Raw genomic sequence first — 72,089 nt, forward strand, 5'->3', positions numbered from 1 at the left:
CTGGTATGTTACCACACAGATGTCTTTTAGCATGGTATTTGACCCAGAATTCCTTAGGGGCTGAAATGTTTGGACAGCAGGACAATAGAGGTTTTAAAGTCAGGCCACTTCAACACATGTGACATGGTGTTATGGTTGAATTTTGCTAATGCATGCTAAAATAGTGACTATACAGCAGCATCAGTGTCTATGTAGCAAATATTTGCTCATTGCTTCTGTATGAATTGTGCAAAAATGGCAGTAAGAAAATTATAATGTTACACCTAACTGATCGAGTCATCTCAGAACATTTCTTCCCTCAGGGACAGTATATTTTCTATGCATTCATAAATATACTTGTCTTGCTCCTTGTATTTAATTGACTGTCTTGTTAGTGGATTGTTATGGTTCCTTTGACAACATAATGCCTGAAAATAAATGCTGCATTGGCAGTCAGCATAATCCATAATAACTGCAATCTTTTCTCACTCCTTTCCAGCTACAGCTGTCAAAGATGCTTAACCTCACCTCCAAACAGCACATGTACATTCATTTGAATCAGTTACAGCTAGGGCTATTCTTTATTTATGAGATCCCTCACCAAACCTTTAAGCCACCCCAAATTTTGTATTTTATTTTTGGCATTTGGACTTGCATAACTGCCTGTTCTGTCCCAGGCTGTTCTCTGTTGTTTGCCTTCAACATGGTACAGGACTTTGGTCAACTTGTGTTGCTTTTAAATGTACTTCATACATAAAGTGATTTGTTTTATTTGTCAATTTGTCTATTTTGCCTTTTAATATATATCAGCACTCAAAGCAGCACCACCCAACAGGGAATCAGACACTGCATGGCTCATATAAAGGGGCCATTAGTAACTGATGTATCTGAAAAAATATTCTAATGTCAAGAAACACCAGGGTGGCTATTTCAGTCAATTCATTTAAACTTTATTTATAGCAACAATTGTTGTATCAGTCCTATTCAAATCAATTGAAACAATGAACTCCCTTTCAAAATTACACAAGCTTCATGTGAGACTCATATGCAACTAATATGAGACAAATACACAGTTTGCCATTTCACATCAGAGCTGCATGCTATCCTTGAAAGCCTTCCTTTATTTATTTATTTATTTTAGTTTATAACTTTTGTCCTTGTCATTCACTGTGATCTACAGCCCTCTAGTGTTTAGTGTAAAAAAGCACCAGTACAACACCTCAACTGTGAAAAAGATGTAAAAGTTCACGTTTTGTGTTTTGTTATGACTATTTGTGTAAAAAGCTTAAGTTGTGAAATGATGAACATCAGAAAAAATTGAGGTTTAATAATCATCAAGAAATGGGTACTCTGGATGGTCACTCCACCTGTGTCAAAACAAAAAAAAGTGAAATTATTTATCTATATATGATGTGAGAACATATCTGACCTTTTATTGCATTACACAGCAGATAATGTAGAATTTGAATAACAGATTATGAATTCACATAAAGTTTAGGTACAGTATTAAGTTCAGTTCAACTTTCCATTATCTTTTCCTGTTAAAGCTTATACTCACATCAGCAGCTCCACAAAACGAATATTTTTGTTCAGTGATTCAATGGCTTTCATTTCTTCCTCAGTGAGTGAAAAATCAAATATCTGTATACAAACATGATATGGTTTTATTAAAATTATATATATATGAATACTGTAAAAATTGTGACTTTGATAACACACATTTTACTGTCTGTAATGAACACCTCACATCCTGGCATGAAAAATTTTGGCAAACCCACCTGGAAGTTGTGTTGAATCCTCTCGGGACTGAAGCTCTTGGGGATCACTACGACTCCTCTCTGGACGTTGAAGCGCAAAGCCACCTGGGCACTGCTCTTGTTGTACTTTTTCCCAATGGATACAAGCAGCTCATCCTCCAGCAGGGGAGGACATTTCACATTTACCCTAGACCAGAGACAGAGGCAAACACTTATGATGCCTGGATAGAAACTTTACCAGAGTTTTTGTTTAACATCCCTAACATGTTGAGGGTTTGGTGACAATAATAATGTTGCAGTGTCACATGTGAGGCTGATATGTTGCACAGATACAGTTTTTAATTTAATTTTGGACTGATCTCCACTGCAAATATAATGTAGGTTCTTTCAATGACAACGATCATGTGCCATATGAGAATTTTGTACGTGCATTTAGCTGTTCACTGAATGTCAATTCTGCATCTCTAAACGTAATAAATCACAGGCGTTTCCCCTCCATTTGTACAACTGTCATGGAGAATTTTAGTGTCATGTGCTGTGTCTCTGAGTTTTTTCACTCATGAATACAATTCCAGGGGAAACAAAACATTGGGAAATATCAGCTGTCAACAACTCATTTTTTAAAAAATATCATCCTGGCCTTGAAATGTGCATATTTCCTAAAACCTACATACCAGGATGCATCTCTGGAGGATCCAAGTGGACAGTAGCCAACGATCACAATGTCATTCTGGCGACAGTATTCAAGAAGCTTGGGTTGTGTGAAATATGGATGGCACTCAACCTACAGGTACGTAAGAAGAAAATACAAAATCAAAAGAAAAATAGTTCTTATATTACATTAGCACTTTACACTTTTACTAGTGACAAGGGGTATTACCTAAGTCTGCGGTGTATTAAACATTTGATATAAGGAAACCAAAGGATACACAACAATACTGTGCCATCTACTCAGTCTTGTAATGTTGTAATGTTAGCATTTACCTACGAAAACTAAACAAGTAATAGATACGTGGACAGATAAAGCTCATTTCATCAAGTAATGGCAAATTCTTCTATCACATAACTTTAATTAACTGACAGATTTAGAGAATTTCCAGTGGCTGTAAAGTCTGAAAAGCTAAGCAATGCCTTCTATTTAAAAGCCTATAAAATGACTGTATACTCATATATACTAATAGTGTATGTACTACAAGACTAGCTATGTCTGATGTCAGTGGAGGTCTAAAGACACAAGTCGTGGGTCACCTGGTTGGATACAGGTTTGTGTTTGAGGCCAGGTTTATTCAGCAGCAGCTCCAGCTGTCTGCGGTTGAAGTTGGAGACTCCCAGAGACATCACAAGTCCTGCGTCTTTGCAAGCCTCTAAAGCCTGTTGAGAATAAAAGATTTATATGCCCTCAAAGACTGATAGTGATTATCTTTACAGACTTACTGAGGCAGAGCAGATACTGAGACAAAACATAAAACACAGTGGAGAGGAAAAAACAGAACACAGCTTGGCAGTTTATGACACCGTCCTTGACAGTTTGTGATTTTGCAGCACAGAATGTTCTGGCATCAACATTCAAGTATGAAGGAAAATCACATGCCAATTTCAAAGTGGTTTTTAGTTATTATTTCGTATTTTCGCGAAAGACATTCATGACATACAGGCATCACCAAAATGCACAGAAAAAAACAGCAGAAGTTGAAGAGTTGCAAGATCCATGCAATTAATCTTACTGCAATGTCATGAAATATGCCAACATGTCAATAATATCACATCCAGACATTATACACAACAAGGAGAATATAAGCTAAGTCATGCAAAGTCATCAAATAGCAGGATCATCGATTGTGAACTGAACAGAACTCACCTCCCATGTTGCACAGAGGTCTGTGTGGTGGTATATGTATTTTCCATCCTTGTCTTTTGGATAGAACTCATTTCCAGGCTAAAATGTAAATAATTTGCATTAACTCTTGTCATTTAAACATACGCTTCCTGAGAGCATTTATCCTTTAATTTCAAACCACGATGATTAAGGTTGATGGTGATGCTGTATAGCTGGATGATAAGTTAACTGCCATCTGTATAATAACCTTGAAGGCCATAGGAAGCTCAACGATGTAGAGATCCACATAGTCTAGTTTTAAGGTTTTCAGAGTCCTCTCCAAAGCTGGTCTCACTAACTCTGGTGGATGGAAGGTGTTCCAGAGCTGACAAAGATAATACAGAACTTGAAGTGAAGCACATCACACAATTCTGCTTTAGGGAAAGTGCTCATAGATGAATGTGCAAAAATCCAGGTCAAAGGCCTTGTGAATAACATAGTGACTTCATCAACTAAATAAATAGTGTTCAAATTAAATTCAGAATGAGAAAGAAACTTATTACCTTTCCGCAGTAAAAGATGTCCTCTCTTCTAACGGTTCCATCAGCAATCTTCTCTCTAATGGCTTGACCCACTTCATGCTCATTGAAATACACCAGTGCCCCATCAAAGTGCCTGTAACCCACATCTATGGCTAGCTTGACACACTCAAGTGCTGTGCCTTTGGACGTCTATAGGAAATCCACAGAAAATGTAAACATTATGTGACCTGGTTTGGGTTGAGTCATCCTGTAGTTCGTGCAAACATGCATTCCTCTTCAAATGATATATTCACATTATACACATTTAAAACTTCTGTTAATATTTATCCAATCACAGTGAGCAATAAACACTGGCACTCCTAGGTCATAGTGAGTCCTCCTGGTTAAGCAGTCATTAACAATCTATGTTCACATCTAAATCTAGAAACACAGACGTTATACTTTCTCCTTCTCACCGTTCGAGGGTCCCCATAGGTGCCCAGTCCCAGCAGTGGAATACGATTTCCATCACTGAGTGCAATACTGTGGCTCTCTGCAGTCAGATTCATGTCTGCGCAAATGTGAATAAACTAAACTGCCTTCTAGCTTGCCTCATAGATAACGTAGTGCATGACCATGAACCTTGAACATTAACCCTTTAACTTCTATGCACTTATATTAGCAGCCTTTTACTAAGAGCACTCAAAGACAGACTCAGACTCAAACAGTTGGACCTGACAACTATAATGAACTTAGTGAACATTTGTATTTTTACACTGTGGCATATTGTGTTTTTCTCAAGAGAGAAAATGGAACAGTCAAAGGTTCATTTTACTTTATAATCTTGTGTAAATATTACTCAGGTTTTCAACATGCTGTGTTAAATAATAACTAAATAAGCAGGCAATCACTGATACTGAAAAAACTATGGTGAAGATGTTGGTGTTGGCGCACTGAACATCAGATATGGAGTGCACATTTAAACACAGGATCCTGAAGCCATTCCAATAATTTATTTGTCAAACTTAAGCTTTTCAGGCAGATGGTTAAAGGATGACTGGATGGATAAAGATAAATATCAGAGTAAGATGTCAACACTAACAATAATAGAATAAATGATCAAAGCTGACAGTAGTTCAACTTACAACATTTATGCATCCATCATTTCTGTATGTCTCATCTTCTGCATATTAACAGAGGAATATAATGTAATGTAACTAAAATAAACATTCAGTACACAGGCAAAATGTGCAGCAATTAAACAACAATAAACATCTGTTATAAGGTAACTTAACGTTATGTCCATTGTCCATTGTTTCACTTACAGTGGTCCTCTTTGTTGCTCTGGTGGTTTGGAGGGAAGGACGCTTGCAGGCCAAAGGATGTGGGTTTATATAACTTCCTGGGTGTGGTTAATCAGTTGACTTGTGATTTAGCAGATACTGATATTATGGTACTGTTGCCATAATATTGTTGCTCTTATTGTTGTTATTGTAGCAGTTCAAATACACAAAACTGATAGCAGTATAAATATAGTTTAGGATATTGCCAGTTTAACTGATCTGTCTTTAACATTTTTTACAAAGAGGTATGGGACTGGAGTAAAAGTTCAAACACAAACAACAACTGAAAGCAACTAGCTGCCTTTTATACCCTCCCTAATACCAGTGATTGGTCGGAAGAGCCCACTTCCAGGTGGGACCAGGATCATATAAAGCCAAAAATATTTACATAAAACCAACACTAACAGAAGCACAACATAAATCATAAATATTTACATAAACACATATCCTATAAATAATCCAATTACATATCTACTCATCTTAATTACACAGACTAGTCTTAGCTCTATCTCTAATTCCCCCTTGTCATTATGATGGTTTGTTCTAGGAGCTCTTAAGCAAGTGATTGGTCCTGTCCAACTCTTTGAATCCCACACCTTGATGAGGATACAACCAGGAAGAGGTGAGTACTGCCATAATCTCACTAGCTGAGCATTCAAATATACCTGAACTACGCTGTGAACAGGACTGACTATGGGTTTCTTTACACAGGCAGGATGGCTAGTCCCCCTTTGTTTCCACTCCTGTCACCCTCCTGTCTGTCCCCCTAAACTATTATTTCAAATGTATACTTAATTCAATAAAGAAAGAAAAATAAACAATACATATGTGTCCATATATATTCAACAACTAGTACTCCTGCTCTCTGTGAGGTAATGGAATCCCTGGTCTCCATTACAGTTATACATACATATATATATAAGTAACGTATATATATATATATATATATATATATATATATATATATATATATATATATATATAAGTAACGTTACCAGGGGAGTAACGCAGTACCACGTGACTAATTAGCTACATAAATGAAATTCCTTAAAAAAAAAAAACATAACCATAACCATAATTTTCAGAGTGACAAACAAATTAACATGAGCGGTGGAATTTGTATCACAGTCAGTATCTCTCCTATCAGAACGCGCACTGTTTTGACCCCACCCCTCTCGTGCCGCAACGAGCGCGTGCGGTGCAATTTGAGCAATATCTGCGGCACACGAACGTGCGACACCCTAACGCGGAGGTATTATAGTTAATCTTTTGTGCCACAGGTTTGTTGATATATTTACGAGAAGGTAACATGTGAGCAGAATTGTTAATACATCAACAGCTCTGTGTTTAACTGGCCGAGAGTGAAGAGGAAAAAAAAAAAACAGGTGTGAGGAGATGCTCTCCTCGCGGTGGTTAGGAGGAAACCTGTGTGGGAACATCTTGTATACACTGAGGGATACTGCCTTGACGGATAAAAGTGCAGCAGATGGACGGACGAGCAGATAAGCAAGGATCGGGGGACGCTCCCGTGATCATCGTGGAGAACGAAGCTGAGAGCATGCCAGTGCAGGAGGAAAGGTCAGGTGCCACCGGCCAAAATTACCTGGACACTTGCCCCTTTTGCCATTTGAACTTTCACAGCCGAGAGCCCAAACTTCTGCCGTGCCTGCACTCTTTTTGCAAGAAATGTTTACCTGCGCCCTCCAGGAATTTGGCCATGACAGAGCCGCCAAACTCCCTGGTTGACAGCGCGACCAAACCACGTGAGTCACTTTGTTTACAAACATATGGATATTGAAGGGCATCACCGTTAATCAAGGCAAGAAAGTAAAAATACACTGTGGCTCTGGAAGGCTACTTTGTTTAAGGGGCATAGATTTGACTCACATGTGTATACATTGCGTTTTATCATCTGGTGTCATGTGTCAGTTATTTTTTCTTGAAGCACACCCATCCAGTGTTACTTATTTAGGCTAACGTGTGTGTGTTCGTGATTGTTTGCAGTGAATGTGATCCGCTGTCCGGTGTGCAGGCAGGAGTGTATGGAGGTGGATGTGGTGGAAAACGTCTTTGTGAGGGACTCGGCTGAGGCTCCCAGCAGCACAGTGGAGAGGACGGTCCAGGTTAGTGACAAAATGTGCATTACCATATGGGGGCAGCCTTGTTTCTAGTTTTAGGATAATGGCTATAATTTTCCTATAATATGAGCAAGGTCAGCTTGTACCCTTGGGGAATGAAATAACTCACACATAGCAGATTTTTCTCCTCTGATATCAGATCTTCTTGCAGATACGATCTAATATAATTTGCTTGTCTGATGCTTGTCTCATCTGTCTGTAGCTGTGTATGACGTGTGATGACAACACAGAAGCAGCCGGATTTTGCTTGGACTGCGTCGAGTACCTCTGTGCCACATGTGTGGAGGCACACCAAAGGGTCAAATTCACCAAAGACCACACCATCAGGCAGAAGACAGAAGTATCACAAGGTGTTCTAAACAGTGTCCTTATCTCAACCTTATCGTCTGCGTAATGCTTTGTGTTTCCATGACAAAGGCATGAGCTGTTATGGGCTCAGTGCTGCAGATGTCACACTTTGCTCTGGGTTTAGAGTAGATTTATTTAGTCTAATATAAGAGATTTATATGAGGGGTGGACGTAACAATAATTAATTGATAAAAATGGAGCAGTGAAAATGGATGTGAAATGAAAAATGGAGTGATAAATCATCAAGTGATTTGATTAATTTACAGCCGATTTAATTAAAACAGTCATGATATGATTAAAACAGCCATGTTTCATCCTTGTCCCTGTCCTATAATTTTTATCAGTTAATTTTTGTTGCTTCCACCCCTCATAGCTTTAAAGGGTAAATACATCAAAATGTACTATCCTTACTTCTAGGACCATCCATTTAATGTGAAGTATCCAGGCAGTGGATGGAACAGATATTGTCTTGTATCTCAAATGAAGGTCCAAACAATGATCCTTCTGTTGTTTTCCAGAGGTCCACGGTGTGTCGCCTCAGAGGCCGATGTTCTGTGACATCCACAAACAAGAGCCGCTGAAGCTGTTCTGTGAGACCTGCGACCAGCTAACCTGTCGTGACTGCCAACTAGTGAAGCACAAGGACCACAAGTACAGTCACAGTTTACGATATAATGTAATATCATAATGTTGATGTACAGATCCATGCACCTGTGTATACATTTCAGTTTTGTTTGATATTAGCCTAAACAGTGTTGTTCAAGTCAGTGTCAATAACATACATTTAACTATCTGGCATTTGATTTTGCATAAATAGGCCACGTATTCACATATATTCTCATATTAAAATCCTCATAATTATCATGATATTGATTTCAACCATATTGCCCATCTTTGCATTTGTGCATTCTGCTGAGGTATTCTCAAGCAAGGCACTGACTTCCTGTTTCAGAAGTGGAGCAGAACACTAATATTATGTAATCGGTGTTTACTTTTTATACTGTATTTACTGACTTTTTGGATTAGTTACCAGTTCCTTGAAGATGCCTATAAAAACCACAAACAGCACATGGAGAGTATGACCCATCAGTTACAGGAGAAAAGGAAACTAATTGAAGAGGTGTCAAACTCCATAACCCATGGGTATGTATTTCCACACACCTTAAGATCACATGTATCAAAAATGCAAAATGTAAACAAAAGCTGGGGACACTCATAGTTTATAGAACTGATTGAAAAGGACATTATAGTCTTTAGTATGAACTCTAAATCACATGAAGAACAACTGGTGATATGTCTCCAAAATGTGTTTGTGCTGTGTGATACTGCATATTATATGTTAAATCTATCTATAAATATTTATTGATAGTTGTATGTTTTGCAGACTTCTTCAGGTTGATCAGAATCGCACATCTGTTCATAATGAAATAAAGAAGTCCATCTGCAGTTTGATTCTTGAGATAAACAAGAAGGGCAAGATGCTCGTTAATCAACTTGAGGTACGAAAAGAAGCTTTTAAATATGTTAAGATACAACAAAAGAATGTTATTTGTTAGTTTTAGCACATGATGTAGATCTGTAGCTTGCTGTGGTGTTTGTTTTCAAGTTTACTGTCTTACCCTAAGGCCCAGAGCACATCTCCTCAAGCTGTTTGAACACTGCAGATATTCACTTATTCATGTTTTCCAGGCTGTAACAAAGGATCATGAGAGTGTCTTGCGAAAACAACAGGAAGACATTGGCTATCTCTCTAGACACCTGGATCATGTCATCAACTTCACTAAATGGGCCACAGCCAAGAACGGGGGCACGGCCCTCTTGTACTGTAAACGTCTGGTAAGGGCTGCCCGATCATTTATCCACTCAGCAGTATCTCATTGCAGTCTTGTTTTCCCAAAATGAGCTCCTGAAGCCTGTTAGGAGCCCGGTCTATCTTGCACATGATGAAGTGGGAACATATGCCTTTTGTAACACACAAGTGTCCTTCTCTAAAAATTATTAATAACATCCCTTCTGTTGCAGATTCTGTTTCAGATCGGAAACCTCCTGCGGGCAAAATGCAGTACCTCATTCATACCACAGAGCACTGTACGCTTCCAGTGTCGATCAACTTACTGGGCCTCAAATATCGATCTGGGTAAGATGTAAATATATAGAGAATGATCATATCATATACAATGATGTATAAATGACATGAGATAGAACCTTGAGAATGGCTTCCTTTTAGTCAGGACACTGATTTTGAAGAATTTCCTTCAGGATTAATAAAGTAAAAGATAATCTTATCTTATCTCTATCTTATTTTATTTGTAATTTTACCTGATGTCCTTAAACCTCAATTGTTGAAGGTGCCCTTTTTCATGATTACCAGTCCATTTTGAGTCTCTTACTTGACCTTTAATACTCAATGATTCAACAGTTGTAGTCTCTAAGCAACATTAAAATGAAACTAGTGAACATTACACATGCTGTGTATCTGGAAACTGCATCAGCAGAGGCTTTCCATCAGCAACTCGTCCCTTTTGTATTTCACTGTTTTCCCAAAATTGCTTTTTTATTGTTGCGTGCATACAAATGGGACTTGTCATCTCATCCATGAAGTAGGTAGTGGATGATTGATTCTGAAATGGAATAAATTTGAAATATTTCCATCACTGCCACTTTCTTCATGCAAATTACACCACTTCCCAAAGATTTGGTGGCTTTCCCTTGTCATTTGGATGAAGGATGCTGAATTGGGGAAGAGAGAATGCTAAGAAGGATTCAGAGGCTCCACAGCTTAACGGCGGCCCAAAATGCCAGGCAGTTGCAACTCATTCACACACACACACGCACACACACACACATATATATATGTATGTGTATGTGTGTGTGTGTGTGTGTATATATATATATATATATATATATATATATATATATATATAAATTTAAGATACATATCTTTTTTGAACACATCGTGAACACATTAAAATGGGTGCACTTAATCTAAAGCATATAAATTAATAGTATTGTTGATAACTAAAGAGATAAAAAATAAATAAATAAATAATTGCATTGTTGCATCCCTACTTGACATGTTATCCCTCCCTTAATACTGCCCAAAACTTTCCAAAACTTTTCCTGTATCACTGCCCAAACCTTCTTTTTCCAAGAGTTCTCTGGATGAGTTTTTGTCTGTATTGTGTATTTTTCCATTCCTATTTGTTATGCTCATCCAGTCTCTCCCTCTCTCTCTCTCTCTATTCCCCTCAGGCTCTTTAGTGGTGGAGAGTGTACCAGGCCACCAGCTGGGTGGTTTTCAGGGTATCCCTCATCAGCTGTCCCACCCTGGCCAAGGCCCCTCAGGCTCACCCCACAGCTTTGCCCTGGGAGCTCCCCATAATACTCTAGCTCAGCTCCAGATGCAGGTGGACAAGCTAAACCCGCAGGCCCACTGGCAGCCGCAGCCACCCCCTCCACCGTGGACATGGTACCAGAGTGTCCGACTACAGCGAACCATCCCGGGGCCCCTGCAGGGAGGCTCTCCATCCCACAATATGCCTCCTCAACCGGGCCGCAGGTTTATGGTGCCTCCTCCCAACCACGTGAGCCCAACTAGCAGCTTACCGAGCCCTGGGTTTACGCCCCAGGTTAGTGTGCCTCTATCTGTGTGCATGTGTGCTCGTGTCCGTTTGACTGACAAGCCCTCTTAACAGGCACCGACAGCGGATGGCATTGTCCTAAATAGAGCTGACAGCCTTCACATCCTGGGCAATTTATGTCTTTCCTTGTCAAGATGGATTTCGGTCTTGGATGAGCTTATGATTCAAAATCATAAAATAAAACAGCAAAATCTGCAGTAAAACAGCAGCCAACATGTGACAGAGGACAAACCCAAGTTTCCATGAGAAAGGGCTGATAATATCTCGTCATCCAAGTTGTTTAGTCTAGTTGACAGGGTGTTTTGTTTCCAGCTCTGAAGTATAGGCTCATTCACAGGACAATACTGGCGTGTGAAGAGTGCACATAAGATGTGTTATACTGATGCGAACAAGCTGTTACAGCTGCATAATGAACTCTCAGATGTTCTCTTTGGTAAAGAAATATACCAGTGTTTTTGCATGTTTTGCTACAGATCATGTGTTCTTAAACGTAGTGCTGAGTATTTTATTGTGTTGTGGGTAGCTGTTGTTTTTCTGTATACGTCAGTATGGTACAATCAGTTTAAAGAAATTTGAGAGGAACTGACTAGTCTAATTTTAAATGAAGAACATGCCTGCTTTTATTTTTGCCAAGAGTTCTTTTATTCTGTCATAGTGCAGCTGTAAGTGCAGATTGATGTGAAAAATAACCTCATAGTTTTCATGTAATTTTAATGAATAGAATAGCTGACATGATGAGTCAAGTTTCTGCAAGTTAGTTTTCACACTGTTGTGAAATAGATTAATAAATTACAACTAATGGTTTCCTGGAAATTTTGCAAGAACAGACAGCAAAAAAATAAGGGAAGTAAAAATAAAAAAGTTAGTACTATGCCCCTGGTCTCAAATCAAATATCCATGACTTAATCACCAACAACCAAAATTAAGAAAATAAAACATTCTTGGTTATTTCTGTGAAGATTTTAATTCTCGAGAACTCAGCGTGTGGGGTTGGCCGATGGCTGTTTTAGAAAATAGGCTTTCAAAACATTTGAAGTGAGTGTATTTGATTTGAAGTGGTGTATGATTGTGCTGCCAGTGTAATGTACTACACTGGAAATGGTGGTATGGTCATTTAAGTATGTGTTTATCTGAACCAAACTAAATTTGATGCATGCATTTAAGTATTGTACAGAAATGCTATTTGGTTTCATGCATTTTGTAGCAAGAAAAAGATCTGCTGCACCTGCAAGATTAAAGCTACAGTGGATGAAAAAAAATCTCAGTCAGATCTGCCTGAACCTCTCGAGTGTTTTGTTTATGGTTTAGTCCCGTCAACCCACACAGCCAGTGACAGGGTAATGGAGGTGCACCTTTTCATCTCCACCTCCATCAGCACATGGTTATAGATGAGGATTGAAGCATTTTCCCTCTATCTCTCTGTGTCTCCCTCATTCGTCTGTAGCCTCTGAGGGGGATGGGAAGCAGCTCCACCTACCAAGCCAAACCTATGGACATATTTTCCTCTTCACCTTTGTACACCCATATGACACCACTGCCCATCAATGATGGTGTGAGCTTGTCTCAGTCACGGCAGACAGTAAGTGACCCCCTCTATCATGTACCTGAGGACTGTTATTACAATATTTCTTCCATGTGGTAAATGACATGTAATGACATGCTATGTTTAGATTGAACCCTCATATCAGAACAGGAGGAATGATTCAGCTGGTCCACTATATATGCTGAAACCAAATTATCCCCAGAGCCTACCACCTTCTTTGCCACACAGAAATGGTATGCCTGTGCCATCAGTGTTTTTTTGTACTTTTATATATTTTTATGGTGTTGTATGTGTATTTAATGAATAGATACACATGCAGATTTTCATTTCTCTTAAGTGCAAGGACAGCAGATTTCACCAGGGTTCGCTGCTGTATCTCAAGTTGAAAAACCAGGGTAAGGAGACAGCTGCATGCACACACACATAGACATACACACATTCAAAAGCACAGATTCTCTCGCTCTCCAGCTCGGAACAGTACTGCCTTGATATGACCCCAGTCCCTTTGTGCCACTGGTCTCTCCAGTGAGTTTTGCTTTATTGTAATTGGCTCACATGTTGCTCTCAAGGACTGTTTCCTGGAAACCTCCAGAAACACAACAGGCCAGTGGAGCAGCGTGCTCAGCTGTCAAGAAAAGACGAAGGTCATCACCAGGGCCCATCATTGTCATCAAAGATGAGCCAGAAGATGACAGTAATTATGTAAGGAGACAATAAATTGTGATCACAGTCCAATGAGTATTCCATATATAGATTTGTCTTTTGGTAAACACTTTTATACAAAGCTTATTACTGTAGCAAGACTGAAGAAAAAAATGTTGTGTATTACAGCTTGGGTCTTATTTTTGGAGTTTTAGCCATTATTTCTATTGCTTATAATAACACTATAAGCACCAAAGTAATTGGGGGAGATTTGGAAACCAAGATTATTGCTACAGTGAAGTCAGATGAGGCAAGAAACCTAAGCGGTTAGACAGGCTGTAAACAAGCCAGCAGCTTTGCCAGATTATCGAAACCTCATACTTTTGAGGTAAAACCAAAAGTGATGGCACCTGAAATGTCAGTGATAATCCATTGCTGTAAAGAAAAGCTAATGAAAAGATTACGGAAATGACTGTGGGTCAAAGTTGAACCATGGAATCAGTGTGTATACTGTGCCATTTAAACAGACAGTTTGGGTTAGAATTTTACTGTTTCCCTTCCAAATAGGTTTGGCCAACTTGAAGGTTTGTTTAAAACCCTTATAGTCTCCTGACTGCTCACGATTCTTGCCCCATCTGTTTTCTTTTTGGTAATGTTACCACATTCCCAGATTTCAGCAATCAACTTGGTTAGTGCTGCAATGCTATTATTACCAACAGGAATGATGGCCCAAACTACTAAAACTAAAATCCAGTTTGTATGAAACCAAAATTTCCCTTTAAATCTCACAATGCGGCTGCACTGTTGACCCTTGTAGCAACTTAGCCACATCAGACATCTGTATATAACAAGGATTCAGCTCAGTGCAAAATGTAATAAATGAGCCTATTCACAATGTCTTGGTTGCAGTATTTTCTGAGCTTTTTTTCTCTGTTTCTGTGGATTTCAGGTTCAAATCAACCAAAGAGCTAACCTTCCTGACAGCACAGGTGAACACCCACAAATCAGTGCCCATGGTGAAGGGAACAAGGTCCCAACTCCTCCTCAAAGCACAGATGACAAACTCCATAGTCCTCCAAAGTTTCCAAGCAGGCCCTGGTACCAGAGTAAGAGTGATACTCCAGATCACATCGGCTCACTGGGAGAAGAACAGCAGGCAGACCAAAATCAAGGTCGGACAGATGACTCTAATGAAGTCTTATGTGCTGTGTGTCGGTGTGGAGGGGAGCTGGTGTCCTGCGATAAGTGTCCCAGAGTTTTTCACCCTACGTGCCATATTCCATCTCTCCTCAAATCACCCAGGCAAGTTTGTCACAAGAAATTTATCTACAGTTGGTGTCATCTGACAGCAGCATTATGCACTTGTTCCTGTATGTTCCTGCTCACTGCCTTCTGCATTGGTCTGTCTGTTCTCAGCGGGGAATGGTTTTGCTCTTTCTGCCGTGACCTGTTAGTGCCTGAGATGGAGTATGACTGTGACAACAAACCTGAGGCCAAAACAGTAAAGAAGGAGTCGGACTCTGAAGGAGGATTTCCCCCTGTAGACAAACGAGTCAGTACTTCTTTAAAATGCTAACAGTAGTTTGGTCATAATAAGGATTGTTGAACTACAGTGATTCTTCTAAGAAATATTTAGATTGCCAAAAACTCTGTATTTTGAGACACCATCTCTATTCTTATGTACACCCTTCTTGCCCATTGGCTAGTTTGACAAACTCAGCTTTTTCCTTTATTGGTCTTAATTTCAGTATTAATACACCAGGCACAAGAACGCCATTATGCTATTACAGTCACCTTCCATGTCTTAAGTAGGTAAGATACTCAGAAATAGATTCTGGATTACTTTAATCAATCGACTGTTTGCCTTGCAACCTTGTGGTTTGTACCGTTGCCCAGCAACTGTATTGTATAGTAGAAGAATAACATTCAAGGATAACAGTAATGAGAAAAATCTCAGATTTATTGAATTTGTGCACATTTTCTTTTTTTTAATACACTGGTGTGTTAAGCAGTGAATCTGAAAAACAATACATTGCTTGATGCATGTTTTGCTGTGATTTAACAGCTGAGAATCAGTGTTAGACCTGACACAAAGCAGATCAAGGTCAGATAATACCAGTGTGGCACTCGTGTCAGATTCAAGTGATTAGTTAAGAAAACGCAGTAGACTATATATTGGAGAATTGTATTTGGTTTTCAGTTATCAGTTGGCATGTATTAAGTCCAATGTCCTTTTCTTCCACTTCAGAAGTGTGAGAGGCTGCTGCTGCACTTGTTTTGCAGTGACCTGAGTTCAAACTTTCAAGGGCCTGTGTCCCCCTCGGTGAGTCTGGTTGCATGTCTGACTACAGAGGGAAAGTTCACGGGATTAATGTCACATGGAGTTACTGTAACTGTAATTTTAATGATGTGTAATATGCAGTATTTTTCTGTAAAGACAGAGAAATTCTGATTCAGAAGCAAAGTTTAATTGGGTACTATAAATATACAGAGATTTGTCTTGCTGACAGAGTTTGAAGTATTTGTAATTGCACAGTGGATTATAATGAACAATTATAGCCTATAAACTGTACACTGCAATACATAAAACACTATATTTGTGGGCAGCACTTAACCACAGTGCCCATTTCTGGCTTGGAATGCCTCTGTTTACTACAGACCTTCACATAACAAAACTGGGTACAGATCCATAACCTCTTGTGCACAGTGCTGACATGTAAAACCAATATACATGAGATATTAATAATGATTTTACTTCAACATCTGCCCATGAAGTTGAATTCTTTTATTATGTCTCCCTTTCTAAATACCATAGGCATGTGCTAATACCAAGCCGACTATAAAGGGAGCGATGAATCTTTCAACTGTGAAAAAGCAACTGGAGTCGAGGCAGAGTCTCTGCTACCAAAGCACTGCAGAGGTTGTATCAGACATCAGGCTGATCCTTGGGAACAGTGCAGTCCTCAGTGAGGTATAGTGTTTGCAAAAAGCCCCCCTTTTCACTATTTTTCAGTTCTTGACACCTGGTATTAAACCTTTCTTTTGCTTTCAGGGTGTCACAGAGGTCACCGTGGCAGGCAGGAAGCTTATGGAGCTGTTTGAGGAGCACCTGAGGATCATCTTTTCTGACCAAACCTTCCCAGAAATCAAACTGGAGATGATACCTATTGCTCCCCCTGACTCTCAAGTCTCATTGCCTGACAACATTTCCCAGACTGCAAAGCGCCAGCGCACATGTTCAGACTCCCAGGATACACCAAGCTGCCCCAATGAGGAGGAGGGAGTGGTATAAAAGCACAAATCATCTTAATGGTTCAGATATTTGACAGCACTGCCAGCACCAGCTAATACTCATATGTGGTGTGTAAAACTTTATTGCAAACATTTATGACATGAATTCAGGTTACTAAAATTTTTTATATGTTTTATGATTAACTGTATTGTACACAAAGATCTATGATACAGGGCACTGAATTTTCTATGCTCTGGACTAAACTTTGTTACAGCTGTACACACAATACATGCAACACATTGAGGTACTTATAGGGCACCGCTGTTGCTTTCTTTCATGTACTCGTTTTTGGTACATGAAAGTTATTAGATCCTTTGTACCTTATCAGAAGTCTTACTACACTGAGCTCCTCAGTGGGGTGGCCAGGATTGTTGTGTCCTTCCTATTTAATGCTCTATCTGTAAATACAGCAGTCATCAGAGGAAGGATGATAATTGTGGGCTTTGAAATTTCTGGTCTGTGTAATGTGAAATAAGATATGTGACAAGCCCCCTAAGGCCAGAAAAATGAAAACATAAAGGGAATCAAAGCAGTTTTTTAAAACCAGTGTTTAAGATGTTACATTGTTGCACATTTTACAGTATTTCTTGACTTGTCTTTTTTTTGACATAGTGTAGAACTACAGACTAAATGTTGTTAAAGGTAAAGGTTATGTGTATTTATTTACATATATAAAATTTATTTATTTATTCATTTATATTTGAAAAAGATTTATCTGAGACTTATCAGATTTTATTGCGATGAACTAAACACTGCATATGTTTCAACATGTGAGTCTGTTAACATGTTTTCTTTTACACACTCGCCACTGTGAACTGTTATACCTTATAATATCTGAGAGCCAGAACATTCAGCCACACACATGCTTACATGCAAGTCAACTTGCAGGTGTTTGCAGCGAACAATAAAATATGATAGCTTAATTCTGGGGTAATAATTAATGTTATACACATCCCTCACCTTCAAACTGCATGTTAATGTCACAGTCAGAAATAGGAAGGTATTATTAATCTCACTACAACTTTACAGGTGAGTAAGGCTGGTTTCCCCTTTAACACATTTCTATAGTTGTTTTGAATAACAGTGAATAAGACCTTTGGGCCCCAGAAGCCTTCAGTCTGCCTGGCTGTGTTAGTGGCTCTCTGCTGATTGACACAGACGTGGCAAGACAAGCTTTGCTGAGCTTCAAAGGAGCTTTACCACACCCCCAACAACAAGATTAACACTGTTTGAATGCGACCTTGGTCGGTCCAATTTCCTCCACCTGTGAGCCGGGAGGTCAGCTCATGCTGCTGTGTCTTGTTAAAGACCAAAATGTAGATTGGAGGTAGAGAGGAGTGAAGGTTGGTAGTTTCTGGAGGGCTAGCAGGAAGTTGCCCTCATGATCACTGTGCTTTCACCAGGCCTGGATGGAGCCTGGAACTGCCCTGGCTCTTATTTGTGCATTCTTCATTCCTGATAGATAAGATAAAGGCCTGGTCAGCAGTAAATGGGCTACTTCTTCTTGTGGTAACTGTTACATTACAGAGGGGGTTGCCACATCCTTGACTGATAGACGTCTGCAAGAACTTTATCTATGTTGCTATAGTAACAGACTACTCTTAACTACTCTGATTTTCATTCCTTTTGCAAAGGGATTAACATTGATTTGCTGACAATCAAGTTATGAAATCCATTACAATAAACACCATGCCTGTTTTTGTTGTTGTCAAGGTTATAGCATTCTAGTCTGGCAGTGTAAGTGCATAACTCTTTCCTGCTTTACCATGCAACAGTAGAGTGACTGACAAAAATAAAAGCAGACATGTCATTCACTGTGATGGATTACCCCAGTAAGATCTCTGCAAGCTCATTTTTACACCACTGTGGGATGTTTTTTTTTTTTTTTTTTTTTGTAGATTTATTAGAAAAAATGGAATCCAGAATATGTATTGATGTATTTATTGAAAAAGGCAGTTGTATTTTCTAAATAAGGAAGATAAATAACATACAGTTCAAGCTTAAATCCCCACCCCGATTGCCATACTGTACTGTGAAATAATGGAGACAAGTGGCTGTCTGGGAGCCATACAAACACCATTACTAAATGTACAATTTATTTTTTTATGGCAAATGTAATTCTTTGCAATACATTAGTTTCATTGTTTAAACTTTCTTCATCTTCTTGCCAGGCTTCTCTTATAGGAAGGCTGTGGTGCGCTGAAGAGCGCAGAGATTGAGACGCGACTCATCACACACCACACTTTTACAGTGCAGTTACCCATTTATAACTGCCATAGACTTGTGGGCTACCCTGTATGCCTGTGGTATCCCGATATCAAGTCCTTGGTGATGTTTCTAGACTGGCTAGACTGGTGGTGGAGACATATGGCTCTGATTAGAAGATAATTTAACCTCTCTCTGTCACCATGCCCAGAGTCAGTAGACTGATTGAATTTGCAGAGGGCCTTAGTTGGTACAAAATGTTTATAATGCAGTCTAGCAATTATTTCTCCACTTCTTGCCAATTCTGGTAGACTTGTGTGTGTATGTGCATGTGTGTGTGACTTGTTTATATCCAGCTCCTTCTCACAGTTCATGATCACTTTGGCTGACAGTGAGCCCACATCTGTGGCACTGTTACAAAAGCTTTAATTTATTAACTTTGAGAGCAAAAGCCTCATTTTTTTGGTACAACTGTGAAGTTTAGTAACTGAAATGAAAAATAAGCTCAGTAGTGAGCCTACAGGGACCTGTAATACTGCTGTGCAGATATCAGTGAGGATTAAAATTTGAGGGTGGATGCAACAGTGCAGAGCCAGGTTCCAATTAAATCTATCATCTCCTTTTAGGTGCAGCAAACCCAAATGTAGCAGTGAATAACTGCAGTTATTTGCAGACAGTAGTGAAAATATTTATTTTTTGATTCCCCCTATTTCCCCTAACTGAGATATCCAAAAGGTTTCAAGGCTTACAGTCTGGACATAGCCACAACAGATTTTTAAAATACCTCAAAACCAGCTCCAGATGTTGAGTAATCAGTACAGTCATTAGTCACAGACAGAGAAAGTCTACTTTGCTATTGATGGGAAGACAGTTTCCATGTATGTGTGCATACTTTGCTGCACAGTAGCCCAAAGACACTTGCAGTTTCTCCTGTAGGCAGTGATGGCAGCTTACTAGGTAGTATTTCAGGTCTTATAATTTCCAATCAATCAGTCATACAATTTTTTTTATAAGGATTGACCTTTTTCTAGAAGCATTACTGTCAAATTATAGTAATAAATGACAGTATAAAGTTACTATTTGTTACCAATAAGTCCCAGTTGACATGTTAGCCAAATGATTTTTTATAATTGCAATATACTGTAAATGGCTTTAATTTGGATTTACTACAGAAAAAAAAAAATGTTTGATTAGTAATAAGTCGGTGACTGTGGCCCCAGCCCGCCCCTCACAGTGCCATAATTAGACGCTCATTCCTCCAGTCACGCTGCAACTGCGACTCGCACAACTCCATCACATCCACCTCTTTTCCGCGGACTCAGTCTTTCTTTTTTAAAGGAGCACTGCAGTGTATTCACACACCACGCAGGAAAAAAAAACCGCATCGGGAAGCTCAAAACGCTAAAACGCTCGGACACCTACTAAAACAGCAGTTTAGTAGAATCTCTCCTCATTCAATGGGTCCGCGCGTGGTGCTGCTCTGCTCTCTGTTCGGAGTTCTCCTTGGCCAAGGTGAGTTATCTTTCTCTAAGAAACTGTACAGACCACAACTACGTGCCGACTTTTAATTAGGAGAGGCCAAACCAAGTTAAACAATGACACTGTAATGTGATATTTATGTGGGTGAATGATAAATTCCAAGATATTTTCACAGGAATTTACAGTGAGAATCAAACTGATAACAGACAAAGAGTGAGACAGGGAGAGGTGATGAATTTGTCATAGGACTAGTTGGGGCATGCGATGGAAGCACAGTTTACAAAGTTGGGTGCTTTATAGTCTTGCAGGTCTGTATTGACATAGAGTAGGATTAAAATTTTCATGATTTCATTGCGTATATGTCACGAAACACAATTACTGATTCAGGGGGATGACATTTAGGGGGATTTTATTCATTTGTTTCCCCTTAAGAACATATAATGTAGGAAGTGATATAAAGTGTTATGAATCATTTCTAGCAGCTACAAACTCTGTGCACATTGCACAGTGTCTTACAAAATCCAGATACCTCATTACTATGAAAATGTCATATCATAAACCATATGAAACTCGCTTTTTCATTCATTTGCATTTTGTTTATGCCTTTGCCTAGATTCAGCTTGATTGACATAGTGATGAAAGACAAGTGTTAAAATGCAGTTTCATTTAAGTTGGTACATAAGTGAGAGTTCTCACTACCCTGGTTTCTGTATTTCCTGCCCTACAGGCCAAAGGCCAAGTACCTTGGTATGCTGTGATGCTATGTCAGAACGACCGGTGTCTCACCAGGACATGATGGTCTAGACAGATGGGTGTGATTTATACTTGAGTGCCCACAGCAGGGTCACCAAGGTGTAGGGATGAGGCAAATCCAAATGCTCATGGTCCCTTGGTCACACATGGGGCAATTTTCACAGTCAGCAGGGCCACTTTTTTTCTAAGCTGCCTTCAGTGTTGGGGGTTGTGTCACAGGTTAGTTTGGAGTAAAATTCAGTCAGCTATCAGCTCAACTAGTTACATGACCAAAGTTCCCAGAAGTACCCATGTGGGTCATATAAAGACCTGTTCGTAGAGAGATTATAACATCAGTATTTTGATGTGGATAAACAGACAGAGAGTAAAAAACATCTACCCCTTGTTTAACAGCCTTATTATATCACCAAGATTGACAGAAACCTTTAAATAAAAGCCCCGAGTGCAGCCAGTGAAAGAGATGCACACTACTGTGACTGGCCAACTACTCTGTTTGGGCGGAGCTCCACCAGTGGGCTCATTAAGCCTTGTTTACATGAGGCGTCTAGACGCAGGCAAGCCATGTGCTGCTCTGCCAAGACAGAATGGCCCTCACAACCAGCACCGCCATCCAAGATGGAAATCAGCCCTCTCCAGACAGACAATGCATCACAGAGACACAGAACTGTGGCAGAACTGCATCTAGACTGGAGAACTGCTGAACTGCTGCGCCTGGTTTGCTTCTCTTGATAAAACAGCACTACACAATTTTAAGGCACTTCTGGTCTTTCAATTTAGGTTTGTAAAGCAGCAGACAGTGGTGGCGTTGGAATCACTCTGTGATGCCTAGTGGGTTAGAGTTAGTTATCAGCAGAGAGCTACTGTGGGGAGAAATCTCCAGAACAGATCACTGGGAGCAGTTAAAGTATGGGACCAACTGTTCCTGTCATTTAAAAATATACTTACTGTACCCTGGACACAAAGGTGATTAGTTATTTTGTGGAATTTGGAAAGGTGCTCCTTGGATGACTTTCCAGTTTCAATACAAATTGGGTGTTTTGGCAAGAGGGTGTCAATTACTGGTAATGATCAAAAACAAAAAGAAAAACTTGGACAACTTATGCAGAGTTGGAATAACCACTCCATGATGATATTTGACATTTGGTCATTAACACCTTTATATGAGGCATTAATGGCATGCAGTGCAAATTTATACTGTAGCTTTTTGCCAGCAAAATATTTTGTTACAGTCTCACTGGAACATCATGGTGTTACCTTGCAGATAGGGGTCTTTAAAATTTGCAGACAGAGAGAGAGACTCCAAGAGAGCCTACTTGGTAGGCCCATGTGAAAAGCTTTTAAAATGCCATCTCATTTCATCCAGCTGCTACAAGGTTTATTGGCCAGAGGATTCTGGGATGTGCCAGACTTCCAGAAGTCAGTAGTGAGTCAGCTAATGTGGTTGCCTAGTAATAAATCCTCTGTCCATATTCACTCTGGTCTGCCAGGTTAATCATCCTTCATGTAGTAGCACTGGTCACAATGTTTTAATTTGTGCTTTGATTACCTGTAGACTGACTTGCTTTTCTCAGGAAAAACCACACATATTCATTTCAATAAACTCTTAGTCATTGTTATATCTTGCTCAAACCTTGCTCCTGGCTACAGAACCGGGTTTATAGAAACCTGCAAACTATTCTGAGAAACTGTGTTTCATTATAATGCTTACATTGTGTTGTTATGAAGTTTATCAGTGCAGTAAACTGTCTGTGATGATGACTATTCCTGCTAGTTCCTCATCTTTGATTTAATGGTTATAATAAAATTCCTGCTGCCCCTCTGGGAGAGAGCAGCAAGTCTGTAAAACCGAGGACTGCTATTCCAGACACTTGTCCTCCCTACCTAATCTAACTTACTGTCTGACGTTGCTGACTCCTGCCAGACTTGTCACGGCAGACGCTGTGTCTCAAACAGATGGATTTGTTCAGCACATTTCACAATCACTATTTCCAATAATTCAAAACATTCAGTCACTAACCAGCAACAACTCATATTCTATTACAGTGGATCAACAAAATTTATTTCACGGTGAGTTGGTTTTTTTTTTTGTCTCGGGGGACTTATTGTTAATAACAATTTGGCGCACTGATCCCGGTGTGAGCCGAAGGCAGAAAATGTCCAAGGGGCTGATCTGCCAGAGCTATTTCACGTTTGGCAGATCACACAAACCACAGGCGAATGAATGTACTTGATATGATTGCGTCGGCTGATTGTTTACAGAGTTGAGGCAATCCACGCTCTCTAATCCACATGAATAAACAGCCAGATCACCACAGAGCTGGTTGTGCTCCAGTAAAAAAAAAAAAAAAAAAAAAAAAAAAAAAAAAGCCTCTCTTATGTCTGCAACAACATATCCATCATTCATTGTCTTTGGCAAAAAAGACGCCTACAGGCACTTTAAATTCCCAAACAGATTTTGAATTTTGTTTTTCCATCTTTCAGAGAATGCTAGGCAACTTGCCCTTGACACACTGGCAAGATTCTCTTTTGTTTGGGTCTGATATCCAAATTTGATCAGAGTAATTCACTTAATTAAGCAAAAACAGTGTCTCAATCAGTATGTTTCATTTTTGCCAATAGAAAGCATGTTAGTCATAGAAATAACGTTTAATATCATAAGACAATGCTTATGACTGTGCCATTTGATATATTTAGCTAGTCATGAGTGGCGTAAAGGGTGCAAAACCATAGTCTCAAGACGAGTGTATAAACCACTTTGTGTGTGCAGGCAGGTGTGCTAAATGTCTGCGGCCTACATGTCTCCAGCTGTCATTATCTACCTGGGGGTTCTATCACTGCGAATGATCAGATAATGCCAGATATGAAAATGTCTTGAGGACATGCAGGGATTTATCACCTTTTTTTTTACCTGGTCACACATGCAAAAATTAAAATGTTTTTAATGTCTGTAGGAGCAGAGCAGATCTCAATAGAGGACTGCTGTAAAGATGGACAGAAGCGTGGCAGAGATAACGAGGACTGTGCATCCCTCCCTCTCATCTCTGAGTCAACCACATGCAGGTAAGCAGGAGCCGTGTGCTACTTTGCTCTCACTCATCACAAATCTATACGCTGCAAGGCTAAGGGCGATCTGTTAGAAGACTTGCCCTGGGGCTTATTCAGATTTACAGGTCATTAACTGCTGCACCCTTTGTCACAATCCTAACATTTTCTATCTGCACCACAGAAGCTCCTGCAGTATTGGCCCAGAGGGATTTGGCCTGTGCCATGTATGGGGGAAATGTCTGTAGGCCCTTAATGTGAGATTGCTTTACCTTACTCCCATAAATCTCCGGGCACATTATTCACTTCACGTGAGAGCGGGAAACACTAATAGTGATGGGATAATAACAGGTCTGCTGGTAACCCTAGAAGGTGTGCTGCCACAGGTTCAGGGCTCATAAGCCAGGGAGATCTGCTGCTGCGAACACTGATGGCAAACACATTTACCATAGCCACCCTAAGTGATCCCAAATTTGTCTAAATTATAGTCTGAGGGGAAGAGAGGAAAAGGGCAGAGGTTTGTGGGGGAGCAGGGTGTAATTGGGGGGTAGAAAAGGGTGGGGGAGTGGGGGGGGGGGGGGTGGTGTCAGAAGAGGGGCTGTTTCAAAACCCAGGAAATACCTTAGAGGTGAAACGCGACATAGAGGGAGGATGGAGAGAGGCAATAACAGGAAATCTGAACGATTACTTCAGACACCAGAGGAAAAAAAAAAAAAAAGTCCGGACGAAAAGAGAGGAGAGACGAGAAGAGAAAAGAAAAACAGGAGCACGACTGTGCCCTTAAAAGGTTCTGCAGAGGAGGTGTGTGCTTTGACGTGAATTTGAGATCCACAGAGGTTTATGTGGAAAGAGATTTCTGGTAAGAGTTGATAAAGAGGCTTGTTGGAAATGAGAGAGGAGATGTGAGGGGGTGGCGTTTTATGCTTTCTGTCTTGTAGAATTGCAGTGAGACTGAGATCCGAGCCAGACAGAAACAGTCACCCACTCTTAACTGATTGGACTGCACTAACAGATGGCAAATGCTAGACAATACAATGAAACTTGATCTTACTGAAATATTAAGTAACTGATATTGTGTAAAAGTCTGTGTCTCTCCCAGATAAAGGTTGACATTAAAACATACAGTATTTTATTGATTCCTATGGAGATATACATTATATGATCCTTCTTTGCAGTGAGCTCAGAGATCAAGTTCAGTTGAAGTATTTTCTAATCTGGACCAATGTTCCTAAATGCTAATAGAAATGTTTTAAATCCCATCTGTAACATGTTATCACTGATTTCTAAGGAAATTAGTGGAAATATTTTGCCCTGGTGACATCACTGAGCCCAAGCAAACTATACTTGCAACTGTTATTCACCCAATTAGTGGCCAACTGTTCTACATTCTTACAAGACACAGCATGCTTGTCTTAAGGGAGTGGTTTGTCTCAGTGATCATTATAAGAGTAATGCCTTCAAAAAGCCACAATCCCACCATGAGTAAGGATGCGTGGAGGTGGACAAATGTTAATCTTGGGAGTAAAATGTTGGTTTAACTGCGGTCTAAAACAACAGAATGGAGGCCTCAGGGAGTGCTGCTCAACCCAGTTTAAATCCAGTGATGTCAGCGTTGCAAAACACAATAAACTTCCAATGAATCCACACAGGACTTACTCATCCCACTCATCCATGCATTTTTAGTGTGACAACTCTGAGATCCCCATCAGGCTCGCCTCGGGCTGATTTTAATGGGCTACACTTTAAGGCAGAGTCGTATTGCACCGAGAAGATTATTGATAGAGCTGAGAATAAATGCACTGCCTGTGTTTTGCGTTTTTTCTTTCTCGCTGACAGGATAGTGCAGGAACAGTGCTGTGTAACAGTGCTTGAGGATAACATGTGCACCACTGGTATCAACTTGGCCAAAGAGCAAGGAGCCTGCGATTCTTTATTTACCAACACCTGCGAGACCAAGACTACAAAGGTCTGTTTGTACCTAGATGTGCACATACATATGCAAATGTTTGTGTATGTGTGCCTTACTAACAGAAATACTGTCAACAGACACAAAAGAAGGAATGAAATTACTGTGTGCACGAAAAACCTCCCTCTACTCAATCAGTGTACAGTATATCACTCTGCTGGACAGCCAGATTGGAGGCAAATGATTGATGAGAGTGATGATGTGTAACTGTATGTGTTTTTTGTGTGTATGTGTGTGTGCGTGCCGTGAGCAGGATGAGGCATGTCACTCCAGGGAGGAATGGAGCTTGTTGCTGTCAAATAGATTATAAATTCTGACTCTCGAATCTTCCTCAGGCTGACGTCCCAGCACTTTTTTTGCCTTTCTGTGCTTTTATTCCATCTCTACCCAACCCTCTGTGTGCCCCATTATTTTCACAACATCCTGCACATCAACACATCTTGAAGATAAATGCTTGGCAAGGTGGAGATGCAAGTTGGTGCGTTTTCTTGACAGGATGAGATAATTGTCAACGGGGCAGCTTGTCTTTACTTGATCAGCTGTAAAGTGCAGGTAGTGGCTCGTACTTCAATGTGAATAAAAGTGAGGTGAATAAAAGAAAAGACTTATAGAGATAAGAGGGAGACTGTTTCACCCACTCTAATGGATAAAATAATGGTCAAGTCAGGTGTATTTGACCATTTTGTCACTGGGCCATCTTGCCAAATGGATGCCATTTCCGTCCCCAGGACATTATATGTAATATGTATGCAAATTATTTGGACATTACATTTTACTATTAAGCAAAGTGTACCACATAGATCTAATTGTAAATTTAAAATATCTAATTGAAAGCATTAATAAAAACCTGCTACAACACTGACAATAGTATTTGTTACCTGTCCCCACTAGACACTAGAATGGGCTCATTGTCCTCATGCTATTAGCATAGGTACCATGTGGCTTTATTTCATGTACTATATTTACTATTTATATGCTGTTTCTCTATGAGGATATGAGTAACAGGAAAGTTACACTGTAACTCTACTCACTCCTCCATGACTATTTACCATTCTTATGGCAACATGACAAGTGGTGTTAGCTAAACTGTCCAACAACAGCCCATAAAATTACAATTCTTTATATTTAATCAAACTTAACTACTACTGACTGGGTAACATACTATCGTGCCCTTGGATGCGAAAACAGCACCTTAGTGGATTAAAAAAAAAAAAAAAAAAAAAAACACTTTTGGCCATGTTATTCTGTTCTGTTGCAATGCTTTAAAACCCTTGGACGTCCGAACATGTTGACGCATTACGCGTTAAGACGTCTCAACGCATCACTTTAGAACTCTGTAGAGCTGAGGGGAACAGCAGAGTCAGGTGATAATTCTCTGCTGCGGATTCGTCTCGGAGATTGACAAGTAATGCAACATCATTTGACCTGCCTTAGGATAGTTATAGGAGTTAAGTGTTTGCGGTCACATTTTTTGTGCACCGTTTCATACATGCAGAGCCCTACATTTTATCCAGCCACTACTCAACATTGTTCTGAAAAGTTTTTCTTTCCTGAAAACCTAAAAGTTATCTAGGTCAGTGTCAAGGCCACACTAGCATGTGCCCATACATTAAGACATAGACAGACAGAGCAGCGGATAACAACCATGGGTACACAACTTATAAGAGCTGGTGGCAAGTGTTCACTGCTCAGTCTTGCAATCACTACCATTACTACACATGTACACCACAGACTGTCAGATTTCAGGTATATGCCCTCATTGTCCAAACCGAAACACTAACACACCCATCCTCCACACTTTGCACTTCTCATCCCCCTCCCTGACTGACATTGCCAGGCTGCTATAATGATTGATTGAGCATGCTTCAGCCAGAGGGGATGATGATCTCATTACTGTCTGCTTGTCCATCTTTCTTACTGACTTACTGCCTCTCTAGTCTTGTCTGTCTGTCTGTCTATCTAGAGCCTGTCAGTTGGCCTGTCTCATAAGTCAGCCTCCTTTTCTGTCCATCTGGTTAACTGAAAGCTTGGGTGTCTGTCTGTCTGTCTGAATCACCTCATCCTCATTTGTCAGTCTGTATCGTCTACCTACAGTATTTTGCCAACCATCCCATCTCACAATCTTCTTTCCCTTTTCTTTCTTTACATTTTTGGTTTCCCTTCTCCAGGGTACACCAATTTTTGGTTTAAGAATGACATGCTTCTCTTGAAGTTATTTACTTGTCTATGTTCTTTTCTATCTTATATATTCTTTTGAATTCTGTTCTCTGTAGATGTGCTGTGATTGTTGTCTTCTGGGGAAGACGGCTCAGGATCAGGGCCTACCCTTTGATAACAGCCTGTCTGTGGGATACCAGTGTGGCCTGGTGTCCCGGGCCTGCAGCGTGGATGGAGTCCCAGATAACCAGACAGCACCCACAGGACAAACTGAGCGTGGGTGAAAAAATAACAACAGTCATGCAGTAGGGCAATTTCTATCCCACATTTAATTGTGTCAGTGTGGCTGATTAACTTAACAGTAAGGGTAGAAAGACAGAATACAGTGAGAGAAAACCTGTGCAAAACCACCACAATATTGTAGGATGTACATGAGAAAAAAGAAAAATTAGGTGGAGAACTCAGAGTACCACTAGTATTGTCAAACATAAGCCCACGCTGCCCCCTGGTGGATGCACATGGTCCTCACCTTTTGCTTTCACTGGAGATCACGAGTGATTGGATAAATTCATCTTTTTCCTCACATCTAAATACAAGCATACCAGGTTCATAAGTCAACAGATTATTGATTTTGAAAATTATCATCATTTGCAGTTGATTTATTAATTTTTTGGATGGCATAAGGTTGCACTTTCAGACATACTGCATAAGGTGTCAGGATGTGATAATATGAATACACATGCTTTATTTCTCTCTCACATAGTACCAAACAAGGATGATACCAACGAAAACGGAGATAATTCAGTCTTAAGTGATGAGTGTGAAGGTATAGTATAATAAGCCAATAAATAAAAGTTTACACTTAACTGATTTAACCTTGAAAATGCAGTGATCAGGTATCAGCATGTGTGTGTTGCCTTTCCAGGGAAATGTGCTCATAGCTGTGTCAGCAAAGACACTTGTGCTTGTTTAAAAGGCTTCAAACTCAAACCAGATGGAAAGAGCTGCGAGGGTAAGTGGCCCTCTGACCCCTTTCCATCTTCCAATTTGAAGGTTGATATTTTAATGTTAAGAATCTTCACAGAGAAATGTGTCGTCTCCTCTCCTCAGATATCAATGAGTGTTTGCTGGGAGCCAGCAACTGTCGGGGAGGAGAGCGTTGTATCAACACAGAGGGCTCATTTCGTTGCCAGAGAGAGGTCAGCTGTGGGACTGGCTATGAACTGACAGACAACAACAATTGCAAGGGTCAGTTAAACTGACTGGTCTTGTGGGGAGACACTATGAAAGTGGATAACATAAATTTGAATCATGTTTTTGATTTTCACAGTGTGTTCAGTGACAATTCTGCTGTGATTTCTTCATCCAGATATTGATGAGTGTGAGACTGGTATCCATAACTGTGGCCCAGAATTTGAGTGCCAAAACACCCAGGGGTCATTCCGTTGTATTCCCAAGGTCAAGTGTGGGGATGGCTATATCCAGGATGCTCTGGGCAACTGTATTGGTAAGAATCTACACCATGATAAATTGCAGTGTAGAAGTGTCCCATCCATGGCTTTTCTTTGCCATTCATGGTATCTGTTGTGTTTTAGGTGTGTATATAAGCTCATTTTAAGTGCAGGCAGACTACATTTATTTTACCTGTAGGTACACCCTTTATTTTGGTTCAGAGCAACATATCTAGACAACTACTAAACATGATTAGTTTTGCATGTTCACTAATATCACTGTCTAATTCTACTGCATGTTGGCAGAAAATGGCTAGATTTAAATAATTATAACACTTTGTGGAGTCTAGTGCATTATACATGAAATGACATTGGGGAAGATGAATCAGAGCAATTTTTTCATAATTTATCGATGTCATCCATGCCTATGTTTTCAGATATAAATGAATGTGTCAGCCAGGCGGGTCCATGCCACAGAGGGCAGGTCTGCATCAACACAGTCGGCTCCTACATCTGCCAGAGGAACTCTGTTAACTGTGGTCGAGGATACCACCTCAATGAAGACGGCACACGCTGTGTTGGTACGGCTGAACAACTCACCATTCCTAGATACAAAGCATCCTACTAAACTCCCTGAGGTGTGTATCATGGTACATGTACATTCCTGTCCACAGATATTGATGAGTGTAAAGGCCCTGAAAAGGTCTGTGCAGGTCATGGTTGTATCAACCAGGTGGGCTCTTACCGCTGTGAGTGTGAGAGTGGCTACATCTTCAACAGCATCAGCCGGCTTTGTGAGGGTAAGAATTTAACAGATCTTGACAGTCATGCATGTAAATAAAACGTTGTCTACTAATATTGTGCTACTGGTCAAAATGTGTATGAGGGAATTTTGTCATGATTTCATCATCTTACTGTGGAATTTTTCACTTTGTATTTTAGATATTAATGAATGCAGGCACTACCCTGGCCGTTTGTGCGCTCATAAGTGTGAGAACACTCTGGGATCTTACAAGTGTAGCTGCACGACAGGGTTCAAGCTCGCTGCTGATGGCAGGAATTGTGATGGTAAATCTTATCCAAAAACATACTGTATACTCTCATTGACTGGTTTAACAGAAACTCAGATTCAGTAGTATGATGGACCTTCTGGCCATGAGAGCAGATACATATCTTTCTGCTACCTGCTGTGGCAACAAGGTCTTCTTTACTTTGTTAGTAATTAAAAATATAGGCCTGGGTGGGTCAGACTGGTGGCTGGTGGTCCTTAAGCAAGACACCTAACCCTAAATTTCTCCTGATGTGTGTGTATGTATGTTAGGTTTAGTTAGTTTGGACTGAAAAGCAGAGCATAGACAAGAGACACTGCTTGAAAGGTTCACAGGCAAATGTAGAATTTACACAATTCAGGCAAACATGAGGAAATCATTGACATAAACTGAGTTTCTGGCTGTAGCATTAAAACCAGAGAGGTGAACTGAATGACCTGGGAAAAACTGGAGTGAAGAACTGGGGTCTTTATACAGCTGGCGCTGATTAGTGGCTGGGGTTGATTAGTGAATGGATCTCAGGTGTGCAGGTGAATTGGCAGCAAAAGGCAACTGGATAACCACACCCAGACATTACATACACACACACACACAAACAGGGAGATAGACAAACAGGGGACTAGAACTAGAAACTCAAGTGAGTTGAAGCAGGAAACACAGGAGATGAGAGAGAGGCAGAGTCATGACAATGTGGGGGTATAAAATGTAATTTGCTTTAGACAAAAGAGTCTTCCAAATTTATTTATTGCCCCTAAAATATTACATCTCTCTCCCCCTGCCTGCAATATTGTACTTATGTATGATATGATAAATTCTTTGCATTATTCTTTCAGTTTATAGAGGGAGTCTATTATAATGGTATGCATTTTACAGAGGGTTTCCTAGCAAGCTTTGAACATATTGTGTGTTGTGAAGAATATATCCCACAATTGTAATATGATGTTGCTCATTCTAATACTCTAGTAATACCTAGGCTTTACATTTTTATGGCACTTACCACCTTCACATCAAAACCAAGTTTATAATTGTAAATTCAGCTGTATACTCTTTAGATGCATTTGGACCTCTCTGCAAAGGTAGTGTTTTTATTCTTCTCTTCTTCTCTTGTTTGTAGGATAGATTTCATAATGTCTCGTAATAACCTTTTTATGTAGATCTGAATGAATGTGAGAGCAACCCATGCAGTCAAGAGTGCGCCAACGTGTATGGCTCCTACCAGTGTTATTGTCGCCGAGGATACCAGCTCAGCGACATTGATGGCATGACTTGTGAAGGTAAAATGGAAACTTGGATGAATAATATCCTGAAAGTATAGCAGATTCCCCAATGTGATTATTATGTTGAGCTATGCTCTACTATGTATTGATATATGCACTGTGATAACATGTAAGCATACAGCTGCAGGGTTTATAAGCACTCCATTATAACATGTTAAAGGACACAATTTTTCTCTGGTGTGATTTTTATTTGCCTCTGTGACCTTTCTAGATATAGATGAGTGTGCCCTGCCTACTGGAGGTCATATTTGCGCCTATCGCTGTCACAACACGCCTGGCAGCTTCCACTGTTCCTGTCCTGTCAGTGGCTACACCTTGGCACTCAATGGGCGCAGCTGCCAGGGTGAGCTGTCTTCACTGTAACACCAGGCTAGCAATGTCTGCAAGTTATTTTCGCGGATGTTTCGAAAACACCTTTTTCCACTTTTTGTTTTTTTGCTCCCAGATATTGATGAATGCGTGACAGGAACGCACACATGCGCAGAGAATCAGAGCTGCTTTAATGTACAGGGAGGATTCAGATGCCTGTCCTTCGAGTGTCCAAACAACTACCGGCGCGTTGGAGAAACGTGAGTATCTGGATTGTGTCTCTTTTGTGAACACTTGGATGAGTAGGACACACATTCATGAACAGAAACGACTTTGATTGTATCGTCTGTGCTGAGAATTAATATGTATGATGTATGAGAATGAGAGGACATAAATAATACAAACATCAACAGCAAACCATACATACATAAACATTCACGGAGCAAGATCTACATTCTTCACAGTCATGTCTGGAAAGTCATCATAGTAATGGCTCTGAGTACAGGTACAACAGTCAAACAATATCAGGCTTTTTAAACCAACCTTTATACATATGTATGGATCAAGGCTCTGCATGTCCAGTATGCTCAATGCTGGAATGACCTCAGAAAGGATTTGGCTGTAGCATGTTCTCTTTACATGCTCTTTTCTCTATAGAATGATGCACATGAATATTTATTTCAGCCTCAGTTATGGCACAGATTCAGTAAAAGCTGTGTATGCCCATTCTTGTTTGGAGGCACCAGTGACAGAACTTCTTGCATGATCCCACAGAGGGCACCATGACTGGCCTGTCAAGCACTAGGCTGCTGAGACTGATGTTCCCTCCATTGCATGTTATGCACGGCAAATGAAATTTACACCTGGTCTCTCTTTCTCTTTCTCTCTGTGCCTGTTTCGTTCTGTCTTGTCCTGTCCTGTCCTGCCCCTGCCCCCACCCCACCCCTCTCTTTTTGCAGTCGATGTGAACGCTTGCTTTGCAATGAGTCTGTCGAGTGCCTAGCCATGCCCCTGAGAATAACCTACTACTACCTCACCTTCCCCACCAACATTCCCGTCTTCACCAACATCTTCCGCATGGGCCCCTCGCACACCGTGCCTGGCGATGACATCCAGATTGCTATCACTGCTGGCAACAAGGACGGTTTCTTCAAGACGGAAAAGATGGCCACTGGTGGCGTGATGTCGGTGGCAAAGCTCATCAGCAAGCAGCAGGACTTTGATCTGTCTCTGGAGCTAAGGCTACGTCGCTATGGCACAATCAGTACTTACCTGGCTAAAGTGCTGGTGTTTGTTATCCAGGAGGAGCCCAGAGTACCCTACAATCCCCTACTAGAATAAACAAAAGTGTATAAGTTACTAAACTCTTAAAAAGGATGTGTCATTTTAAATGAATTGCCTCATGTAGAACACACACATTTATCCTCAACGCAAAAGAATAAGACATGAACATACAGTATATTGATGCAGTCTAGGCTTTGTTGAAACGTATAAATGATTGCAGAACATACTGCATACAGTTATATGCAGTTAAATATAAATATAAATTATGATTTCCAATCAGTTATCAGTATTCATCTTTATAACCAAACATAATTTATGTTTACTTTATTCTTGAATTTCTGCCATTAAGTTTAGCCCTACCTTAGAAGGTGGGTAAACTGTATGTAGATACAGTAAGTATAGTCTCCACTAAGGGCCTGTTTAACCCACTTGGGGACCAGTGGGCAAAAACTAGCTGTGAACGTCTAATAGCCTCTGTAGTCCCTCCTGTCTGCACGTTATCTTGTAGTCTTTAAATATATCTCATAATTGATAATAATCTTCCTACCATCACCTCCAAAGCTCACCAATGAACATGTTGCATCTTGTTTGTTTAATATATTCAAAATATGTAAAATACAATCAGGGTATAGACATCCTGAAGTCCTTTAAAGGAATTAAACATTTTTGAAATTACAACAGACAAAGGGAGTCTTTTTTAAATAACTCAAAACAAATATGACTCTGTCCCACACTAAACATATGTTAAAGATGACACATCATTTTTTAAGAGTGGATCTGACAAAAAAAATAATATAATAGGCACACAAAATCAGAAACAAGCACAGTTTTTAGTACTATACCATTTTACATAATCAACTTTTTAACACTAGAATTAATGATCATTATTAAGGAGTATAAATTAAGCCCAACTGAATGTATCTTCTTGGAGGTAAGGCATTGTGATAGCCGCTAGGTGGCGTTCTAGGTCAGGGTAACTTTTAAAATGGTAACGACCCAAGCCTGCCTACAACTAAGTGTAATATGATGATGGTTGCATGATAAAGTCTGATGTTTCGCAGTATTTTATGGTTTATGTGTTGGATGAACAGTTTTCTATTAAAATTGAAATAGAAATAACACATGTTCAAGTCAAATCCAGTTCTTGATAATGGTACATTCTGGGGTTTAATCAAATACAGCAAAGAGAGCAGCTGGAATGTGAGGCCACATCACAGATGGAGGCATGAAGACTTCCTTGCATAGTTTCATATTACTATTATTCCAACAGCTTTGGTGAGGAGGAAACTCAATGACGCATACAAATATGTAGTAATGCATATATTTAAAATTGAATTTACAGTCTGTGATCAGACTGAAAAAAGGGTAATCTGACAACAAAAATCTATACTTTTAATACATAGACTAATACTATACAACAATTGAATTTATCAATAATGTTTTCAGTTATTATTAGTTATTAATGTTTCCTGATTATGTTAAAGATTTCCTGCTTTAGTAATGCTTGTAAATATAGAAGCAAACCAGGTGTGTCAGAGTCAGACTCTCCAGTAATGTACTATATGTGTGTATACCTTAAATTTCACAATTTAGAAATTCCATGAAGTAATTCCACACCTCTAAATTCTAGCCAAAAGCCAGATTGGACCTTTTAATACAATGATACCACTTCCCAAACGTCAGCTACCTTGCACTGCAAATACATCTTTCTTTGTCAGTTATTTTTGTGCACATGTCTTTAGCTTCCATTACATTTTGGGTTAGGGTTAATGTGAAATGCACAGATTTCCACTGCATACTGCGGGTGTAAACCCCAGACAGACAGATAATCCAAATGAAGGCTGAGTAAGTGACACGCGATGGGATGCAGTAGCAAAGAAGAGGGAAATGTGCACCAGCAGGAGAGAGTATAAATAGTCTGACATGCTGTGAGGCTGCTGCCCGAGGGCTGTGGCTTATAATAACTGTAAATTCAGATGTCCTAGGTTCCTCCTGTCCTGAGCTGTCAGACCAGTAAGGATGCACTTGGTCCCTAGTGGGGATATCCTTAAAATAAGAACATAGTGGCGCACAGGAGGTTTTTTCCTCCCCTTTGACATTGAGTTATGGGGCTCTGGGCTCTGGCCGGTGGTCTGAACAATTTGTGGTACAGCAACATCACCGCGCACAGAATGAATGATGCCCTGCAGTGTTTGTGTTGGGGCGTTATCAATGTGCCGACTATAAATAATAATTACCAAAAAAATAAAAGGCCCTACGCTTGACCAGAGGACTTTCATCCAAAAAGTCTGTTTTTCTTTCTAGTCTGAAAGTATTGGGGTTTTTCTCCTGGGCTGGGCCACGTGAGGCATGGGGAGAAGAAGAAGAAGACGTGCATATGTACATGCATGCGCGCACATACACATGTACACAAGCATGTTTGCATGCACGAGGGCACACGTGCACAAATGAACATAAAAACACACATAAAGACATTTTTGATGCAGACATATGCATGCATTAACAGACATGGAGCTGTAATTAGCTCCACTTGCTGCCCCTGCTTTGAAGTGCCCATCTGTATGTAAGGGGGCAGTTCACCCTGGGTCATTATCTTCTCATAAATTTACTCTCTACCCCAACAGAGCTTTCACCTCATCCTCTAGAGCCCAGCTTGGGTCTTTCTGCAGCTCAGGCCGTGGTATTATAAACTAGGAGAACATTTTGTGGGTTTGGCTTGGGCCAAAGCAAAACTTGGACCCACCCGCTAATTGCTAATTACAAGCCCCTACCCAGTGGTGGCTTGACTTTTTGTCAGGGGCTTCTCTCTTCGCTCTCCATGAAAGGAGCCCTGCAACCCAAGCCGGGCCTGGGCTTTGAGCTGCAGCCTATAGGTCCCCTGAGGAGCGCCAGAGATCCACGGGCCATGACTCACAATGTGGCTATATGGCTGCCATGCACATTAACTGGACTTATACATGGCAACCTGGCTGTTTTCATAACCCAATATAACCGTGTACTGACTTGTCTCCTTTGTAAAGACCGAGCATGAATTTAACGTCTTGGATGTCAAAGTCAAGGCTTTTATTTTGTTTCAAATGTTCTCTCATGAGCGCAAGTTCGTCATCATTTCAAAGACAAACTCATGATTTATGAGGTTGTTAATGCATTACAAACCTCTCTCAAAGTCTTATGTAGCAGACAGGTAGTGAATAGTGATACTTCAGGTGGCGTTAGCTTTAGGAGCCAGCAGAGGCCCTCCATTCCCTCCGACCTGTCACTGATTAGTCTGTGGAATAAACAAAGCCCTAAATAATAGGATGAGAGCTGCCCTGGGGAGAGGCTGGGGAGTTGTCTAGTCATGTTGCTCACAATTTAGGAGTCTTTTAGAACACTCCCTTGCCCCATAAATCCTCCTCAAGAGATTATCTGATGTGAAGCCGGGGATGCTCAGCAAATCCAAATATTTTCCTGAGCAGGTTGTGGATCATTCTCTGTGAGTGCAGTAATTCATTTCCCACACAGCTTGAAATAGTGCATCAGAAAAGCATCAATGGCAGCGCGAGTCTCCACAAGCTACAAAGTCTGGCTTCGGCATGAGCTTTGGCCATTGTTGGTTTATTATTCTTCCAAACCACATAGAGTTTGATTGTTTTTGATGTTGACTGCTATATCCAGTATCCATTCTGTCTTGTTCAGATATTGTTTGTATAGCGGCCATTGGAGTTGTCCCACTGAGTTCTTGATTACGCAGTGGGCTGCTCCCAAGGATGCCCTGTTATTGTGAGCTTTAGAAACCAAAATGCGGTTGACTATGAAGTCTTTGTATAGACATTACCTAAAGGTCAGAGGCCATGTGTGTATTTGTGTTTTCTTTTTGTTTTGGGTGTGTGTGTGTTTGTTCTCTCCTTTAGAGCGGCAAGGCTTGAACGCTCTGACACCATTCGCTGCATAAAGACCTGTCAGCCCAGTGACGTCGCCTGCGTTCTGGACCCCACGCACTCAGTGTCCCACACCTTCATCTCCTTGCCCACCTTCAGAGATTTCACAAAGCCAGAGGGTAGGTACAGGCCAAAATACATTCATCTTTCAAGAAAGTTCCACTGAAAAGAATTGTTCACAATTTGGGGACATACTCTTATTGCCTTTTTTCAACAGTTGGATGAGAAGATCAGTACCATTCTCTTATTTGTAGGATAATCAGCCAGCCAGTTAGCTTAGCTTTGAATAAAGACAGGAAGCAGGGAGAAACAGCTAGCCTGGCCCAGTAAAAAGGAAACAAAACCTGCCTGCCAGCACCTCTAAAGCGCACAACTAAACAAAAACAACAATTCATTTGTGTGAATTAGTGAGCTGTAGAGTTGATGGTATGCAGATTTTGTTACTTTTAGGCAGAGCCATACTGTGTCCACGTGTTTCCAGTCCTTATGCTAATTTAGCAGCTGCTAGCTTCAGCTTATCATCTACCATACAGATACGAGAGCCATACAGAGCCATATCAATCTTCTCATTTAACTACTGGCAAACATGTGAAAACGTTTATTTCCCAAAATGTTTAACTGTTGCTTTAAGGTGTATTTTGTATATTCTTCTACTCTACATTATCACTAACCCACAAAACCCCATATTTGTGGCTTCATTTTGTGTCAGAACACTGTGTTAAAATCTGAAACAATGAATTTGAAGACAGTATGATAACTTGCAGGTTTTTCAGTGTCACTGTGGTCGTCAGCTTTTTTTTTCTTCAGCTCTACTTTATCTCTTTCAATCTCTGAGCTCCCATTAAATGCATTTCCCTGCAGTTGTCAGAATCCATATGACCACCTCTGACCCCCCCCCCCCAAATTAGCTATTCCATGATGTTCTCCATGCAGTCTGGGCTTGGCTGGCCCACACCAGAGACTGAGTGCCATGTGAGTAACCACGGTAATCACTCGCAGACAGTGACAGCTGACAAGCATCTATTGGCCAGCGCGCAGAGCATGTTTCAGACACACTCATGCTCAACGTCACAGGAAGTTAAGCTCTCGTCATTTCTCATAAGCTCCAAGTTGGGGTGTAAAGGACTCAAGGCCCTTCAGCCGAACAACAGTTTGAAAAGCTTCAACCTTCCTGTGACCCCCTCAGTGTACAATAAACACAGACCTTTCCGTCTCCCATTTTATTGTCTTTCTCTTGGAAAGAAAAAAAAAAGGAATGCAAGAGTTGGCACAGGTTTGGCGGCACAATCCCAGAGTGATTATGAGGGTTTAGGCTCCAAAAGCTTTTTGTGTCTAATTGTTATCTTCCAACAGAGATTGTTTTCCTGAGAACCACAGTGCCGGCTTACGGATCCTATCACTTAGGCAGTTACGACGTCAAGTTTGACATCCTCGAGGGCAACGTGGATAATGCCTTTGACATCATCAAGCGGGTGGAGAATGGAATGTATGTGGGTGAGTACAGAAATTTTACTTTAGTGAGTGTGTTGTGAAGTCTGAATGAACCAACCGAGCACAAACATTTGACAATGGAAGCTTCAACACACAGCCTGTACCACCCGACAGCCTCTGTGACTGGAAATTGCATTTTCTTTTTGACAAAGTTGGTGGTTTCTCTGACCTCATTTCTCATTTTGAAATATATATGTGTTTTTTTTTTTTTTTATAAATCAAACTCACATGTGCACAGTAAGAAGGGACAAAAATCTTCCAGAAGGAATGTCTGGACCCTCCTGACTTAAATACATCTGACACAGCCTGTTCTGGTCCTCTGCAGTGTGGTGGCATCATGTAGCTGTCATCATCTTCATGGGGGCTCTTGGTGTCTGTGTCTTTGGAGAGTTGTCCTCTGAGTGGCTCTCTGAGACAGACGAGGGCCTGTTTCTGTCTCACCAAATATTTGGCATCAATTTTCACAGTCTTGTGGTTAAACAAAGTACCATTTAATTCACTTATCCACGGTTATGCTTATCCCAAGCAGATCATTACTTTCCACAATGAGTTATGGCGGTCTGAATGTACAGGAATAGAGTGTATAAATCTACACTTGTGTATTTACATGCACGTACACATGAGTGATTGCACTTGACAAGCAGTTCATCATAACTACCTGTTCAGAGACCGCCAGCATGCAAAAAGAGCCCTGCACTAGTTAAAGTAGAAGCTGCAGATACCATCTCCAGTGGTGTGTAACAACAACACATGTTTGGGTGGAAGCCATTCCCATCCTTTAGTCTGGTGGTGACCCAAGGCTGCTGCACGCCTGTGGGAGAGATGAACTGAGCCTTGGCCCTGGGAGAATAAGGGTGTTGTGAGCGCGGGGATGACACATTGTTGGGCCCCGTCTAGGTATTTTTGTTTTGGTTGTGTGCTGAGATGCAGGCAGGGTGGTAGTGGAAGGACAGCGCCTGCTCCTTCTTCTTCTACTTGCTGATGGATGAGGGGATGGCCTGTCAGTACGCACATCTGTCTTTAAAGAATGAAAGGGAGAGAAAGAGGAGGAGAGTGTGTGACTGTCACTGGTTCAGGCCGGATTGTGGGCGCACGCAAGTGTTCCTCTCTAACACACGCAGAAACAGATGTGTGCTTATCAAACACACCCAAATTCACACAAAGACATAAAGATAAAATGTTTATTACCAGCAATAATTCACATAATTCACTGTAAAAGCAGTTATAATTATATTGTACTGTCTTATAATGGTATGTTTTTGTTGGAATGTGCAATGGTGTAATTTTGCCTGAGTGATAAGCCTTATTTTGTGATATATTGTCTACTGTGTGTGTCTGTGTGTATGTGTGTAAAGAGGATTTGGGAGAAATTCCCTGTTTATAGCGGTGCTCATTTGCAGGGGCAAGTATGTATGTGTATGTGTGTGTGCGAGGAAGGGAGAGGGAATAAAATTGCAGAGAAAGACAAAGTGAGAGACTGAAATTCAATGAAAGAGGAAAGAGAGAGAGAAAATATGTGCAGAAGTAATCCTGGGTGCTTTGCTTCATGTGGTTAAATGTATTGTTCCATTTCCCCACGCTAGGCCTCAGTGTCTCGCCGAGCATTAGAGCACTTAAACTGACGACCACATGAAAGGCCTGTTTGTGAGGAGCCACTTCTCTCCCAAACCCATTGGATGCTTATTGGATGCAGCTCTTGCATGTTAGCACCAGTTGCCCATCACATATCCAAATTGAGGCCCTGTGCACTGGAGCCTTTGGTCACTGACTGCTCACTGTGAAGTGTGGCGTCCATGGTGCTATGAAGGCCCTCTTGGTTTTATTTAGTGGGTTGTGCTGCTGGTGCTTTGGCCCACAGATGCTGCTGTTGCGTAACCATTGTATGAAGCTCGCTGACGTGTCACTTAAGGAAGCTTAGTTTCCAGTATCTCCAGTGTCTCCAACAGTGGTATTACAGCCTGGTGGGATGTGAAGAGTAGCAGACATTGAGGCTCCACTAATGAACAAGTGCGTGAACTCAAACTAACTTTGGCCATTATTTTTGGCCACTTTTTGTGTTTTTGAAAGGGACAAAAGAGGCAATTAGGAATCCTCAGAATCCGTTGCTAACTTGAAAAAGTGATTCTTAAAAGGTTTGATTGGCTGACGCGCTTTTCCGTTCTGCTCACTTACTCACTATTTTAAAAACCAGTCGGCTGAACACACAGGCATGCGGTGTATGCATATGCGCATATATGCACACGCGCATGCACGCACGTATACTGGCTGACAGCACACCAAATAGTGTAAGAGCCGCACCACTCTTTCCTAGTTCCTGGTCATCCATCACTGGCTTTCCCAGTACTGTCACATCTGGATGACAATCCTGACAGCCTTATGCATCTGTGCAAACACAATCGGCCCTCAGCACTTGGAAAAAATGATCAGAACCAATCAAACACTTACAAATTCCCATGACGACCACAGTAGCACAACAGGGACCACACAAAATCCCCTCAGGTATGTAGACAGATACACACTAAGAGATATATATCATCCTCACAACAAAAACATTTGTGTCATATCATCCACATATTTGGAAACAAAGACCGAGGAGGAATGGATTACTCATGCTAATGCTGTCATCCACTTTTGATTTTGGACAGATTGTTTGTAGGGTAGATAATGGGATGATTGATTTTGGCAGTGAGCAGGTGGATAGATGAATCCTCCCTTTGAAAACACTGGCTCTGTTGGTGTGGGGCGAGTCTGGGGGATTTCCTGCAACATGGGTGACATACACTCACCGAGCACTTTATTAGCAACATTGTACTGAAACTATGTCTTCACATTATGGATTCCACAAGATTTTGGAAACATTGCTTTGAAATTCTGGATGTCAAAGGAATCTTTGTCAGCTGCACATTCATGCTGCCAGTCTCCCGTTCTACAACATCCCAAAGGTGTTTCATTGGATTCAGGTCTGGTAACTGGAGAGGCCATTAAAGTGTGCTCAACTCCCTGTAATATTCATGAAACCAGTTTGAGATGACACCAAATTCTGACCCTACCATCTGTGTGCCTCATCTGAAATTGAGATCCATGAGGGTACATTTTTTCCCATTCAGATGTTTGATGTGAACATTAGCTGAAGCTCCTGACCTGTATCTGCAAGGTTTTATGCTTTGCACGGCTGCCACATGATTGGCTAATTGGATAATTGCCTGAATAAGCAGGTGTACAGGTGTTCCTAATGAAGTGCTCAGTGAGTGTGCGTCATGTCTTTGATCACTTTTAGTGAGGGTATTCTAGGCTACCTTTTTTTAACCTTCAAGCATAAAGGTCAGTTTTCTGAGCATGCATTCTTTTATTCTTTTTGCTTTAGCCATCACTTAGTTGTTGCTGAGACACATTTCAATGTGGGGAAAAGATGTGACAACCCACCAATCCCATTTCCTCCTGTTCACCATGAAAAAGTTAACATAAGTTATCTAGATTATACCATTATGTGACTTATGTTTTTACTTAACTCAGCCAGCTGGCTGACCAATATGAATGTGCATAAATGGAATGTACAATAGAGTAAGTAGCCAGCTGCGGAATCAAACAGTCAGGCCATGTTTAGTCATCCACCGAATCTGTCCAAATGACTCCTCTTCATGAGTAATTATTTGTCATGTGGAAGGATTTTTCTGTACCATTAATCACTTGCTGTCTAATTTTCCTTTTAGCACGAAAAATTGTTTTTTTAAATTCAGTATTTATGTTTATCTTACTGGACAGCAACAGATACTACAGGATTCTATCCTTTAATAAATCACACCCATCCTCTTGAGAAGCTGAAGAAGTCTGAGACACAGCAGCTAAATTCCATTCATTTTTTAGAGTACAGGTGGAAATATACCTATGTGGTTTATATCCTGTGCAGAGAATAAATATCTCTTTTGTGTTGGCATTGGCACAGGGGCTGGCAGCCAGCGAGGCAGACAGTAAGATGAATAGAGGGGGAAGTGAACAGTTTGTCTCTATGCAGGTAGTCATGGTCGTCAGTGCAGCCGTCCACAGTGGCTGGTGGAATGTGAGCCTACTGTGTGAGACATGACTACTTCAGAGCCAGTGGAGCTTGCGGCTCTGGCTTGTGGCTGAGCTGGTGAGGAGTTGAGGACAGCCGTGGAGATAAGCAGACAACTAGCTCCTCAAGTTTGAGTGCTTGTCATTTGAATGAATCATGACATGGCAGCAGGCCTACCACAGTGTGCCAAGCCCACAAGGAATCCTTGTCTGTCCCACTAGAGATTAGTACGGTTAATCAAAACAGGGTCTTCCCCACCCAACAACGCCACAGTCAAACACTCAGTACTCCCTTCGGGTGGTCCTCCTCCATCATTGTACTGATGAAGAGATAGCGATGAAAACCATGTACCATGTACACAGTCAAAAAGACAGTGCTATGTACACATATAGTACATATTACTTGTAATAAAACTGTCTTAATAATTCATCAAATGCACTTACCGCCCTTTTTTGGTGATCTATTATATTATATTATATTATACTCCTCATTACTCCCTGCCTTCTGGTTCTGTGATTTTAAGAAAATGTTTGTTTTAACTAAAATGTTTGTTTAGTTAATCACTCAATTCACAAAATTAATGCTGTTTTTATCCATGTCCATGTAGTTACTGCCAAAATGGATAAAAAATACTTTTAAAAGCTTATCGAGATGTTGTGTACTTTGGAGAATAGGATATAATATCCTGTTTTAAAATGCAAACAAAGCAGGTTTTTGTCTCATAACCTTCCCATTTACTCTAGACAAGTCTATTTTCTGCTCCTTATTTATGCCTCTTAGCTTTGAAACGTCACTTGTAATATAGTGCAAAGGTTGTGGTAAAGATAATGGCACATGTTATGTCATCTCAGCTGCTCTGGCCCACAACTGCTAAAACAGAAAGTCCAAGAAAAGAACCAACCAATTCCCTATGGCTACTTTTCAATGATGTCACTATCCAGCGAGTGACACTGTCCAACAATGACCCATGGGCCATTTAAGAGATCTGTAACTATGACTCACTGTTAATTGACCTTAAAATATCAAGCCACATATGCTGGCCTTTCAGAGCAGGGGTGCGCATGGATGCCACCCCCTCTTTGGAGTGGTCAGAGCTGTGTTTGGACAGCCTGACCTTACTGGCCATCCGTGTACCAGTGGCCAGTGACCTGGCCGTAAACACAAGATCTGTTCCCTATACACTCTTCGTACAGTGGACTATGTTGGCAATTTGAAAGGATTATATTTCAGCCATGCTGACGGGTTATCAAAACTGAAATTGGTTGCTTTGCTAATGGGGTAACAAGGGAGCTAGTTAGCAATTTCTTTGGCATGTCTCCTAGCTTTTATGGATTTTTTGGAGAAAAAGTCTCAGGCAGTAAAAAAAGAATCACTGAATAAGAGAGCACTCTTTGCTGTGTTTATGTTTATGCCAACAGTGTTCAGCTGTACATCAGCGATACAGCTAGATACGAAACATATTACAGTTAGAGCCGTAATGATGCTGACGAATGCCCTCCAGTACCCTCTTTGCATACTGGAACTTTGTACGCCACCTGGATACTCTCCAATGGTTTCACTGCAGTGAGCATGCATAGCACCACAACCAGCGTGTCATTATACAATACTGTGGTGAGGCCAATGCATACTTTTCATTTGTCTCTGGTGTTAAACCCGTTCATTTTGGATTTTGTCATACACTTCCTCGCTGAGTTGTAGAAACCAGAAAACCCAGAAATTGTACTGTTTACATGTAACCCTTCAATATTGCAGCCCTCGTGGCCATGAAGGATGACAAATGCCTCCCGGCATTTGCTTCACTTTGTTTTGTGGCAGTGTCTCTGCTACTAGTATGCATTTATTTAAGGCTATTTTCTACTTAAGGGTCTACTTTATGGTGTGGCAGAATGTTTTGGAGAATGGACAGATTGTACAGCTGTTTGTTTGATGGTGGCTGTTTAAGCCAGCGGGGTCACCTTTGCACCCTGTGGCAGATACCTCAGTGAGATGGAAACACACCGCAAACCTTTCCAGCGCTACAACTGGATCTCCTGCTTGGGCACTTTAGGCCTCATATGACATGACCTTGCAACTCAGTCAAAGGGCAAATTGTCAGCTGTAGGGTTTTGAAAACCTCCCCATGTTTATTTATATGAATCTCAGGTGGTAGGGTAGCCAATCAAAGTCAACCTGTTTTGGCTCTTGGGTTTTTTCCTTTACAGCCCGGATGAAATGTTAAAGATGAGTATGCGGTTGTGGTTTCACCTCAGGTTCACTGTGAGTATGTTGGGGCCCAGCTGTTAGCTGATGCTTTCCCCTCATTGAGGATACCACTGTGCTTTTGATGGGAAGCTTACGGAAATACAGAGTCATCATGTTAGGATCTCACAGAGGCTTCCAAGAGGTCACATACACTGACTTTAGTATCAAGCTGAATTGGGTACACAAGCCCACATTGTAATAACATAATTACTCATTTCTCGCCATCAAGGCTGTGGAAAAAAATAAGTTAAACAAAGGCTAGAAATTGAATAAAACATGTTTTGACAAATTAGGGGTTTCTTACTTTGCCACAAATCACTACAGAAACCGTGATATATCTTACAGGTTACGTCTTACTGTTTGGTTTGTTATCACACCCAATAGCATCCCTAAATTTTAAAATTTGAGGTTTGGGAAAACTGAACTGTGTTTTGAGTTAAGTTTCAAATGATCAACAGTGAGCTCAGAGGAAATTTGGGGATTTGGAGGAGCAATTGGACACTAAAACAGAATTTCTGTTCCTAAGAACACACTTGTGCCCTCCACATGTGCTAATTAGACCACAAACAAATTTACAAAACACTAACGAGCCTCAGACACATTCCACATATTGCACTATTTAGAAGTCCTTAATAAATTTTCAGTTTAGCTGCGATGTGTGTCTGTGTTTTTGTTATTTATTCCCTTATGCGGTAAGATTGTTTAGCTTCCTTTCACAGAAACAATCTTTAGGATTTTTAGTGGAAAACTTACCCTCAGTTGACCCTGATTATAGAGTGTTTAATCCCCTTTAGATTTAGGCCACACTTACTGTATACGGCAATTAAAAAACAGCCTTAATGTGGACTAAAACCCATCTGTCTTTGCGGTGGTCCATATTGTGCTCATAATGATATCTTACTCATCTTCACTGTGTGTTTGCTCACCCTGGCACGGAAGCTTTTGAACTGATTTTATTTGATTTAAGTACACGCACAAATCATGAACCTTCTGAACTCACTTTGAGTTTGCATTGGTCAACTCAGAGTTGCATGCCATTTCAACTGGCTTACTTCTGAAAATAATTTTCAGACTCAAAATTCAATCTCTTTTTCCATGTCAGTTATTTTCTTAATGTTGCGGCTGTTGTTAGGTTTAAGCAAAGGTTAGCTCTCTCTGATGGCGCTGACGCTTTGGAAACAATAAAATCTCAGTCCCGCTTCCCTCCATCTAGTGTCACTATGCAACAGAGTCCCAAAACACCAAAACAAGGGGGCAACCCTGGTAGAAGTGGGCCCCATTCCACACTCCTCCAAGTGCTTATCACCAGAATCTTCTGGAATCTGTTGTGTGCCCACAGATTCGATTCAGAGAAGGACGAGAGAGCAAAAGAAAGAGAGAGAGAGACAGCAGTTCGAGCTCCTATAGCTTGCCCCTCCCAGAGTTAAAGATGGATTCCTGGAGGAATGCCTCCATGGCTGTATCGCGTGACTGTGACTGCTCCCCTCCATCAAACACATGGGACTCATTTACCCTTGTGGGCCACAGTGATGGTGCCACAAACACCAGGCCCCCTCCGGAAGGGAAGAGAGGGGAGGAAGAGAAGGAGGAGAGTGAGTGGGTGGGGGAATCTGCCATCATACAACGCCAGTGTCCCAAAGGACACAGTGGATGGCGCATAATGGATCATCATTTGCCCTGCGGTGAACAATGACCAAATGGAGTTTTACTATTCTATCACAAGTACCACAGCAAGGAGCCTCGTAATTCAGACCAATCGAGGCAGTGATCTGTTGCTGTTTTGACCCATGTTGAAATAAAAACTTGACTAATCATTCTAAAACACTTCAGCACTTACTGACTCAGTGGTGAATAAGACAAAACACAAGGGGAGTAAATGAGAACAAGAAGGAGGATGGTTAAAGGTGTGATAGGAGGACAGTGTGATGATTGTGCTGCCTGACTGCACTCTGGCGATGACTGTTCAAACAGGCCAAAGCTGAAATGTCACCAGCCCTCTGCAGAGAAAAGGCCCGCTGACAGCCTGTATAAACACTGGCATTTTTTCCCCCTGTAATCGCATGTTCACTTAAAAAGAGCACCCAGTGAATTCCACGGGCATTCAGTAATGCTCTGTTTCAGTATGTTTATTCTCCCATCTGTTTTACCCTGATAGAGGGTGTCTTTTGTCCACAGGCAGGGTGGACGGTGGGAGGATAAAATTCGGATTGTCATGGACAGTCCTGCACCTTCATTTAGCTCGTCACCATCACACTTCGTTTGAATACTCATCCAAACATACCAGTTGATATTATGGCTCACCTAACAACAGAAACTATTGTTGTAAATGATGTGTTTTATCCTATTTTTTATGTCCCTTGAATTCCAATGCCTCATGGGAAATGGAACTGTCTTTCACCAAAAAAAAAGAATTACACTGAACTATATATAAAATCGACAGAACTGTCAGACTTGAGATGGACGACTAAAGGAGGAGACTGGTTTAGACAGCCTGTGATCAGGGTATTGTTCTTGAAAAGATACTTTGCATCATTTGTTAAATGACAAATCTAATTTTTCAAGCCGCTGAGCACCACAAACAAAATTCCACTGGCCTCAATTGTACTTGGGTGGAAGCTAAATTTCAAACTCAGAACTTCAGCACTTAAAACCAAAACTATCTGCATGGCTAGATACCACTTGGGGTAAGTGAGAAAACATGTTTTGGGTAACCCTTCAAACCAAATAGCAATACAGACATCATAAACATTCAAAATCAAGTCAAAATGAAAAAGCCTTATTTTGCTCATTAGCTTTGATATGGGCTGTAAATGCAGCTCTTATATTGTTGTTATTCTTTGTCTCTTTCAGGTGTTGTTCGCCAGGTGAGGTCTCTGATTGGTCCATTGACTACAGTACTCAAACTGTCCATGCGCAACCTGACAACTCAGGGTGACTCCGGCCAGAACATCATCAACGTTCATGTCTTCGTCTCTGAGTTCTGGTTCTGAGACGTGGCTGCCAGATTTTACCACATGTATTAAGACATCCATTGTCAACACTGTACACGTTGGTTCTGTAATATCAATGCAAAGATCAGTGTCAAGGTTTTAATGTTATGTTTGATTACTTTTGACAGTTTCTGAGATGAAAGGCTACTAGCTGCTTCTGTTGAGAGCTCCACACTTTGTTTTGATGACAAGCTCAGTCTGAAGTGCAATTCCTGCTTTGCATCTGGCAAAATGGAGCTAAACAAAGAGAAACTCTATCTTCTAAAACCTCTAGTAAGAAAAGAGACAATCAGAACTGTTTTCAATTGAAAGTGCATGCATTTAGAGAGGCTGTTAAAGGATATGATGATGAAATTCAACAATATTCTTTTTATGACATTACAGTATATGCCTATATGTTTTTGTAACATTCACTTTTCCTTTCTTACTGTATGCATTGGATGAGGTATTTTTTCTATGGAATAAACACTATTTTAGTTACAGTATTTGTTTTTAGTATTTCTTCCCACTAACAGTATATGTTTGAATTTTTCGTTGAGTTAACACTTCAGGGTTCAGGGATATACATATGTTGTTACATCATGGTGACAGCGTTGACCTTCCTTGTCATTGTCATGGCAACAGTCATATGACCTGTAGGAGCGTACCAGCAGCAGGTGTACCAGACCCTCACCGTCATGGTAGCAATAATAAACATGCAGTTAATGTTGTGGAACGGTCACAGCTTATTTAGGCTTAGGGACAAAAACTACTTGGTTAGGTTTATGTGGTTTGGATTCAAATAAGTACTTTGTAAAGGTTAAAGGACTTTCATCGTCATGGATAGAGTAACGGTGACTATCAGTGTCTTACGGAAAATTAACAGTGGTCGCCCATTTGAAAATTTAGGGTTGGGTTAGGGTTAGGGTTTCACTGTGGACTTTGTCAGCCATTATATTAAGTTATCTAGTTTCCCCCTTTGCTCCTGTCAGAATTACTACAGCCACTAGAGGTCGCCTAACAAAAAAACGTAACTATGGCTTGTAATAAGCTCCTTGCGCAGACAGCAGTTCAGACAGTACCCAAAGAGAACCCACGCAGGCACAAAGAGAACATGCAAACTCCACACAGAAAAGCCCAGGGCGAACTGGGGTTCAAACCTGGAACGTTCTTGCTGTGAGGCGACAGTGCTAACCACTGCATTGCCGTGCCGCCCACAGACACACCAATGTTGTCATTTTTTTACAGGATGACCGCCTCCACACACCACACCACATTCAAGTTCTCATTCTGGCCCATTATTTCTCCTCGCCCTGGCCTGTTGATGGTCCTTTGGCAGGCTCATAATAAGACGGCTACAGTTCATCAAATGTGTATAAGTGCTTACTTAGTATTTTAAACTTCATCTGGCTGAAAGGGATGTGAAATTGTTATTGTTGTACTTGTCCATGCTTGGTTCCTCTCCCTTATGTGATGTAATGATCCATTTTTTCCATCTCAAAATGGGCATAGTAATCTATTGTACAAAATAAGTCTAAGCCTAATACTTCTACCTAATGTAGTTCCTGAATTTTGAGTGGATGATTATGCCTGAAATCACTACCCAATCACTATTTAGTTCACTGTTTATTGCATTGTGTAATTGTGTCTGAAGTCCAAGTGTGAATTTTATGCACTTCCTAGTGCCTTCAGAAATTTCAATAATAGAATTAAAAATGTCAAGTGCATAGCATGTAGTGTATACTATTTTTGGCTATGGAGTAAACTACTGGATATCTGTTATAGAAAGAAAAGTGAGGGTTTGAATTTTTTTGGCTCAAAATTGCCCTTTAAAATGTCAACATGTGAGATGTGTTTTCATCACATCATGTGCAATACCTATGACCAGTGACAGGAAACTTGATTATGATCATTCGGACATGTCAATATTAGCTAGCAAACAGAGACTTGCAAACAGAACTATCTTAGCAAGTTTACTTTTGTTCATGGTGGTCGGAGGAACGTCAGTTTCCATGGCGACATTTCTGTTTATTTTTGCACTCAATGATATCTGTGGAGGAGCAGTAAAGATGTATGTAACAGCTTGTCCTCCGAATGCCCTCACGAGGGATGTAAACTACACAAGATACTCTTGCATACATAGAAACACGTTCATTGTGTTTTAATCATGGTCTTTTTGTCAATTTGGAAGATGGGGGGAGGTAGGATTTCCAGAAAATCTCTTTGGTGGAGTGACTGAGGGGTGGTACAAGGTGGCAGCAGTAGTTAAAGACCATGAGCATGGGCACCAAAAACCACATTCCCTAATTACATTTATCAGTGAACCAGAACTCCTCTTTCCATCAAACATGGGGAGACATCAGACAGAGAGTGAGCTGAGTACATGTCAGTAACGGCCTAACTATGAGACTGTAATCATCACTGTGGCCGGACCCAGCCAAAGCCTCCCAATGCTTCAAAGACAATAGAGGAGGAGACGCATACATCAGGATCTCAAGTCGTCTGCCGTGATGGATTTTAAGGCTCTACTGAAGGGGGATATCCTCTTCAGAGGAAATAGAGGCCAGCAGGTCAGTCTTGTGGTTGACATGAAAAGAGAGAAGAAATGCAGTATGCGTTGCGTGTATGTGTGTGTGTGTGTGTGTGTGTGTGTGCGCTGACTCCAGAACCCTAAAACCACACTCAGAGCCAATGTTTGATATAGTACATATTTGCTTATATGTATATAAGAGTGAGTAAACTAACTTATGTAATAATAAAAAATAATGGCCTGGTTTGGAGAGGATGTAGGAATAGGTAAAGAATCTTTTTCCTAATCCACAAGGGAATGAAGAGATCCAGGAAATAAACATAAGCTGTTTACATCTGGTAGAATTAAGACCAGTTTTAAAAAATAAATAAATAAATCAGTACATCGTCTTTACTCTTAACACATATCTAGTGTATTTTATGTCCATTTTAAACAAACAGTAGCTGGAGAAACACTTTAAATTGGCTCTGAGTAGTTTTCAAGATGAAACAATGCCTACATATTTGGCTAGTCTGTACTGCATACCAAGATCCACAGAAAAGACATTCTAAGGACGTAAACAGCTGAATATGAGCAACAAAAAGCCATATATCCAGACTGTGTGGGAGGACATTACCCAGGAACTGCCTGGCTGGCTCTGAATCTGGACTGTAAGAAAGGCTGGGGCAGCAGTCCCTAGCAGTGTTACCAAACCACATACATGTGTGGGGACAAATGAGCAAATATCTTCTGCCAGATTCTCCATCCAAAGCCAAGAGGGAGCTGCTTGCGCTGGAAGCCTATGGTATGACTAAGCCGAGTGGGCTTGATGAGTCGACGTAATGGCAGGGGAGCAGACCTGTGTGTGTCTGCGCTGTTTGTTTGTGTACTCTACTGTGGCACAATGGTGGTCAGGCCTCTCAATACAAGTGGTCATGGTGGTGTCTGGCCCAGAGCAGACAGGGTATGGGGCTGATGGGAGTCTAGCCCAGGGGTTGGTGAGGCGGGCTGATCCCAGACAGAGACCAGAGGACCTCAGGAGGCACGTGCTCGGTCGACTCCTGCACTCACCCACTCCCTCTTTTTCCTGGCGTCCTACCCCAGCTCCCACCGCAACACATGTTATAGGATATAAGTGAGTTCTTTTAATAAATTTTGGGGTATTTATTTTTTTCCCCTATTTTACAAACCACTGTCCCTCATTACCATAAACACAAAAATGTTTCTTTTCGATGGGCACTACCAACTTGCTGTGGTTTTGCTCCTGTCTCACTGAGATTCTCATCTTTGCAGTACTTTTCATGTTCACCAAGACAATGGGTTAATTTATATCTTTTAAATGTGAGAAGGAGATACATTTAGATTCTAGATCCCCATTTATTGCAAACTTGATGTATGTGTTATTTGTGATATTATAAATCTGAATAAATGGCAAACAAATTACAAGTAACTGTCTCCACTAATAAGCAATTAAAATATTTCACCTGTGTCAAAAAGTGTTCTATTACTGTGCAGTTAAAGGAATTTGCAAAGTGATGTTTCTTATAAGTCCAATAGATGGCAGACACATACAACACAACACTGCAACACTGATGGAGAGTTTTAACATTGTATTTCCCTGAACAACTGTCACCACCTTACATTACAATGGGAGAAACAGCCAATCAAAGACCAATGTTTTTTTACTTTTCAGTAAAAAAACAAAAAACCCCTCATGAATCTAGCTTTCTATCCAGTAGGGCAGACTTTGCAATAAAATCTGAACTTACTGAAATTTATGCCCATCATTTTTAACTACATTCCATTGGGACCTAAATAGTACAACATTAAACGCCTATAAGATTCTGACTTAAGCCTAACAAAGTGTTGGATTGCACAAAAAACAATGTGGGAGTCTGATGTAAATGTTACGGAAAAGTCTACTGGGACTTCAACCCAAAATAGGATCATAAATGATCAGCTCCACAACACTATATTTCACAACAAGCTCTATACAGTCTTTGTGATATGGGACTCCTATTATTGCCTCCCCTTAAATCAATTAAATCTTTTGAGGTTTAGGGTGATAGACAGTACACCAATTATACAGGGGCTCCACCTTGACCCAAAGAAAATCACAAAGCACACAAGTGTGCCCCTCCATAACTTACAGATTTTAAACGTAACCATTTACAACCACTACTGAACTCAACCTGTTGCCAGAGTACACAGTGGATCAATCACATTTGGGAATATAGACCAAGGGTGTACTCATGAAAATTCAGCGTGCAGTCTCTCTGTTGTTACAAGCAGCTCAGAACACACTGTGACGTCCATAGTGCTTAAGTGGATGCATATCATAGGCAAGGAAGGGAAACAAATCCAACCACATGTAACCATGGTGTGATGGCCACCTAAAACAGTCGGTGACCTTAGACTGTAAAGTCATCTTTTCTTGCAGGATAAAATGGGTGATTTTAATGTGGCATTTATTTGTTATATATTTGGTTAACTTTTATTGCCTGTTGTGACATTTAAAACAAATGTGTTCTTTATAAGCATAAAAAGCACATTGTTTATTGAGGAAACTAACCCTATTCCATGACACATCAGCAGTGAGATTTAAACATCCAGTAATGGGAAATAACATGTAAAACAACGGTGAACTGTTAGTTGGAAAAGAAAAATCGTAGAGCTTGCTTTTGAAAATTGAAGCCTTTGTATTTTCAGAAAGTAAAATCTATTGACTCCAATGATAATCTTGTATGCTATTTTTCAGTCTGTCCCCATAAAATATAGTACAAAATCATGGATTTTAAGGGGATTCTGCTCACATATCAGAGTTCTGTCATATAGTAGCTGTCTGTACTCTTAAAATCTAAAATGTCTAGTGGTGAGACTCAGCCCTTAAGGACTGTAGCTATACACTCTGATGATGACCATGATCTCATGCCTCTGCTTTCATTGTACATGAAAATGAGCTGTGAGTTTGCTGTGTCTGCCAAAGTGTTGTTTTGTCTGTGGCTGAGCACACACACCCAAGTGTCACCCCTCAGTGGACACCTCACACCACCTCAGATGTCTCTGGGTCTCCAAGCAGTGACCAGACAGGGACCAGATCAGGAGAGAGGAGATTTGCTCTGTAAACAGAGGGAGTTGTCAGTGGATTTTGGCATTTTGTTACAAGGGGAAACCATTACGTACCGTATGTTTTGATCTGAGGTGTCAAGTATGTAATCATCGGGAACTTACTTTGCACTTGCCCTTTGAGTTTGACATTTGGAATCATCACTTACAGTGGTCAAAATCACACCCAGTAATTCTTCACTAAATCATTCAACAGAATGCTTTAACTGCTACATTCATGTTAACAGACACACACTGGCTAACACTTCTTAGGTACAAAATCTTAGAAAACTTTTGGCCTTGAAATTGCTAAAATCATACCACAAATCACAAATGTGTTAAGTAGATTTAGATATGACCAAAAAAGAGCCTGCTAGGATACACTGTCTGAACTATACTAGTCTCAATACTAGTCTGACAAGGGAAGTGAAGAATAAATTAGCCGCTGCGACAAAGTAAAATCTGCAATTGTTTTAGCCTGAGCTCAATGAGAAAAAAATGTCTATTTGATAGAAATACTATTTATGGGTTTGTAACAGCAAAGCTTAATCTTCCAGAGCACATCTGTATGTCATTGTTCCTAAACCACTGTCTCTGCATACACAAAAATTTTGAGAACAGAGATTCAGAGAATTAATTATCCAATTGTTCAGAGGCATCATCATGGGGAAAAGGACTTAAGGCGTCAAAAGACACATTTTTAATTTGGTGACAGTCACAATGCATTTGCCTGCTTTCCTATTAACATCATAGTATCTCTGCCTGTTCAGTGCTCCATTTTACTCCATGCATAACTATGTAGTGAATTTGGTTGCCAGGAACCACAATGAGACAAAGGTCATCTGTGATATTAATGAGTGGAAGGCCTTTGAATCTGGCACACTGGTATGAAGCTTTTCTGTGTGACTAAATGTAGTGTACCATTGCCAATGATAATTAATATGTCACATTTTGTTTTTCAACAGGGTGTTTTCTGCCTTTGTAACTTCAGAGGGTTGGGGAAATCCATCAAAATGTTCCTTGTATTGGTACTAGGTCATGCACACAAAGTAGGTTTGGTTAATGGATACCCACTACAGTATGGACACCTGAAGTGCAGGTCTGTGAGGGTAATGCCACTTCATCACAACAGCACTGACTCTGTACACCATACGTCTGTTGACTTAGCAGTCACCCTTGCAAACACACACACATCTACTTTACAAAACAGAACAAAATGCCTACTTAATGGACATATGGCCTACATTGTTGGTAGACCGCTGTGATGATGGCTTTTTTCTGTTTCCTCTCATGTCTGGATGAATTAAATAGATCAAGCCTTCTTGATTCTGACTTTTTAGCGTAAAGTTCAGAGAAGCCAGACTGGCTGTTAGACACCATATCCTGTGTGTACGATGATGTTATACAAACTATGTATCACACAGCCTTGACTTGTTGTGTGGTAAGGATAAAGCAGATGCTACAGATAAGGTTAGGGTTAAAATGTAGTTAAGCTGGGGGAGATTCTGGAAGCCATTGAGTCATTGATCTTAGAGTTCCCCAGTCCACATTGAGCCGGGGGTTATTCTCTATCCCCTCACCCTCCTTCCTTTTTTATCCTTTGTTGTGGTCACTGGGACAATCGGTTACAGCCCAGCGGAATGGAAACCACTCAGTCAGTCCCCAGCTACAGCGAACTATTAAACAGAGGATCCAGTTACTATGACCAGTCTGGGAGGGAAGGCATCTTTAGGGGAGATTTAGTTTCTCAGAATGCTTCATAATCCTAGCCAACACAAAACATATTCATACATGTCGTTCGACAACAACATTTCACAACATTTCACCCAACATTTCACCCAACATTTCACCCAATTGAATTCCTCAAATTACGGTGACTACCAAGAAATTAGCTTTTACATGATGATTACTCCAAAGATCACTTCCAGAGCCTCTGCTGTGTTTATTTCTTTGTGAATGTTCGGCTGCTCTACCAATATCTCTCTGCATTTGGGATTTCAGGTTGGGGTGGAAGTGGCTTCATTCCCAAAGCTATCAGAGAAACAGCAGAAGACAAACACAACAATGATGATGAAGTGGATAAACAACATTCCCCCCGGAAACCCAATACAACTTGTTCCTGTGAATTGGTCTGCCTGTGTGTCTCACTGAGGCAACAATAGTGATTTCTGTTTGAGTCTTGTGGGTTCCAACCCCAGACCCTGTCTCCCAATTGGAGCGACAGAAATGGAGGGTCGTGGTTGCCGCAGATGCTTTGTTTTCCACAGTCCCTGCTCGCTGTTGTCCCGCCCGCGATGGGACCATCTGCCTTCTCAATTAAAAGGCATGTTTGTGCTCCACATTTGTTTGTGCTCACAGATGATTTTTGTAATAAAACTCAGACTTTCTGGTATTTCTTGGATTCCTGGATGATGACATTGCGCTTTGCTCTTTTGGGCTTGTGGCTGTTTCCCGTGGAAAATGTAGCTTGCAGAAACTACTGTAGCTGTTTTCTGGTGTGTCTGTGGGATGAAATGAAGAATAGAATGAGTCTTGCCGATGTTCTCCCTGCCACAATTAAGAGCAGACCCGCTGTGTGCTGGGGAACGCACAAGATGAAGAAGCAGTCTTTGCCATCTCCTCTGAGACATGACTATGAGGACAAAGTATTTCATCCCAGAAAATGTCATCATAATAGTCTGTTCTATTGTTCTGCATTATCATCATAGTTACTGATTTAATATTCATAAAAATGTAAGCCATTTTTTCTGTGATCGATTAGACCAGGATTCTATCAGGGCTAAAAGCTTAAATGTGTTCAAAATTGTTGAAATTGTCTGTTATTGTATTTGGGTGGCAAAGTAGGTGTCTTTTATACAGCTAGAGCAACAATACTTTGACAGGGACACATGCACAAACCAATGAAAATATTTACAGTAAATTCTAGGCGGGTAGATGTCTTTTTGTATATTCTTCAAAATATGATTTCCAGAATTCGAGGAAATGTTATTCCGTTTTCACGTACATTGTGGATTTGGCATTGGTTTTCTTTTGGACACCACTGGATTGTCGTGGGAGCTCCATGGACCACACACAGCCCTTTGCCCAGAGCACGCTTTGGCCAGTGCCCACTCGCCGAGGCACCGAGTGTGGGAAGAGGGTGGTACCAACATTGACCACCAGTCACCCTTTGGATCAGTACTGTCCAACAGATGGACCTGCCAGGAAGCCATTCACTTGTTGAGAGCAAAGGCAGTGAATATGTTTTAAACTCATGAGAACAAATCTGTCTCTGAGATTCCTTGCTGGTATTTAGTTAAGGAACATAAAGCACATGTTTCAAGAGAGAAATTAGCTGTAATATATCATATTGTGATCTCATCAGTCTGTCAAGGTTCCCACTTCTGATTGACCACTTGAGCAAAAGTAGATAGATTTAAGAGACCTCTTAAAAAAAAAAAAAAGAGCTCATTGCCAATCAGTCAATGGTTTGTGTAATATATGGATGTCGGCTGTGTTTTAAAACAGACTGTGTGTGTGGTATATGGTAATTGTAGAAGAGAGTGAGAAGGCCCAGTCTGAACACATTGTGGATTCTGAGAAGCCATTGCATTTGGTTGGCCTTTTGCTAAGCGGCCATGGAGGCTTCTACAGCTTAATCTCAAGGATGTGCAGTTGGGCTACGGGGTAATGAAGAAATAGTGGTTCACACGAGGGTCTGTCACTGAACCTCCCAACACCACCACTCAACGAGCAGCAGCATGGATAGATTTCTCGTTAGGGCATGGTTGCAGTGGTAAGGGGTCTTATTCTGTAATGATTTTAACATATGATTCCAGAGCTGTGGCTTTTTGCTGGTTTTTCTCAAGACAGTCACGGGTGTAAAACATCCACTTTGATGCTTCAAAGTCTCCTTTCCACCATTATGAATGAAGCATGGCACCATTTGGCTCAAGGGATTAAAACCATAATGCGATTCCTTTCCATTGTTGTCCCCCCCACCCCACCCCACCCAAATAGCACATCCACCCTTTAAAAACAAGATTGTCTTTGGGGATGTCCTCAGCTGTCATCTATCAGCAGGCACTGACTGAAATCTATAAACACGCCAATACTTGGCAATTCACTTCTCCACAAAAGTGAAAACCGGAATACTTCAACACTGTGTTATGGTGCTGACACTGTCTTCTCAAAGGCCTGATGAAATCCTTGCTGGATGGTCCAATTTATCACAGTTTTGTCTTTTGGCTAAATACAGAATTAATAATTTCAAAAATAAATGTATGTACATTTCAGCAATAGTTTTGATTTTAATGCAGTTGTTTTGTGACATCTAGAGAGAAGGCTGCTATTGCTCAAGGGTATTTGCTTAAGGTGATTTTGATGTATATGATGTGTTTAAAAATTGTGAGTTGTGTTGTTTCTGGACATTTTCTGTATAATATTTATTTTTTTCAGGAAAATCTATGAGATGATGACCTAATTCTCCCAGTGACATCAAACTGTGTCATCTAAAAATTAGCTGTGTCAAACATGTTCAAGCCAAAAAACATATATCTCTGTTAGTTCTGAAATTGCCATCTGGGGAATCAACTTTCATTCTTGCATGTAGTAAGTCCTTCCCTTGGAGGATCTGCAGTAACATAAACATGGAGTGTCTTATGGGGTTTTATAATTGTGTTATTCATATTGCATGATACAATCAACCATAAGCCAGGTTGGGTGCAGTGCCATGAATGGTAGGAGGAATATGTGAGCAGTAAACATGAGAAGGTCTGCTCCATTGACAGGAATTCCACTTTCTGCTGCTGCTGTGAAACATGGCATACCTAATTGTACAGTGGTCACCCACTAGGTCTAAATAGGGTTCAAGACCACACAGTACGATGCAGGCCCACTGTAGGAAACTCTCAGAGACACAGGAAGAAACTGTGAGCTTTATTCGCTGATTGTTTTACTTTAGGGTGATCCATCTGCGTCAGGTCTCAAAATACATCATTCTCTTTTTTATGTCTGCTTCATTGGTACTCCTCTTTTTAAGTATATCAACAATGGAACATCATGCCATGCACTTAGGAATATGGACCCATGTGACTCAGGTGTTTGCTTTGTATTAAAAGCATGCTACACCCGTTAAACAATGCCATTTTACAACACCTGCAATAATCCTCATTTCAAAACATTTATTCTTTGATTGAGTATGAACACAATATTGTAAATGTGACTGTATGACAGCAATCTAGATTTGGGTAGTACCAGTCAAATTCATGGTGAAGACACAGAGGCAAAGCGTGACAGAAGTAACAGAAGTTTCAAGAAACAACAGCTTCATGACTTGGACAAATGGTGAGGAGGTGAGAAGATTTATGAGGTGATAAGTAGTGTGCTTACTCTCGAGGCTATGGCCCCTATGTCTCCCCCAAAATCTCTCAACAAAAAAGGCATAGCACGTGATGTCTTCGGTAGTATGTGGATTCTACTCCATCACTGGCCAGCCCAAGTTTAGATCACCCCCTCCTGCTAATGACACATTCAAATTAGCTGCGGTTAGGGTTTTCTTCAAATACACAGCTAGATTCACACAAATTCTTCTCCCCACCTCACCTCTCTCTGGTCTGGCCTAAGAAAACCACATGCCGGGGTCACTGCGCTCTCCTCAAGCCAAACCAGACCCATAATTTTGCTTTTGTTTCAGATGTAGCCTCAAAGCCTGAAATATAAAGACCCAGGCCAGCCTGGGAAGGTCAGTATGTAGAAGGAAAGAGTGAGATAGAGAAAGAGAATGGGAAAGACTGAAAGAAAGTAAGAATGAGAGAAGGGGTAGAGAGAGAAAGAGGAACTCAAGAGTGCTGGTGAGAGCGGAGTGGTTTCCAATCTGTTGAGGAAGTCTTTATTATACAGTATGTGTGTGGACAGGAAGAGCTATGTAACGAGGAGCAGATCTCGCCAAACCACTGGCCATTACTGACCATTGCTGACCATTACACCCAATGAGCTTTAACTATTTTGGATCTGTGCTCTCTCCAGGTTAACAGAGTACATTCACACTTGAGTGTAATCTCTCAATGTGACATTAGAACAGCTCCCAACTTCTTTCTCTTAATTTCTTCCTTTGATAGAGTTCAGAAAAAATCTCATGTATGACCTTATGAAATGAAATAAGCCAGTTTTCTCGCTCTTTTTTATTTTTTACTATACTGTTTATGAAGACAGAAAATGTCTTTTGTGTCTCATTGTTGAATAATTAGTTTTCTATCAAAGTTAAAGAACCCATTTTTGTGAAAATATGAAATGGCCCTTCATGACGCTGAAACAATATGCTGTAGAAAAACAATGAGGGGATAGACTTACTTTTGCAATGGCCGTTCATAAAATGGCTGTCCTTGCAAATAATATTGTAAGTCAAATGTACTATATGTTGTTTATTCTGTGGAAGGTTCTTAATGTCAAAAGCATTTTCAGCAATGGTACGATGTTCACAGTCCCTGTTCACCAAATTTATACACAGCTGACATTTAGGTGGGCCAAACCAGCGCTCCAGTCATGATGAAACACATTTTCTGCCAATCACCACCTTGTGTTAAAATCGTAAAGGTCAAAATGCACACACCATAAGGCTTCCATTGTAACAAACGGAGAAGAGTGGAGGTGGTGTGGTGTGGGGGTGATGGACTGAAACCCAAAAACCTCAACCTCCTTTTAAGAAAAACAAACCAGTTTTATTTGAGAGCCAGCTAGTGCATTATACTACCCTGACCTCAGGAAGCTTTCCCTTTCAGTCCAGCTCTGGACACACTGTTCCACCATCAGGGGACCAGACAGATCTATGACACATGTGATGGCCAATGCAGTGTGGCCCTGGCCACAAATCCAGCAACATTTGGCCCCTGGAGCCTTGTTTCGTGGGAAGCCGACGCTCTGACCACAGATGGACAATAACATGGTTTTTGCTTGGCGCACATTGGTGTTTTGTATATTACGTGACATATTGCTTGGCTTAGCATTACCTATTGTAAAACTATCCATAATCATTCAACCTCATGGGGAGATGTTGAGTAATGGCAGGCAGTATAAGGATTTAGAGTGACATTTACGCAAGTATGTCAGGGTAATACAATGAAAGAATATTGCAACAAAATAGAAGGAATTTAAATGTAAATCACTGCTGCTGGTTCTAACAGTCCCACAGTACACCACATAACATAGTAGTAGGACTGTAATACTGCCATCACCTGCCAGAGATGGAACATGTTTAAGTGAAACATTTTATAATAATATTACAACATATTTAGTATGCCATGGAAGGAATCAAACCTCAAAACCAGCATGTTTTAAGGCATACTCTCCCACCAATCAGTGTAAAAAGAACATTGTGTCACAATAAGTAGCTCCTCAGAGTGAAACTGGTAACAAATACTTGTTTTCATGGTTACCAAATAATCTTTTTGTTCTTGAGCGACAGTTGTGTATGAGCATCAGGTTTTTATTTTAGCAACAGTTTTGTTGTCCTGTTCATTATCCAGTTCCAAGGAAGCCATGCATACCTCTCCATTAGACAATGTACTGATTTTATCTCCTGCATGACAGAAATGCCCCAGACTAAAACATTTCTTTCTCTGCCTCATCCAGCCTTGTGCTGTTGGCAAATACCTTGGAAACCTGTGTTTTAGAAAGAGGACATCTGGAGGTCTTGGTGTCGACTGCTTTCATAGTAATTGTTAATGTTTTGAGACCACTGGCGAGTCTAATCTTGTCATGTTTTATTAAGACCTGTATTAAAGAATCTACAGTGAAGAGTCCATGACAGACCTGCAATATACCACCATGGGGAGTTGTGTAATCAAAACTGAAATGCACTGCAAAGGAATTTTCTTGGCTTATACTGTATGCAATATACTCATAGCTTCTGATACTGAGCATGAAACACAAGCATGCTGGCATCTGGCTGGTCAGCCCTTGTGTTATATCCAAGGTCAGTGAAACTGCCAAATCTTAAATATTATTGTAACATAATGTACACACATTCACTACATTGCAAAGTAAATAACATTAAATGGAGCCCAAAGGGCAACAATTTAACTCAGAGTGCTTTGCTACCTCGATTGTGAATTGTTTATTTCTGAGAAGAAGGTTTGCTGTACATAATTGTATCTGACAGAGTGCCCTGTGAAAAGAAACCACACAAAGGCATTATATGCTCCTAGATTGGAAAGAAATGTACATTTGTCAGCATTATGATTTATTTTGCCTGCATACGGTAAACAAGGCTAGACAGGCGATTCCTTCCTCTCTGAAACCAAGCATATCAGACTGGATTCCATTCCTCTCCCATTTCATTTCATATTTCATACAGCCCATTTGAACAATTGTGTTATTATGGCAGTGTAAATAGACCTTTGCACTGGGCAAGACTTCAGGAATGCTGATGATGTGTAAGCTGACACTATGCTGGCCGCAGGAAGCTAAAGCATCATTTATTGTGGATTGGTCGCCCCTGTGATAGGTGGGTGGTGTTTATTGCCAGCCAACCGTCTGCATAGGCTGTCACAGAATGATTGGTAAAACTGTATCAGTGTCAGCATGAATTGAATATAATGACTAGTTTGGAATTGCAAATATTCACTGTACCTCATTCAGATTGCTGCACTCTGAAGCGTGTATATATATTGTATGTTTTTTTTTCTTCATCCCCAATCATTTGTATTTGTTAAGTAATATAACGTGCACCACTTATTTTTCAGGAACAATTCTGCCAACTTAATATTATGAAATAGAGACAGGCCAGGTGCACATACATGACTGATTTTGACTTGATTCTGAGCCTGAAGCTTGATCCTTTATGCATATATTTGTAGATGTACCACAAAAAGTCATTTATCAAAAAGTCATACATCTCTCTTTTGCTATGCCTTGTGAAGCTCAGCTGCTTTGACTTATATTGCTGCTTGCAACATTATTTTTCTTCATTATTATCTTTGTCTGCGTGGCTGCAATGTGGCTAGTGGATCATGGTTTACACCGAAACATTGCTTATTGTTTCTGAAATTCAGGGGAAACTCAGTGACAGTTGAACGCTTTGACTTTGCTGCATGTTTCCGCAGCAAATGTCTCCTCTGGTCCACTCCGGAATGCAGTAAAGTTACTGTCCAGATTCTTGCAAACATCAAGTTTAAAATTATACAGCCACAATAAAACTGAATATTGCAGGAGGCTGATAGAGTTTAGACATTGTTAGTATACTTTTCACATTACCAGAAATTCTTTAAACATTAGTATCAACCAAGGCTATGGACCATAGTTTTTCACTTTGTGCATCTTGCTTACACAGCCATACTGATAAAGGCCAAATGAGTATTGTTAACCTAGATCATATGAGGTGCTTGCACTAAGTCCCTTCACTGCTTCCTTCAGTGGCCTAGCATATTCAAGCCCCCAGTAACCTCCACCTAAGACCCCAGTGGAGCCCAGCCAAATAATATAGGGTATGTAAGTGCACTATGTAGACTAGACTTCTGTTATGAGTAGTTTGTGTTGCCTTTATGTCTTTGGTGTCTGAAAAAGAATGACTGACTGCATTGTAGTTGCAAGTTTGAAATGTCTGTGAAGCTACTAATATGATTTCATACCTAAATGCAGATCTCCTACTTTTCCATTCTTTCCACTGTATCCACTTTACTGTAAACCAAGTCAGAAATCAGGGGTTTGTAAGAGTAGAGGCCTCAGTGCAGAGCTCTTATGGTGTACCTGAAGGACAACCACAGTGTAAATCTTCTCCCCTGAGGGAGGAGATTCAGGATGTGGCTTTGAGGGAAAGCAAAACTGTGTGTGTATGAGTGTGCGTGTGGGTGTGTGTGCGTGCGTTTGTCCTTGCACACCTATGTAACAGTGGACCTCTCCATCTTTACACACTCACTAAAAGTGGATCAGTTAGCCAAAAAACCTTTGGAGGCACAGTGCAGGGCCAATGCAGGCCCAAGCCTGCATGGACAGCAGCAGTGTGGAGTGCAGGGTTGCTATATATAGCAAAATTACACATTGCTTTATACATACAGGACTCTTTCTATCTCATGTTGCAGCAAAATATTAGCCACTCATAGCTTTCCATGACATAATCCCCTGCTTCTGTTTCTCTGGAAGTCAGGAGGGGGGCAATGTCACCCAGATTGGTTTTGAAGCTCCAGATATTGACAAAGGGTAGAATTCAAGCCAGCCACTGCACTACTGGTGCCTTATGGTCACAAACAAACCCACCATGCAACCTTCATGCTGGGAACTTCTCTGAGAGTTCTTCAATTGTCGATTGAACTCATTCTCAGATCTTAAAAGCAGTTCCCTTACAACATGAGCTATTTGGTAAGACAACTGATCCTTATTTCCTAGGGTCTTTGGATGTTTACTTTGGGTTTTGGACTTAAAAATTCACTGCAGAATCTGAGGATCGAAGATTTCAAAACTACAGAGCAGTCCTCTTAGTCCCTCTACTATTTGAAAAGAGACACTTGAGCTATACTTCTGAGAGATTTTGAGAGATTTTGACTCTTTTCATTGCATGTAGGACTTAAAAATTCAAAGTTGTTAGTTTGAACAAAATGCCTAAAGGTGTTAAAAGTCCAACACACTGACTAAGAAATGGACAAAACTGTCTGACCAAATAATAATAGCTTAGGGTGTTAGATGACAACCTCTAAGAATGTGTATTTGATACTGTGATACTGAATTTTGTAGCTCAATACTCAAAGTGAAGACAAGCATAAGCAAATAGAAGCTCTCAGTATAATGTGTAAGTGCCAGTGGTGCAGTGTCTGGATCAAATCCTGCCATGGTACCTGGAGCATCAAAACCAATCCTGCAGTGCTGCGTCCAGTGTGATGTTTTTGCAAAACATGGAAATTACCAATGCAGTTTTGCAGTTATTTTATGAAAAAATAAAAATGTTTTTCTTGATTGTTTGTTTTTTTTCTCAAAATGACTAGAAATAGTGGCTGTTGGTAAGGTAGTAATCTATGTATGTGTGTGTGTGTGTGTGTGTGTGTGATAGAGAGACAGGGATAGCGTAAGGTAGAGAGGAGAGTTTTGCACTCAACACGCATGTATGCCTATGTGTTGGTATGAGTGTGTATGTGTGTGTGGTCCTCTTAGTGAGGTGGAAAATTATTTTTAAGTTTTAGTCAAATATTTACTTTTCCCTCAATTTGCCAGTGACGTTTTCAGAGCTACAGCAGGACTTGACACTGGTGAGATGTGTGTGAAAATAAATACAGAGAGTGGATGGTAATGTATGATTCTATGAATGAGCAAAAGCATTACACTAAAGAATGGGAGCTCCTGAGGATTATTTACTACTTGGGAGGACAATGACAAGCAATAAATGTTGTGTTTATTTTCATGTTTGAACATTTCCTCATCTAGAATTTACATTAAGAAAATACACAGACATAGCTGCAGACATCACAAATGAGTAACTCGGCATCCATGACACTATGGTGAAACCCAAACTTAACCCCAGATTTGTTTAGTCAACCTAACCAATACTTTGTATTGTGGGCAACTCTGTTTAACTACAATACCAAGTCTGACGTGGTCTCCAAGTCTTGTAAAGAAGGTGTTTTTGGAGCGAGCCCTATGGGAAATCATTCATGGTGATTTTGTTTACCTACTTTCATCAGTCTGTACTCAGGAGCCATTAGGTCTAAAAGCTGAGAACAGACTTGGAGACTAATGAAACCTACAAACCACACAACATTTCCATCTGAACCAAAACAGATTCATCAGCAAAATTAGCATTGCTCATCTATGCAGCAGTTTGCAAAAAGGTGATGAAATGCACAGAAAAAGCCACATTTTGGTGAAAGGATAGACAGTTAACTACTACTTACTACTATACTACTAATTATTTTAATTGTGATTACTATCATTACCTCTTTTGTATTATTGATACTAGACCTGCTCTATGTGAAAAGTGCCTTGAGATAAGTTCTGTTGTGATTTGGCGCTATATAAATAAAATTGAATTGAATTGAAAGACAAGGCTAAAAGGACTGTGCGGTAATGAATACACAGGTAGTAAAATGAAAGAAATGCTTAAAGAGAGAATGCGAGTTAATGAAACTAGTAGAACAGAGGCTGTCCTGGAGATAATGTCTGGACTTCATCTCCCTATAACACCTTGTCTACACAGCTCTAAAAGGTGTAGTCCTCTTACTAGCTCTTTTATGTAACCAAAGTAACATTGAGCTATGTCACTGACAACTGTACGAACTCCATCTGCTGAGGAGCTCTGGGGGAAAAAAAAAAACCTCCTATGGGGACCTATTAAGATTTTTCTTTGCAGTTCCAAAAGTGGCAGTTGCTGGTATTTTGCTTTGAAGTTGTGTCAAAAATAATTTTAGAATAATTACACTTGCATGTTCTAAAATGTTAAAGGATTTTGATCAGAGTAGAGCTAGTCTATATCCACTATCACTAATCTATTAAGACGTAAGACCTCTGGCCAGTGGGAAAATGGAGCTATGCAGTGGAACTGGGAAGATCATTCTCACCAGTGGGTAGATTTATAGGCTAAACTGAACAATGTGTAATACTGTCCAGCAGTTAAAAAAGTTTCCTGAGGATTTTGGCCAGCTCCAAAAAAATAAAACTGTCTTCACAGCCATCACTGGACTGCCTGGTGGAGACCTAGTTGCTTTACAGATGGTGACACGTGTTTGTATTGCAGGGGCTCATAAAAACTGTTTGATGTAATCCAGTTTGCTCAAAATCCCCTGATCTGTTCCACAGAGCAGTGTGCATGTAAGCCCAAACATCTGACAGTTGTGCCCTAAGAGAGGTGGCTGCTATTTGAAACCACAGCTCGTCCAGAGGTAAGGATATTAGTGAGCTAATGTTAGCTACAGCTAGGCATTTAGCCAACATTAATCTTAGTTTAAACATGTTAACAGCTCCCAAATCTATAGTCACTGAGCACTTAATTAGGAACACCTGTACACCTGCTCATTCATGCAATTATCTAATCAGCCAATCATGTGGCAGCAGTGGAATGCAGGAACTCATGCAGATACAGGTCAGGAGCTTCAGTTAATGTTCACATAACTGGCTCAAGAAAACTGGAGAGTTGAAGACTGCAGAAATGGGTACCAGATATGAATCCAATAGAACACCTTTGTAATATGGTAAAACTGGAGATTTACAGTCTGAATGTGCAGCTGACAAACCTGTGCTGCAGTCATGTCAACATGGACCAGAATCTAAAACGATTGTTTGCAACATCTTGTGGAATCCATGCTATGAACAATTGTGGCTGTTTAAGAGCAGGAGGTCCCACCCAGTATTATTAGGATGTTCCTAATAAAGTGCTTGGTGACTGCTTTTGTCAAACTTGATTTAGACTAAGACAGCTATCAATACAAAGATTCCCAAATTGAAAAAAAAAACTATAGCTGGCAAAGTTACTTTGTTAATAGAACTTACACTATTATCAGCTGTTGTTTCTGTCCCAAGCAGCTGCTACTGTCATATTGTGAGGAATGTCCTCTGCATGTTCAACAATGGTCAAATTTTTGTGTGAAGTTGATTCTGATCAGATCTCAACTTTATTAATGAATCAGCATGTAATGACTCCTATGTAGATCTGAATACTGATTATTTTCTAAATGAATCAGAATATGTCCTCATGCATCCACAGAATTCCTTGTTATAACATATTTCATTACATGATCAAGTTTCCACATGAAAAATAATGCCCCATCTCCCTTATTTTTTTATCAGGTGTCAAGGTTTCCTTGTATTTTCAAGATACTAATCAGTGAAAATAGACACAAACAAAAGCCACCAGCCTGCGGGTCAGGAATACCTGAACAAGTGAGATCCCTTTGGCAAAAAAATGTTTTCCAGCTAGCCTTCCCTCAGCTCTCCCCAAAATCCCCACCTGCAAAGGAGCACTACCAACATCTTCTCTGCCTACCTACTGCCAAAGACTCCCAGGCTCCTCATTCCAGCGCGTCTCTCAGCACTGACTCTCTTATCCTCGTCTATACTCTGCCAGAAAAGCACCTGAGGGCCTGCACTCCTCCGCAGGTATTTCTGCTGAAAGCTATAATAAATCATTTGCCTTTTGTGTCTCGGCTTTCTACCTATTTTGCTAATGTGTTTTCTCTCTCCCATCCTGGTTTCAGAGTTGAAAGACGCCTGCTTTAAATAGGTGCAGGAGTGTGCTAAGACAGATTCAGTGCTTGCGAGTGATTCTTGGTCCTTGTCATCACTCCAATGCCCCATTTCCCCAGGCTGAATAGCACAGGAAGCATAGTGCTGGAGATACATTGTGACAAATAACAGGTAAAGGAGTGGAAAAGGAGGGAAAAAGAATAGGCTTTTGTCAAAATGTAGCAATTGAATATTTGATTCATAATCCTCTGCTGCCTTTTGTTGCTGTCCACAAGTGTTTTGACCATAGCTCTATATCAAATGCCACTGACTTTGGTTGTGGTAAAGTGACTCTGCAGGGAAGAAAGCATAGTGTTTATTCAAGGAGGAGAATTTCACATTTTGACCAAATTGACTCTGTATAGAGAACAGCTCAGCAGGCCATGTAAATATCAAAAAAGGTTTAATGAAACCATGAGGGATGACAGTTTCCAAAGTACATATTATCTATGGAGAGGTCACAGTGGGAAAGCGGCCCGCCATCCGTCTGCATTGCTTTTGGTGGCCAGAAAGTCATGAGCGATCATTGGAATTTTTTGGTCAGAGCTTTGCTTTTGAGCCCAAGCCTTCCTGACAACCCCTTCCTCACTGTGTCATCCCCCCATTGCACACACAGACACAGACACATATATACACACGGACGCACACTTGCACACACAACTACACATGAACACACAAATACAGACGCACACATGCACACTCTGCCATCCAGCTCAGTGGCTTGGAGCTCTTGCAAAGTTCCTAAATCCGCCTCCTGCATTCTGGGTCGGTGGGAGCAGACTTCCTGAAAACAATGGAATGGACTAATCTCTGGATTTGCCAGTGGATTTGATAAAGGCCTATGTTCTAAGCTAAAGTTTCTCTGACCTCTTGTTAAAAACTTCTCATCTCTCCCTGCCCATCCCTCCCACCCTTGTTCTTTTTATGAATAGGACGAGAGTGGATTACCAGAGGTGCTGCGTCTCTAATTAAACTCTTCACTCTGTTGCTTTCCCCCTTACTTCTATCCCTCCATCTTCTGTCCCAGATACATCCAGACAATCCTCACATTCTCTCTTTCTTTTGGCATTTTGGCACAACCGTTAGTTGCAATGAAAAGACTCATGCTGATCACTCCCAACAGCAGCAGAGTGCAGTGGTGATGGGGTCACAAGTCAAAGGTCAATCCTCAGAGGTCAGGCGGAGGTTAATAAGGTGTTTTGTCACTTGAAGAAATGTCTAATCTCCCTGAGACTCAAAAGGATGCATCTTTCCTTTGGCAAACTTCACAAGTAGCAGCCAACCCCCCTCCTTATTCTCCTTCTAACCTCTTCTTTCAAGTCCACTCCCTTTGTAGTTCACCTCAACAAGGCAAAACTTTCCAAAGCCGTGGTTTGTCCAGGATTAATTTACGGCAACATTTCCTAAATCCCTCCTTTCTATCTGCTCATCATCTTTCATGGAAAGCTGTCTTGCGCCAGCCTGTTTGAATAGCTAACTAGTTGATTCCCGTGAAACAATTAAAATTCCAGCCTTTGGCCTGCACTCTGTGAGCTGTCTTGAAACTCTGAGCTCGGTTGGGCACAGATGCAACTTTGCTGACAGGAGCCCACTTGATGAGGGTATTATTTTAATGGAAAAGAGTTGCCTATTCATTATGTGCATGTGGCCATCACTGAGACACAAAGCACAGATAATGACAGGAACCAAAAGCTGGCAGAGTGCCAGGTCTGCTAAAAATGCTGCCCACTCGCCAATCTACAGTGCCAGTGACTCAACTAGACAGCTGCAGACAATAAAGTGGAAAACTGGGCTCCTTTATGGTCTTTACCGAGCTCACAAACATCACATTTACATATCTACTGTCACTCATTGGACTTGTCATTTATTTGACTATATAATACAACTTTATTTTACTCCAAAAACAGGAGTAGACTTTTTTTTTCCTCTTCAGCAGTGATAGCCTGCTGGCTCTTTTCACAGTCTTTCCCAGAAATAGATGCTGCTGCGCTGAGGACAGACTGGAGCTGAAACTGCAGAATGCATTTGGCATTCTTACGCCCATGTTTCCTGTTTACCGTATTATTTTCTTATGTGGTGCTTACTTCCTGGTGGGTGGGCAGTCGTATCTTTGGATGCATTTCTGTGTGCGTATGTATTAGAATGTGTCTGCTTGCTTCAAAACATCATCTTTAGGAATTAATCCTAATTCTCAGTAGGTACTGTTTCCAACAACTGTGTGTAAAGTTCTATGAAAACTGTTCACAGACACTTATCTGTGCCACACATTTGTGTGAAACGGTGCAACTTTGTGTTTGCGAAATGTGCTTTGTGACTCCTGTGAGGAAACCCACAACATTAGGTCAAGGCTATGTGGTGTGTTGTGCCACTGATGGTGAAGAATGTGACATATTGAGGACAAACAAGCTTTTCCACAAACAAAAATATGGGGAAAGCCCGCATTCGTGTTTTCCACTTGTTTGTGAAGCAACCACACTGTTATTGTTTTCCTGTCAATATGAATTACAGTAGTGTGAGAGGACTTTTTGGCTTCCTCTATAATTGTCCATTTCTCTGTGAAAGGAATCCCCGGACATTGTTGGACTTTGCTAACGGAGTAGTTCATTGAATGACTTATGAATGTCCACAGTCATTTTGGTTCCCAGAGAAGAATATGTTTTTGCAGTTTTAGCCATTTCTTTGTAATGCAATTTTGTATGCAACATTACAACAATATAATACAGAGGCTCTGTAATTTGTCTGTATTTTCTGTAATGAGGCAAGAAAAGCATATTTGGAGCATATTTTTATGTTACAGAAATTGTTCATTGTTCCACATTGATGCATAAAACTGTACCATATGTACAGACCACCTTACAATCTGTAAAAATCAGTATACTTTGTGTGTTTGTGTGCTCTTCTTATACTGAAGGTGTTAGAGTACATACTTGTTCAAAGACAGTGGAGACAAATCTTAAGATCCACACACTGCAGAGCAAGAAGTTTATTATAGTTTACTTTCTATCAGACTTAAGTGAATCTCTTCTCAAACCAGTGAGGGATGGCAGGTGGAGAAGGATTGACAAGCAATATGAAATAAAAGCTCCGTAGTGGTTTTGCAAAAAATCTCACCAGGAAAAAGTGATGCAATGGTGGGCCAGAGAGTTTTTTGTCTTCACCAGGTGAGAAAAAAAATGTTAATTGAAGAGAAGATCAAAATGTTTTTTTTTTTTTTTTTCAGATGCTCCTTTGAATGACTCTTGTCTCCAAGATTCCAGTCAAAAATAAACATGACGAGCCCACAGTGACAAAAGAGAAGTGTCAGAGACAGGCCAAGGCAGTGAATTTGTCTCGTCTCCAGCCATAGCTCTGCAATATTTCAGTGACATTTTCAGGCTGCATTAAACAACTAACCCCAATATTACATGTTTTACCCAGTGACAAAATGTTAATGATGAACTGTAGTACCACAAAGTCTTACACAATATGATGTGGTTCCCTTTTTGAATGCTCTGTCTCATTTGGCAAAAAAACCTTTAATAAAGTCTGTTTTTCCCTGAATTTGCACAACTGTTTTAATACCATTAAAGATTCTTTTTATACTGAAAAACTGCCTGAATGTCAACCAGTTGTAAATTGCTCAGCAGTGGCAGT

General features: G+C 40.6%; 3 protein-coding genes across 5 annotated transcripts; 2 read left to right on the forward strand and 1 right to left on the reverse strand.

Moving 5' to 3' along the window:
• Positions 1-907: 907 nt before the first annotated feature.
• Positions 908-4,710, reverse strand: LOC108883064 (aldo-keto reductase family 1 member D1). Its single transcript, XM_018675936.2, has 9 exons — positions 4,550-4,710; positions 4,116-4,283; positions 3,821-3,937; positions 3,595-3,672; positions 2,985-3,107; positions 2,411-2,520; positions 1,758-1,923; positions 1,538-1,620; positions 908-1,346 (listed from the first exon to the last, which is right to left on the reverse strand). The coding sequence occupies exons 1-9, from the start codon at positions 4,640-4,642 to the stop codon at positions 1,304-1,306; spliced, it is 981 nt and encodes a 326-aa protein (XP_018531452.1). The 5' UTR covers positions 4,643-4,710; the 3' UTR covers positions 908-1,303.
• A 1,896-nt stretch (positions 4,711-6,606) lies between these two features.
• Positions 6,607-17,943, forward strand: LOC108883065 (transcription intermediary factor 1-alpha). The gene is made up of 18 exons (XM_018675937.2): positions 6,607-7,179; positions 7,421-7,539; positions 7,757-7,904; positions 8,421-8,553; positions 8,929-9,045; positions 9,287-9,401; positions 9,592-9,738; positions 9,925-10,039; positions 11,155-11,531; positions 12,988-13,122; positions 13,214-13,319; positions 13,424-13,481; positions 13,656-13,788; positions 14,678-15,030; positions 15,145-15,280; positions 15,977-16,051; positions 16,544-16,699; positions 16,781-17,943. Exons 1-18 carry the CDS (start codon positions 6,903-6,905, stop codon positions 17,018-17,020), a joined length of 2,940 nt encoding a protein of 979 aa, XP_018531453.1. The 5' UTR covers positions 6,607-6,902; the 3' UTR covers positions 17,021-17,943.
• Positions 17,944-20,390: 2,447 nt separating this feature from the next.
• On the forward strand, positions 20,391-49,167 carry fbln1 (fibulin 1). 3 transcript variants are annotated; one of them, XM_018675938.2, is made up of 17 exons: positions 20,448-20,737; positions 24,409-24,517; positions 26,336-26,465; positions 28,739-28,898; positions 29,386-29,448; positions 29,548-29,634; positions 29,733-29,870; positions 29,992-30,129; positions 30,511-30,654; positions 30,748-30,873; positions 31,016-31,141; positions 32,277-32,396; positions 32,611-32,742; positions 32,845-32,968; positions 37,886-38,031; positions 39,266-39,406; positions 48,546-49,167. In XM_018675938.2, exons 1-17 carry the CDS (start codon positions 20,683-20,685, stop codon positions 48,683-48,685), a joined length of 2,079 nt encoding a protein of 692 aa, XP_018531454.1. In that variant the 5' UTR covers positions 20,448-20,682; the 3' UTR covers positions 48,686-49,167. The 3 variants fall into 3 exon arrangements, with proteins under 3 accessions (XP_018531455.1, XP_018531454.1, XP_050929160.1); XM_051073203.1 differs by having other exon boundaries at positions 24,415-24,517; XM_018675939.2 differs by lacking the exons at positions 37,886-38,031; positions 39,266-39,406; positions 48,546-49,167 and adding an exon at positions 33,668-35,113 and having other exon boundaries at positions 20,391-20,737.
• The last annotated feature ends 22,922 nt before the right edge of the window (positions 49,168-72,089 follow it).

This window comes from Lates calcarifer, linkage group LG10 (genome assembly GCF_001640805.2).
Source record: "Lates calcarifer isolate ASB-BC8 linkage group LG10, TLL_Latcal_v3, whole genome shotgun sequence".
Lineage (NCBI taxonomy): Eukaryota > Metazoa > Chordata > Actinopteri > Centropomidae > Lates > Lates calcarifer.

Bases quoted from the DNA above. Each gene is read 5' to 3' on its own strand.
- LOC108883064 (XM_018675936.2), bottom strand. From the start codon at position 4,642: ATGAATCTGACTGCAGAGAGCCACAGTATTGCACTCAGTGATGGAAAT. The intron at 4,284-4,549 runs GTGAGAAGGAGA...GATTTCCTATAG, and splicing joins CCTATGGGGACCCTCGAACG to ACGTCCAAAGGCACAGCACT. The intron at 3,938-4,115 runs GTAATAAGTTTC...TATCTTTGTCAG, and splicing joins ACATCTTTTACTGCGGAAAG to CTCTGGAACACCTTCCATCC.
- LOC108883065 (XM_018675937.2), top strand. From the start codon at position 6,903: ATGGACGGACGAGCAGATAAGCAAGGATCGGGGGACGCTCCCGTGATC. The intron at 7,540-7,756 runs GTTAGTGACAAA...ATCTGTCTGTAG, and splicing joins CAGTGGAGAGGACGGTCCAG to CTGTGTATGACGTGTGATGA. The intron at 13,482-13,655 runs GTAAGGAGACAG...GTTGCTCTCAAG, and splicing joins TCTCAAGTTGAAAAACCAGG to GACTGTTTCCTGGAAACCTC.
- fbln1 (XM_018675938.2), top strand. From the start codon at position 20,683: ATGGGTCCGCGCGTGGTGCTGCTCTGCTCTCTGTTCGGAGTTCTCCTT. The intron at 30,130-30,510 runs GTAAGAATCTAC...CTATGTTTTCAG, and splicing joins TGCTCTGGGCAACTGTATTG to ATATAAATGAATGTGTCAGC. The intron at 30,874-31,015 runs GTAAGAATTTAA...TTTGTATTTTAG, and splicing joins CATCAGCCGGCTTTGTGAGG to ATATTAATGAATGCAGGCAC.